At 39.2% G+C, this 63,776-nt stretch overlaps 1 protein-coding gene across 1 annotated transcript; it reads left to right on the plus strand.

The window, feature by feature from the left end:
* Positions 1–13,998: 13,998 nt before the first annotated feature.
* On the plus strand, positions 13,999–59,831 carry LOC105932858 (pituitary adenylate cyclase-activating polypeptide type I receptor). The gene is made up of 13 exons (XM_036134265.1): positions 13,999–14,314; positions 21,090–21,198; positions 36,135–36,242; positions 43,153–43,256; positions 47,199–47,296; positions 47,390–47,522; positions 52,364–52,517; positions 52,616–52,676; positions 54,731–54,800; positions 56,738–56,829; positions 56,926–57,055; positions 57,138–57,179; positions 59,449–59,831. The coding sequence occupies exons 1-13, from the start codon at positions 14,261–14,263 to the stop codon at positions 59,641–59,643; spliced, it is 1,350 nt and encodes a 449-aa protein (XP_035990158.1). The 5' UTR covers positions 13,999–14,260; the 3' UTR covers positions 59,644–59,831.
* Positions 59,832–63,776: the final 3,945 nt, after the last annotated feature.

A 63,776-nucleotide genomic window follows, 5' to 3' on the forward strand; every position in this document is an offset into this window, starting at 1 on the left:
CTGTTTTCTTTTTACTTTACCATTGTGTGCTAACATTTTCTTTGTCTGTCACATGCAATCCTAATAAAATACTTAAGTTTGTGGTTGAAATGGGGAAAAACTGAAGAAGTGCAGGGCATACGAACACTTTTTAACCTATGTGACAGCCTGGTTCAGCGTAATGATGATTAATGTGAAGCTTTTAGAGCTCAAGTAACAGAATGTTCTTAGAAAGAGAGGAAATGCAGAACGTCATGCCTGATTCATCCAATTAGACAAGCCCTTCTGTAACCCAATAGTTGCACATACTGTGGGGAAAAAAAACCTCCCTGTCTGTCTAAATGTAACACAGTATAGATTGTACGGTATGTCTTCAAATTCTCTACAAGTTTACTTGTACTTGACAGGATCACAAATCCGGTACAACTACAACATATATAAAACTGATTTTCTTTTCTGAATGCCGAGGATTTTTGTGCCTGCATCTTGGACCAAGACACTCAACTGGATCTGTTCAGGCAACAACTCTTGCAGCCAAAGGACCTAAACTCCCACTGACAGATGCAGCGGTTGATGGAAGCAGGTTGGAGCAGTAATTGCGACTGTTACCTTGGGATCAGTCAGCAGCTGGAAACATCACTTTGTAATGGCTGAGCATGGATGCGGCTGTGCAGTGGAGCTGCTATCGCTCTGACTTTAAGCCCGTTCAAACTGCTACCAGACTGATACAATGCATGTACCCTGGACAAAGGAAGACATCAAAAGTCATATGGCCACAGAGAAAATATAGGCAGGCACAGTCAGGACCTTAATACACCACTGTGCTGCACATGTCTTGCTAATGCCATGCCTAGATTATCTAAAACTGGATCCCTACATAAATTTAAAGCAACAAACACAAAGTAAAATATCCTATCAGTGAAAATATGATCCGATTTTATCATTTTTGAACTCTTGGCGCTACTGTTTAAGCAGCGTTAAATGCATTTGGATGGAGATATTATATCATATTAGAGTCCATTTCAGTTGTTTTTTATTTATTTCCCTTTTAGGCATTCCTACTAAACAGTTACACAATGCAGTAGCCCTTTTCTAAGGAAATAAAATAGCTTAAAACCATGGCTAAATGCTAATTCTTTTTAAAATACTTTAAATGTGAATTGCTGATTTAATGCACAGAGAAGCCTTATTTATTTACTTTCTACGTTGAAGCAATTTTAATAATATGCAGTGACAACAATGTGATAGAATTTACTTAATAAACCAAGCACTAATATTATTTGTTTCCTTATAGCAGAAAGTTGAAAATATAAGGTCTGCTTGTAACTTTCTAGAACCTGTTTGTCTCTGTGCTTCTATCGCAAAATCTTAGTTACTTCTTGCCGTATAATTATCTTTCATGTCACAACCAGCTCGAGGAGCTGAAAACATTTCTCAGAGTGTGACATCTGATCTTCAGACTCATTTATAATCATCAGATGAACACGCCCCCCCGTGGATCATTTCCTGCAAAAACCGGCCTTTCGACCAGTTTACCAGCAGCGCTGCCCACGCCAGCCATTAGCGTCCAGGTCAGATGAAAAAACATGAAAAGATAGCAGGACACTTCTCTCTGACACAATTAAATCTGACCTTCAGAGGACTGCCTTCGCAAATACCAAGACTCACATTTAAGCTGACTGTCGTCAACAAAGCATTGCAGAGAGCATCACATGAATGCAAATGCACAGTGAATCTAGGAAGTGTGCCCATCCCTGTTCAAATGCCAAACTCTGGGAACATGATAAAAAATGTAAGAGATTTTTCCACCTCTAAAGTGTCAAATCCTCTGTACAATTTAACTGAAAAAAAAAATATATATCTTAACTATGAAAAATAAAACACTCCCTGTAACCTTAATGCTAGGTAATCATAACTGCCTACATTTGGTCATTCAACTCGTCTCTCTACGTCTTCTGAAGTCTCCTCATGGCGATTGTCATGTCCTGAGTGCAAATTAGACGTTTCCCGATCATGAACAATTATCTTTGCTCTTGCTTCAGCCAAAGACTAAAAGAAAAACACTCACAGAACTTTTAAAAACGCAGCTACATAGTACATGTATCACATATGAGAACATATTAGCTGTGTTATATAGAACGTTGCAATTAAGGGTAATTTTCCTTTTCTTAATTTATCCAGAACTGGTTCCAGACAAACACTACGAGCCTTTGCCTCTGCAGAGAAAAGTTTTGAGAAACTTTTCTTTGACTGAAATTACATACTTGTGATCATAAAGCTCGAAATTGTGTCTTTTCACCGTAGACTCACATAGATTTTTCTGTGTGACAGGTGATATTGTCCCAAATGTCATTGCTCTGCTGCATTGTTACATTTCTTTGTTCTAAAAGTTTCAAAATAACCAGAAATTGGCAACAAATGGTCCAGCCCTCAGAGATCCAGACTATATATTTACTTAAGATGACCAGGTTTAAAGAAAAGGGTGCTACGTTATCTAGCTTTAGTGCAATTGGAGATCCATCTGCAGAAATGATGGAAATGATTCTTAGCCCGCTGAATGCATTCACATTTGTCATCTTACAACCACAGTCTTTATTGTTATTGGAATTTTGTGTAATAGACCAACCACACACACAGTGCATATGCTGTATGTGAAGTGAAACTAAAATGGTACAAGTGTTTCAACATATTTTACAGATGAAAAAACTGAAAAATGTAAGGCGTGTATTCAGCTGATAATTCTTTGTCGAGACACGTTTCACATGGTGTTCCTAAATGTGGCAAATGGAAACCACTGTCTTTAAGCACATATTTATGTATAATTTCAGCTGTCTTACCTACAGAATGTGGCACATAAGTGAATCAGTGCCTTTTAACTTACATTTTCCTTGGACGTCAAGCGATAGCATCACAACGGATTACAGACACACCAGAAGAAACATATCTTCTCTCTCAAACAAACTCTCCATAAATGTTGATTAATGTCTTCAGAGTTCATCTAACTGTTCAAACCCATCAGGCCCCAGTGGCCACTGTTCTCCTAACCCATCCACAAACCTTCGTTTAGTTCTGACTTTGGAGCTGCGGGTTTCCTTTCTTAAAATGAAGTTCTAGATTTTAGCATAAATCCATAATCACATTCTATGGAAGCGAGAAATGAAGGGCTAATCTTCCACCACCTTATTTATGTAGGCCAAGAAGTTGAATTTTGATCCTATCTGACCAGATCATCTTCTACCACATTTTTACAGTGTTCCCTATATGGCTTGTGAACACTTCTGTTTTTTTTTTCAACATTGGCCCTCACCTCTTCTTCTTTGAAGGCAAGATTTCTTGAGAGGACAACCAGAAGCTGTCCTGTCAAGAGGTTCTCCTGAACCTGATCTGATGAGGCAGCTCTGCGGCTCCTCAATAGTTAGCATGAGTCTCTTGGCTGCTTCTCAAATAATGTAATTCACTTGCTTTTAAGTGGATTTCTTTTGGTAGGTTTGAAGTTGTACAATTTTCTTCCCATTTTGCGTGATGGCTTGAACAGTCTTCTTTGAGATTTTCAAAGTTTGGGTTAATGTTCCATGTCTTAGCCCTTTGTTAAACTTTTTTAAACTGAGATTAAATTACTCATATGTGGGCTCAAAATCAATGCATGCCCCTTGTTTCATGGCAGACGGAAACATTTGATGAAATGTGGAATCTAAGCAAACTTACTACTCGCTGGAAACTAATGCAAACATGTAATGTTGCTTTCAAACTGTTGTAAGTAAAATAATTAAATATGAAGTGACAAGGTGGTTTCACCGTACCATATCTCTCACACACACACTAAAATATTTGAGATCAACCCAAATTTAACATGAATCTTGAGTCAACACGTCCTACAGTTACCAAATTATCCTTTTATATATTAAGGGAAAAATTCTGTCCAAACCAACCAGACCCAGAGTGAAAATGTAATCTTCCTTATTCTTTGTCGAACAGTGAGGGGACGAACTGCATTATTTGGTTAAATTTGACAAGACTTGTCCAGACCTAATTATCATCAGCTCTCTTGGATCATATAATTGCTGCAAAAGAGCATCCCTGAAAACATGAAGCAGGCTTAAAGAACTCAAATGCAATAAATTATGTGCCGGTCTAAAGAAATTCAAGAACAGATGAGAAACAAAGTCATTCCATAGAGGGGAGCAAACTTAAACAGTAGTGATCCTCACCAGTACTGGCAGGTCCACCAAAGTTTCATCCAAGAGCACATCGACTACTTATCCAGTAGGTCAACAACAACATCTAATGTAAACTCAGGGTTTATCAATGAGCAAGAAGAACGACAAAAATATGGGAGAGTTTCAAGATACAAAGCCAGTGCTGAACAAAAAGAATATAAAGGTCCATTTCATCTTCGCCAAACAACTTTGTGATGACCCCTCCCCCTCAAAATGATATTGACCATATTGTGATCTAACAAGAGAAAAGTGGAACGTTATTGGAGGAGTCCATGTTATTGGATCTGGCTCAAGACTAATTCAGCATTTCAGAAAAAATAACATCATACCAGCAGTAAGATATTGGGAATAATCTGTGTGATGTTCTGTTCTGGTTCTTGTTGATATTTTGGTTAAGTTAGCTTTCCTGCTTTAAGGGTTAGTTCTGTTTCTAGTTTTTTATTGTGTTGGAATCATGTTTAGCTTGTTTACTGTTATAGTTATCTGGTCTTTTCTATTAGTTTTTATTAAAGCTTGTGTTTCTCTCAGTCACTTCCCCTTCTTTGATCACTGTCACCTGTCCTAGTTAATTAGAGCCACTTGGTTTCACCTGTCCTGCTGCCTTTTTAAACCCTCCTCAGTTTTCTGTTTGTTGCCGGAACTTCACACATGTCTCATTGCTCATGCCTCCTGTTTTCCTGCGGTAAGAACCATCCAGCATTCTGTATTTTGCCTGATTACATGATCCTATTCTGTTTTTTGAGTCTGCCTGCACCCTGTTTACATTTTTGGTTTGTTGCTTGGATTACCGCTTTGAACTCGGCTCTGGACTATTTTTCTGTACACCTGCCTGATCCATCCTCATCGTCTCTTCAATAAATCATGTCAAGCATTACTTAAGTGTCTGAATACTGGGTTCATCTCCACTCTAGTTCATGACAATCTGATGATCTGGAGCTCCTTTGCTGCTGCTGCAGGACCAGCAGCAAAGGAGTGATGGAATCATAAATCCTGCTTGCAACCAGAAAAAAACTAAACTGCACCTGAACTGAAGCTCAGGTGCATTTTAGCTATGCAGTACTAAAACGATCCCAACCACAACAGAAAGTCTGCCTATGAATGGCTAAGCAGAACAAAAGGAAGGTTTTGGAGTGATAAACTACGTGGTAATTTTGCTCAACTCTCATTTTTGCTTCTAAAACCCAAAACTTTTTTTCCTCTTTGGTAAATTCTTAGTTCTAAGGTGTGTTTTGATTTCTGAGTGAGTAAAACATCTTCTCAGGTTGGCTGTATATGTCGGGTATGCTGAGGTATTCCTTTTTGTTCGACTTAGAAACTGAGTGCTTGGTGAGTTTCTGAACTAAGCAGTCATATTGATCACACGGAGACTATAAACATATCAGAATGTTTTAACCGGACCGTAAAGTGCATCTATTCATTATTTTGAATACCACAGCCTGTCCTCTCGCCGATGAAGTCCCAGAGAGTGGATGATACGTGACAAACTGGTCTCAGACATTTCCCTCTGCAGACTCGCAGCATCTCTTGGAGCCGTGTGGACGCGCAGCTGCAAACAGCAGGTGTCCAAAAACGCCAAAAAGCAAACACACAGAGTCTTCTGGAATGTTGTTGTTAGAAGCCCGGATCAGTCAGCGTAAAAAACGAGCAAATCTGGACAAACAGAGATGAGGTCAGGGGTTAAAAGACTCACAAAAATCTCTCTTTAAATCCACAGAAACTTCATCTGAAAGAGCAACGTATGACCGACACAAGAAATCTCTCCATGATTATTTTATAAAGACAATGATGCAGACAGGGAAATACTAGTGGATCAAAATGTTCAAAATGTACCTTCAAATACTGTATTATTCAGTTATATTCAATGAATTAGATAATTTAAACGCTCATTTTTAATCAGCAAGTTGTCAGAAAGTTAAACACAGTATATAGATTGATTACACACAGATTTATGTTAATTATCTTCTTCCATGTACAACCAATACAAAACATTTCTTTTTCAGATTAGAATATTGCAGCAGACCCACATAAAATATTTAATGCAGTAATGTGAGGTTAATAAAAAATAATTAATACCTGCCCACAATGATTGTTATTTTTGAATAGTACCTTATTTCTGACAAACAAACGAGCCCCTTTGGGATACATATCATAATTCATTGGACATGACTGTAGGTGCGCTTTGTCTCATGTTGACATTTTTATTCCTAGACGCAATAATGTTTAACTAGAACATATAAATCATAATAAACTAGGGCCTTCTAAACGTAGAGGCAAGCCTGGAAAATCATTAATTTTCTTTACAGCTGTGAAATTTAATAATTCTGAAAATGTAAAAAGTTTCAGCCTTTTATTTGAGCTCATCTATTCCATTTGGAAATGGATCTTGTATTACAAAATAATTGCTTTTAACAAAGTCCCTGGTGCCACATATTACACCAAATTATTCCAGTAACATAAATGTAACAGAATCACTAAGACTGCAGTTTAAATAAGTTACAAGTTCAGTTCAATTCAATTCAATTTTATTTATATAGCGCCAATTCATGAAACATGTCATTTCAAGATACTTTCCAAAGTCAAATTCAATCAGATTATACAGATTGGGTCAGATTATACAGATTGGTCAAAGAAAGGTCCTATCTAAGGAAACCCAGTAGATTGCATCAAGTCTTGACCAGCCACAGGGAGAGTTGTCTGCATTGTCCATGGCTTTGCAGCAATCCCTTATACTGACAAGCATGAAGCGACAGTGGAAAGAAAAACTCCCCTTCAATGGGAAGGAAAAACGTCCAAGTGTGTTCATCTTGTTCAATAAGACAACTGGGAACTGCCTGTACTTGTCCATATCTTAAAATGAAATAAATAAAAGAAGAAGAAGCTAAAAACAAGTGAAACTATGACCAACCAGGGTTCACGTTGCCACCGTGCACAGTCACCATTAGATGCTGTGTATAAACCAAGCAGGTTAATAGGAGGCTTGTCAGCAAATACATTTCTGTACTTCCCTCAAAAGATTAAACATGCAGAATTTGCTTAACCTTATTGGGACTCTGAATGAAACTTGCTGAACCATGCCCAGGTGAGTCTGACATAAAACGGAGGATGAAAACATGGGCAAACACCTTATGGCCACAGTTAAGTTTGGTGGAGGGTGTGATGTTCTGGGAACTTTGGAAGAGAGCGCAAGGCATCATGGCAAACCAGCACATGTAATGTACAAACCCTTTGCTTTCTGTTAGAAAATTTAAAACGTCTTTCAACAGGATAATACAGAAATGGTATGCAAATAGAGAAACTGTCTTTTAATAGAGCTAAACCTTACAGAAGTCTTGGATGAGAAAAGAGAGCATGAGAGAGGAAAAGGACTCTGGAGGAAAATGGCTGCTTTTATGGATATATATATTTACTGACCTAACTCGGGTCTGAAATACAAAAAGACAAAAATAACCGCAGGCTCCTAGACTCTTTGAATAGACATGATCTGCTGCCTTTTACGAACTTAGGAAGTCACGCAGCAGCAACGTTTTTGTAATCATACCACCCTTTTCCTTTCCTGGCTCTGATCACGCATAATGATCATAAACATGTCTTCAAACAAAAAGGGACTGCGTGATTATGAGCCTCGTAGCACTTCGGGGATGCTGCGACGCAGTATTCTTGAGGCCTGCATGAAAATGAAACCCTGAGCCCTAATGGCGGTGCGAGGTGCCTCCGAGCCCCCTCCGCTTTCTGCAGGTGCTGCTGTCTGTGGGACGTTCAGTGCCGGTGGTCGGGTGGACCTGCCAGAAGCGAAGCAAGTCATCACTCATCCGACGTGCCTCCAACAAACACAAACACACTCACACACACAGAGATACAGCGTTGCTCTGTGGGCAGCTGTCCATTGTTTAAGCCTGTTCTGTTTATCCAAGCTGTCCTGAGCAGTGGAACAATTCTCCAGAGCCGCGTGCCAACGCATCCAGACACATCCAGGCTCTATCTGCTTTATATAATCTGCTTTTGCTGAAATACAATCTTCACTCTGAGCAGCGCAAAAAAATCAAAATATTTGAACACAACTTTTTTTTCCTATAACATAAGTTATTTGCAGCCGGTCAGCTGATCTTGTAAAAAAAAAAAAAGTCTGAGAAATATAGTTCTCCAGTTATCAGCCATCCATTCTTGGAGGGGACATTTCCAGGGTAGAAAGTCAGGCCTCTCCTTCAAGCCTCTTATCCAGCTTCTTCAAGCAAGGTTCTAGTTCTGCCCTAATGTCTCCTCCCTGATGGATGTGCCTCAGAAAGCCCCAGAGAGTAGTGATCAGAGATCATCAGATACCAGAAGCATCTCAACTGAGTTCATTTGTTGTAAAACAGCAGTTTTTTTTCTAGAGCAGACCAGAACAAGGCCCTCATTCCTGGACACACAGCCTCCGTCCATCTATAGATAGTTCGATCCTGCCAGAACTCACGTACAAGGTTCCAAGTTACTAACAAAACTAAATGATCTGCATTAAGCAAATGTGAGATCCCAAAGACCCTGCTTGGAGACCATCTCCATTAAAAACATTAACCCAATGGGTGACTATGGTGGCAACCCTGGTGGAGTGTATTTTAAATCAAAATCAAGCTGGACTTTCCTTCAGGAATGTAGCTATAGAGCTTTTTCTATAGAGGACAGTATAGTATATTTCGTTCCTGAAAAGTACCCAAACATAAGTAAAGCAAATGAGCTGATGGCAAGAAAAGCATTTATACACAGAGAGGAAGAGGAACTAAAAATAAGTAAATAGTTTCTTGAAATTAGTGTATTTATCCTTGATTTGAGCAGACAAGTTTAATGATCTGTCAATAGAATGAGATTTTTGCACTTAAAATAGGAACAACTCACCTGCATCATATTTCAAGTCCAGTATATCTAACGATCTAATTTTAGAGGTACAAATACTCATTCCATTGGCAGATAATCTTTTTTACCTGCTCAATTCTAGGACAAGTACACTCATTTCAACAAAATGAGTGTTACTATTAGTTCAAGGAATAGGTAAGACTAATTAACTGAATGTGGAGAAGCTATGGGAGAGCATGAGCCAAGGAACTGATGGAGAATTACTCTAATATGCCAGGAGCATACTGGGGAAAACAGCTGTTTAAAACAGACACAGGGAAACACAGAGATAGGTGGAGCGACAACTAAAAAGCTGATAGCACAAATAAAAAGAGAAGACTACACTCAAAGGATTGTAAAATACAAAACCTTCCATCTCTGCCCTTCTGAACACAAAATCTTCAAAAGAATAGTTAATGTAACGCCAATTGCGTTTCTTAGACTTGTGGCTTCAGATTTTATAACATTTTGATCAGGAAATTGTGTGTTTTAAAACAAGTTGTACTACATAAAAACATAATGAACTCATTAGGGTAGGTGTGGCAAATGCACAAGTGGTGAATGTTTATTCCACAGTGAATGTGTTAGTCTGGATAAAGTCAATCTGTCAAGTAAAACTGATATTACCCATTTTGTGACTTTTGGTGTTACAGCTAAACATCGGCATTCAGACTGTTGAATTTTCTGCCTTTGTTTTTACAGTGTTTTAACTCAGTGGATATTTTCAAAATACCATGAAGAACCTTTATTATTACTGCTTTGTGTTTAGTGTTTCTGTTTTACGGGTTGGACATTATGTGTCCTACATGGTGTATATGGTCCCTGTGTGATAATGATAAGGGTAGGGTGGTTTCCCAGCCTTCAAATCAGGCTTCTTCACTCCTAATTGAGCTTCCATTATGAACTCTGACTGAATCACTCTGAAATGTTGATACAACTTTCTTCTGTTTACCATTTTTTGGGTTTATTTTCCATCACTCCCTTCCTCCAGCATTACCCAAAGCAACGCTTCTTTTGCAGAGTTCCTGGTATTTTCCTTAATGTACTCTTCATTTATCACAATTAAGCTTATATTTACAAAGTTTTCCAGCCTTGGGGTTGAGGGAGGCAAAGCAAACATCACATTCTCATCACACAATGAAAGCATTTTCTGTGATGAAAGTCAGATTTCTTTTGGCCCAACATAAGGCCTCGTCAGGTGAGGATCAGCAGTGATTCAGTCTTACATATAAAAGTCAAGCTTTTGTTCGGGATATGATTAAAAATAGTAGACAAGTTCTACAGGCTCAGTGGAAACCAGAACTTAAATGGTGTTCAGTCGCCTCCAAACTGACAAAATAACAAAGGTCTTCAAATGTAGGAAATGGAAAGCAGAGTGAAGCCTAAGACACAAACTACCTACAGGAGGAACAGTGTCTGAAAGTCATATGCTTAAGAAACGAGGGAATAGTCCGGTATAGACCTGAAACAGCATCATCCTCTAACTTGACGTGTGCCAGATGCACATAGAGAGCATCTCTATGGGAATCATCTGGTTTGAGCTAGAACGTTGTTATTTTTTTGTCTGTCAAACTGTTATAAGGGGAGACAGAGAAGCAGAGAGAGAGAGAGGAATGTGTGCCATATAGGTTATATCTATGAGGCTGTGTATGTGGGAGACGTTAGGAAAAATGTTGCTTATGTTTGCAGAGGATGTTTGTGATGCTACACTTTTTTATGGGATGTCTACGTTATTTATATCTGCAGCTTGGAATATGTAACGACGTGTGACAAAGATTATCCCACCGGGACAAGAAACACCATCCATCTATCTTAACTGCGGCGTCTTTCAGAAATCCTCCTTTGGAAACTGGGACAATTTAGACAGACTTCTTGTAAAGTGAATGAATAGAAATAGATTATTATTTTTCTTCAAACTTCTCATTCGTGCGTGGAGGCAACAATGGTTCATCTTTTTTTTTTTTTTTTTTTTTTTTTTAGGGGATCAGGTGTTGTAGAGAAATGATGTGTTATTTTTGGACTCTAATGTTTCTTACTTGAATGGACTCAGGAAGCCCCGAAGCGTTGCATAGCTTACTTTTACCACGGGCCAACTCGAAACCTTTAGTCAGGTGCTTTTACAGATCCAGTTAAAAAACTTTGAAAGAACCCAAGAGCAACAAGGTGACCTGTTGATGCATCTTAAAATTGTCCAAGTAGGGAGAACGGTGTTTCATACCAAATGTGTTAAGGTGGCTCTGTATTCTGGCAGTGAAGGGGTTTCATTAAGCAGAAAGACAGCAGGCAGAGCTGCGCTTGGGCCTCACATCCTGTGTGATTACACTCGTCTGTTAAGGTAACTGAGAGAGCAGTGCTAAAGAGCAGACTCTACGCAGTGTGTCTGGGGCATAGGGCCTGGTGGAAGCCACAGGACCGAAGCTCAGCCACGCAACCATCGCTGCGCTCAGGCTGGGAATGCAGGACTGATAGTGGTGGCGGCAGGAGTACCATCATCTGGTCTCCAGTGTGTGAAGAGGCTCTCCAACTGTCTGCAGAGGGCCTCACTTCCCCATACCAAAGCTCAGATCCATGGCGAGGGTCTTTAATCCTGGGAAAGGTCCATGTTGTTGTTGTTGATTGCATAAAGTTTCTAGTATTTTTTCTGTATCGCATCGTGTCTTATATTTGAGATGTTCTTGGATTGCAGCAATGTAGCAATAGTGTTGGAGTGGGAAGCTTTAATCGTGGTTATGCAGTTACAGGGGCCTTTAGGTGTGCTTTCAGTGTTGCATATACCAGTAATCTATAAGTGCTATAAGTGAGTTGCACTGCATTCTTATTGGTGGCTAGGAGAGGCTGCAAAGGTGTAGGACTGTGGTATCTAAACCTTTTTCAATAAGGGCCAAAAATATCAGGTTAAAAAAAAGGCCATTTATCAACAGAGCCCACACAGCTTTGTGAGATTCTAAATCCTTACATTGCTAATGGGACACACTCCAAGGCAGCTTGGGGTTTGGTGCCTTGCTCAGGGGCACATCACAACATGTGACAAGGGGAAGACAAAAACTCTACCAATTGAGCCAAAGTCACCCCACGCATAGGACAAATACTGTGTCGTTTGTAACATTTTCTATTTTAAGAATATTTTAGCTTAGGGTGACCATATTTTCATTTGGGAAAAGCAGGACACCTTTGAGGGGGGGGATTGGGGGGGGGGGGGATTTTTCTGTTCCCATGCATATAGATGTATGCGGCATAGGGCTGGGCAATATAGAAAAAAAGCTTATCGATCAAAAAAGAAAAGGCATATTGATCGATATTGATAATTATTGAAAATATTTAAAACCATATTTTATGTGCAGCTCTGCCTGGACATTTTATGATATTGCTAAATGATTTGATTTAAAGTACACAAACACAGAATTCCAATTAAATCTTTATTCAACCACCTTTTTTAACCATAACAGATTTTTTTTTTAAGAAAAATAACTTAACTTTATATCGCGGATCAAGAGTGGCAGGTTATTGTTTGAAGCCAGGTTTTTCAGCTGCAGAGAACAGCAGACATATCCATTACTATGAAGCAGGTTACTGCATGCGTTATGTCCTTATGCCGCTTGGACGCTTTGTCATTTTATCACAAAGAAGGGAGCCCAGTTTAGCTGCTGTACCTGCTTTGTTTTGGAAGAAGTTACAGAACGCGACGACGACGAGGCGCAGCTCGCGGGGCCGCGCAGCTGCGGGTGTGAGCGGCTGAGCGGCTTGCGTGATGAATACTGGTGGGTTGCGTTACCAGACTCTGCTTTTACCGGTTCCTTGCAAGTTTTACAAATCACTGTTGTTTATTTCTATCAGGCTGGCGAACTAGTAAAACCCCGTTTTGGGACCGTTTCCTCCGCCGCTACTTGCTGCTACATATTCACATGCTCTGTGTTGTGGTTTGAGAGGGCGGAGCTTAGTGACGGCGTGCCGACTGTAGCAAGGAAGTAAAACTGTCTATCGAACTTTTTATCGACCCTATTTTTTGCTATCACGCCCCACGTCTATCGATCTATAGATATTGTTATCCACGCTATCTATCTTCTGATTAAGAACAGGGCTGCCCGCACTGACGCGGCTCAGGGATTACGTCACACGCAGCGCTGTGCGCAGTGCCCTACTGCCTGTCAATTCAATGGTCCAATGAAGGTAATTTAAAAAACAGGACATTTCCTCACTTTCTAAAAAAAAAAACCGGGACGCCCGGGACAGGACGTGAAATACGGACATGTCCCGGGAAATACGGACGTTTGGTCACCCTATTTTAGCTTATCTGAATACTTTTAAATTGTGGACAGGAGCACAAGATAATTCAGACGGCTGCACGTGGCCCCTGGGTCGCCCTTTTGGCACTCCTTTCTTTTTGACATGAGTAACATTGCTTTAAACCAGCAACCTTTCATGTCTATTATTAGTTCTGCGTCTTCAAAACTATTTTTGATTTAGATTAGATTAGATTCAACTTTATTGTCATTACACAATAAAGTTAAATCTAATCTAATCTAAATAAAAAAAATATATTTTTGAAGATGCAGAACTAATAATAGACATGAAAGGTTGCTGGTTTAAAGCATTGTTACTCATGATTTGCATCTAAAGGGAGGTTCTGTTCAGTTTTAACCAATTAAAAGTGAAAATGTTCAGGTTAGCCTACTGGACTGGAAATGAGAGAAAATGCAGCCAAAACCCACAGAGGAAAACTCATGGCCGATCTTTTTCACTAAGAACTATAGACGAAGAGGACTCCAGCAGCAAATAATGCCTAAGTGCTTTGGGACTTTAGCCTAATCCAGCCTGAACGGCGGAGCTGCAACTCCTGCAGCTGAATCTTCCTCTTCCTCCTCCTCCTCCTCCTCCTGCTCTGTCTCCGCCTCTGAGGAGGAGAGCAGCGGAGCGCAGCTCAGTGCAGCGGCGGCTCTCCTCCTCGCGTCATGCGGACATCCTCACCCTCACCCCGCGGACACCGGAGCGCCACCCGGCCAACCCACGCACCTCCCAGTGAGCCGCTCACGTCTTGCTCACCTCGGACATTTATCTGGGAAACACATATCTGTGTGCATTCCTGAAGATTTACCTGAAGTATTAGATTATTATTATTTTTGTTGACTTTTCTTTGAGACTTTCGGGTGCGTAAAAGGATTCGGCCGGGCCAGTTTTCTGGAAGCTCAGGTTAGAGAAGGATGGAGAGCTTCCTTCACCTGGCTCTGCTCCTGCAGCTGGCGCTCTGGGAAACGGTGAGTGAAGGTTTCTGGTTTTACTAACTGATAGATTAGTTTAAAGATAAACTGATTGGTTTGCCTTTAGTATCAAAAAGGTTAAATAAAGCTCCTGTCCACTAGATCAAATAAACGCATTGACCTTCTGGAATTTTTTTTTTTTTAAAGTTTCAGGAAACATAATTTTGTTGAAAATAAAAGATATACTAAAAAATATTTAGCACAAACTGATTACACTTATTTCCACTTCAAGAAAAAATAATTAATAATTTAACCTAATGTGAAGATTTACTGAGGATGGGTGTATAAGGACATTTTATTCTAATGCTGAGTTGTTTCATTAGTTCACAAACTACAGTTTTCTGAATGCTTTCTTGGACATTTGTGTTAATTTATGACCTGCCTGTTTGCACCTGCAGCCCCCCCCCCTTCCCCACATTTGTGTTTTGAGCTGGCGGTGAATTGGTATCATAAATCCCTCGATGGGTGTCCCACTGTCTCTCCAGAGCTGTTACTTCCTCTGGGATCAGGACGTGCAATGCAAATTTGAAGTTTTTAACCTCTTTGATATTTTTTTTTTTTTTTTTTTTTTTTTTTTGCTGTTTGCATTGTTTTCCCACAAACAAGAAGCAATCATTTCAAAAACACGTGCACTTTAAAAAAACTCCTTATATAATGGATTAAAGGAAAGAATGAACAACATCTCCTGTGGCTCCATTAAACTCTGCAGACAGGAAGCTGCAAAGGGAAATCATGAATATTTTTCACACTCCTCTAAAAATGTTCATATTCTTGTTTGTTTCTTGTCTAAAATATTCAAGTTTCTTCCATTTCATCCTCATCTGAACTTCAGAGTGTTTCCTCTCCACCAGCTGGGACCACACTTGAGTGATAGTGTCTTTTTGCATCTTGGGGGCTTTCAGATATCTTTAATCCCTCTTTTCCTTCTCACAGAAACCTCGATCACCTTGTTTTGACATTTATGTATTTTTTTGGTTATTGATGATTTGCTAGGTAATCGCTTAAATGTCAGGAAGTCTGTTGACATTTTGACAATGTCAAACGGTTTTGACAGTGAAATGCACCCGTCGTAAAGAGTGGAAGAGTTAAAGAGAACTGAACACATCGAAAGTAAAAATATTCCTGGAACCAACAGAAGAACTGAAACGGAGTTCATTTGTCTCATGCTTAGCGAGGTTCCTGTTCTGATTTCCTGCCATAGCTTCTTGTGGAGCGTTTGAGCCCTGACAAGAAATGACCCCCTGCCTCCTCCCTCCAAGCCTCGGGCAAGTCTTTTCTTGCAGAACAAGCCGCAAAACCTTATAATCAATTCTAAAGGCCACAGGTAGTTGGAGCATGGAGGCCAAAACGAGGAAATATGCCGTCATCTTTCTTTCCTGTCAGTGCCCTGCTGATTGTCTGTTTCCCACCACATAGAAGGAAATCGATAGATTTTTGTGTCTAGAAGTTTCCTCTAGGAAACAGATGTGGGTAAAGAATTTAGCAAAACATATTTGTTTTATTTATTTAAAGGTGACAAGACAAGTGAGGACAGATATGGAGTGCAATTAGGTGAGAAGCATCTTTCCCTGAAGGACATTTCAGCTTGATGTTGACCCTCAGGGTCAGACTGTGCAATCATCAGAGAAATAACAACAACAACAACAAAACAAGAGCTCCATATATGACACTATAGGTCTCATTATGTCAAATATTAAAGTTCAGCACAGGGCGCACGGACAAAAAACAGAGGAAGGATGTTTTTTGGAGGAGTTCAGGAAGAAAGCACCTTTCTCTCTAAAACGAGGCTGCACAAGTTGGGTTTGCATATTTCATCTGGATGATCCACAACACTTCAGTAACAATGCCCTTTGGACAGATGGGATTGAAGTACAGATGTTTTTGCCCATGATGCAATCAACCCCTGTGCAATCAATACCTCATATCAAGAGAAACAGCTTATTCCAAGTCTTGAGCATGGTGGTGGAGGACTGGTGATTTGGGCACCTTGTCTTTGATTCAACCCTGAACTCCATAAAAACTCCGTTTTCTTTGGTCAGGGACAATGCTGCTCTCAGCCAGAGGGAGGCGCCAAACACACAGCAGGGGAAGAAAACAACAAGTCAAGATCATAGATCATAGCAGGAGGAAAAACAACAAAGTCTGTTTTAAAAAAGAGAAAAAGAATCAGGGTGTGGAATTTGACTCTCAGGAAGAACTAGAATAAGATAACTACTGATGTGCTGGCAGGAAATCACTAATTCTCACCTATTCTTTATTTTCATCTTCTCTTCTAAGATGACAGTGGCAGTGCATATATCACAGCTTATTGCTTCATAAGAGGCTTTATTGGAAACTGTATCTGAGTAGAGTGTGGCTGTTCAGCTGAGCTGAGAATAGTATGAATATTAGTAGAAATCAGCTTGCTTACATGGACATGTTTCCCCACAACATTGTGAGAGACCACTGAGAACTGGTGCCGCTTTTTTAATGCTATTTGCAGACAATAATTGAAGTACAGAATTTCCATAATCATTTAGGCTCCTGTATTTAGTATTTAGTGGTTTGAATGCTAAATGCTTGTTGCTTTATTATTAACAGAAAGAAGTTCCCACAGAGCGCTTAGTAAAGAGCTGCTATTGTTAAAAATTAATCAGGGAAAAAAAGCAGAAACATTATGCAGCATTCTCCCACTGAGTATATATATATATATATATATATATATAGGAAGAATAGCAAGAAGAGACAACTTTAAATAGTTGCTATAACTTGTCCTGATCTCTATTATGTTTGTATTCACATATGTTTTTTAGAAGCTGTTTAAAAGCCCCACTGTGAATCAATAATAACAGTAAACATTTTAGAAAACTTAACATACTGTAGTAAAAAAAAAACATGCTGTACTAAAACTAATTTGTGATTAGTCATACATCATTGTTATTGACAATCTGTTGATCTTCATTTTGTTTAGTCATCTGACAAGCTGGTTTTTCCTTACAGAGATGATGAGCAGCTTTATAGCAAAATGAAATGGGTTTTATATAGTCGGGGCTGTTTAGGTCAAGTCCCTTAGAGCAACTGTTGTGCTGAACTTACTTCAGCACTTTATACACAGGTGAGCATGAATGTAAACTAAAAACCCTAAAATGTGTTAAATCAGCATGACAGCAAGACAATAAGAATAGGAAGTAACAGGAGGAAAACAGGAACCAATAACAGGACACCTGAGGAAAGATGGGAGTAAATACACTCCTAATCAAAATCTTAAGATCATGGATGAAATAACAAGCTTTTGCATTTTATGAGGATGGATCATAACTATGTTTTAAGGACAGCTTCAAAATGCAGGAAAATGGGAAGCAAGAGAAGGAATTAACAGAGCATGTTATTCATCTGTTCATCAGGTGTCATAGGCTGAAGATCCATAGCCATATTATGTGAAAATCTGGCTTTGATGTTATTTTCCATCAGGTAGTCATACCATCAGAACCCCTTCATTGAGATGAAACAAAGGTTCTCATTGATTCAATTCAACTCAGTTCAATTACATTTTACTTATATAGTGTCAATTCACAACATGTCATCTCAGTGCACTTTACAAAGTGAACTCAATCAAAGAAATCCCAACAGGTTGCATCGAGTCATTGACTTGCAGCATTCACTCCCCATGAAAAAGTGCATAGCCACAGGGAGAGTCGTCTGCATTGTTGATAGCTTTGCAGCAATCCTTCATACCGAGCATGCATGTGGAGACAGTGGAGCGGAAAAGTCCCTTTTAACAGGGAGGAAAAAGCCTCCAGCAGAACCAGGCTCAGTGCGAACGGCCATCTGGGGGTTAGAGAAGACAGAGCACAGACACAAAAAGAACACAGAAGCACACATTGATCCAGGAGTCTTGTCTATGTTAGAGGGGGTAAAGGTAGACTAACTCCTTAGGTGGCTGTATCTAGGAAGGGAACACAGTTAAAAGCAGATCAAGAGGATGAAAGAGAGCATAAACACTTGGCTGCAGTAAAAGCTCAGCCAATAGTTATGTCTAGGAGAGAAACATCTGTAACATGACAGCAGAAGCTCAGCCGATCTGCCCCCCATGGTGTCACAGCTAAACAGAATGCCAGGCCAGATGTAACTGCTATAAGAGAACAAACAGAGAGAATATGAAGTTTAAAGTAAAAATAATAAGAAAAATGTGAAATTTGAGAATAGCAGAAGTGAGGGAAGTAGGCCTCAACATTCTCCAGCTTTCTATAGCAGCATAACTACAGGAATATTTCAAGATAGCCTAAGAAAGTCTTAAGTATAAGCTTTGTCACAAAGGAAAGTCTTAAGCCGAGTTGACTGTAATTAGTGGCAGCAGGTGGAGCTAATATAGAGCAGAGTGGTGGCTGGAAGGACACTGAGCTGATTGGATGATGGCTTAGAGGTGAAGGCTGATCCAAGAAAAGTCCAAAAGAAACAAACAAAAACCTAAATCATGACATAAAAAGGGTTCAGACTAATTTGACGTTCCTGTGCTAGAGATAAATGTAATGCTTTTGTTGCAAATGTATTTACCTGTTTGCTTTAGTATTTACTTTGACCCTTATGTTCAACATCAGTTCAATTGTTATTAAAACACTTATTTTCTTAAATGTCTTTTCCTAAAACTACCAAATATTTAAAATTTTTAGGATGTATTTTACAACATACCTAAATTGCATATTTTTTTACTTAGCCAGTAAATTTCTATTGTGTTATAGAACTTGCAAGACTGTAGCGCCTTCCACTCATTTGATTTTGTGTGTGCAGCCATTTTTTATGAAAAAAAGTCAAAAACATTAGAGATTTAGATTAATTCTTGCATCACTGTATTGATGTCAATAAACTACAGACAGCAAATGTCTCATAGACAATTCATAAAGAACACTCCACACTTCAAAAAAAATACAGAGTGTCACAGGCTTGGAGGTGCGTTGCACCTTGGTTCTAAACAAGCAAAACCATGTAAATAAAAAGTAGACTTCCCTTTTAGGCATCTTTGAAAGTGTCTTGATTTTTTTTCATTAAAAAATATATATCATTTTGACAGCTCCTGCTCACACTTCAATCCAGCCAATCCATCCCAAAAAATAACAAGTTGATTTACTTAAATCCTAGTCAAATGGTAAGATTTATCTTAATTTATCTGAATTATGTTGATAAATTTACAATCATTTAATTGCAATTTATTCTTTAAATATGTTCCTTTATGAACCTGTTCAGCCCTTCAGTCTTGTTAGGAAGAAACTATTTTATTGTGCACCGCCAAATAATGTTTTTTTTTTTTTTTTTAACAACACAGTCTGTTGTTCTTATTTAAACAAAGGCTGACATGGAGTAACGCCTCTTTTGGGTTTATTTGGCTTTGCTTTTTTTGTGTGAAAGCAAAGTGGTTCTAAACTTGCGTTCAGTGTCATGGTTTCGATGAGAAGACAGGCAGGCTTTACTGCCTCTGCAGAGATTGTTTACATTCCCCAATCAGGGGGGCCGCTAATTGCAGCCTTATACGATTAAAAAAATTACCAAAAAGTTCAACCACCCTGAAGGAATGGTTTTATCTGGATACAGTTCGGCACACATACAGGTGAACATGTGACTTAGATTGGTTGGGGAAGTACTATGGGTTGGATGAGGCGGGTGGGGTGGATCGTATAATAATAATAATAATAATAAGAAGAATTTTTTATTGTCATTGTAACGTACATTGCGATGAAATTTGTGCTCTGCATTTAACCCATCTCCCTGGGGAGCAGTGGGCTGCCACTGTGCAGCACCCGGGAAACCAGATGTTGGGCCCTCTGGTGTTCATTCTGGACATACCAGCGTCTTGCCAATAAAATAATTTACCCTTCAATCAAGGTTGTGGATTTGTACTATTTTACGTCCAAATTGGACCATTTAGCGAGAGGTGTGGAAACGGTGGCCTTAAACTAAGGCTGAGGGGAAACGGCTGCCAAAATTGAATGCGATTTAATAGGGCAGGCTGGTGTAGATGCACTTTATATGCGTGGGGAAAATTAAACTGAACATTACAGGAAATTTGCTCCCTCTTTAAATGCCAAGTAAAATTATTCATGCCACAGTCAGGATGTCAGACACCATACAATAATCTACCCTCTGCATCGCAGTGAAACTCTGAATGTAAATGATGGCAGCTCATTGAAGACCGGCCGCAGGCACCGGGGGCGCCCTGCGACAATGACCTCATTAAGACAACGATTGAATTGAAATGACGCCGCCGCCGCTGCATAAACGGATGGCGTTTAGGATGGAGGGTAACAATAATTAAAGTCCACTGTTCGACGGCACTCTCCGCTCCCTCGCAAACAATTGGAAACATCTGTCAGAGTCTGCTCCTCGTCACGCGAGCGGATTCCGGATTCTCTGCATATAAACTGTGAAATGACTCGTTGTGTGGCCTCAGGAGGAAAGATCTTCTGCTACTACCGTGCTTGTATAAAGTAGATCTGTTCCATAAACCTGCAGGGAGGACAATATGATAGGGCTGTGCTGTCACAACGAGACTCTGCTTTTGGCAATGACCTTTAAATAATCTGGGAGTTTGCTTCAGACCACCAAGGTGAATTAGACTGGGGAATTTATTTCATTTTCTTTCTCCTTACTGGGTTTTGTGTTTGAAGAAAACACAAGCAGCCAAATCTAAAAAAGTATAGTTCATTTTTGTATTGATTTTAACATGCCGTTCTGTGACATACTAATATGACGTGTATTCATTACCTCTCTAAAGCGTAACCGGATCGTTTCTGTCCTTCAGATGGAGGCCATCCACCCAGACTGCGCTCTGGTGCTGCAGCACATGAAGGCTCAAGAAGAATGCTATCGTACTCTTGAACAAGAGGAAAACAACCACTCTTCTAAGACAGGTTGGTGTGATGATATTTTGGTGCTGTTGGGAAACACAGAGCCTTTGCAATAAATAATCAATAGTAGATGGAAATGGTAAATGACCTGTACTAATGCGGGTGAAGTTGCCCAAGGACACAACGACTGAGACGGTCAGAGTGGGGGTTCGAACCGGATCAAACTCCCTAACCCCTGCGCCACTGTCGCCCAATTAATAAAGAAAACCTCAAACAGTCAATCTGTGTGTAATTTAGGTATGAATGCAGCTGTGACAGAGGATTGTTAGAGAACATTTAGGAACAAACAGCATCGTGAAGGAACATACATCAGTCATAATTTTGGGGTGCTTTAAATCTTACATTTAAATGAGAAGTATGCAAAGAAAGCTGGAATTGTATGTATATATTTTTGAAGCAAAAAATTGAGTGCACAATTTGAAAAGATTGTGGATTTTATTTAGTCTACACAGGGTTAAAATTACACATGCAGGTCAAAATAGATCTGTACTCACCAACTGAGAGAGAGAGCTCAGCAAGAGCTTCATGGCTGAAGCGGGGCGGTGATCCCAATTAGACATCCAAAACGGTTTCGGAATAGAGGAAGCAGGATATCATTAAGCTTTGAGGAAACCCATGGAGTCAACCGTGTTAAGAGTTTATGTACTGTGTTTAAAAGGCAGATGTGCACTTGGAAACCAATCAATTTAAATTAACTAAGAGTGAGTACATATCCAGTCATGATGATTGTTGTTGATGGAAAATATCTGCTTGTTAGGCCTGTGTTATCGTAAACAGTGTAGAATGGCAAAAAAAATTGTGTTTTGCTCAACAAACACTTAAAAACCTTTACTAAATTTAGAAGGCAAGACAAGTTTGTTTATAAAGCACTTTTCAGGTAGAAGACGATTCAAAGTGCTGTGATAAGAAGATGATGGTCATATATATTTGCTTAAATCATCACAGATCAACCCTCCATTAAAAACATTATTATGACTGTGAAACATAATACATCCTATTGATTTGGGAACCATGGAAAAAAATATTGTTCTTTTATTTTGTTTTTTAAGTAAATTCAAAAGGATCATTTTTGTTTAAAAAATGTGATTAGTCCATGGAACCATGGTGATTTTAGGCAAGGTTTTCCTGATGGAAGAATCTGAAATCAGCTCATTCCTGATTTATTTTCTATCAAACATCTTATACGTTTTCATTAATCACTTTTTTCCCTCCATCAAGTAAAATGAAATTGGCAAAATGGAAAAAGACAAACATTTGAACTAGGCAAAAATAAAGTTTCTGTCCATGAAAAGATTTCATTAGTTCTGTCTTTTTTTGTACAAAAGCAAATCCCCACATATAAAGCCTTTGCAGTTAAAAGCTCTAACACTTGCTGAGTCAGGAAGTCGATCCGGTGTTTTGCTGATTAAGATTTTCAGACCAGCCCAGATCTAAGGTGGCAGGTGGGATTCTTTAGGTATTATCTTTATTCAATACAAGCACATTGTACAGGTTGATATCCGCTTTGGTTTCTATAGAAAGCAGGGTTTAATTTCCCCTTGTCCCCCCCCCCAATCCTTATGACTTAAAGGAGGAACTCTATCCAGAAATGATCCAATCCTTTCTGCACCCTTTCAATTGTTCACTTTTCAGAGACAAACATGCAGATTCTCTTCACAAATTTCCATTATTTCCTCCGACTGGGCTTATTCACATTGCTGCCACAATTCAAGCTACTCCTCCACAAGCTACATTCTGTCTGCAGAAAAAAAGGAAGTCCACCACCTCTCTCTGTATTGACTGCAGGAGACCCCAAATCCAGAAAAAAAGCTATCAGTACCCTTAATGCAACACATTATAGAACAAAAACCAAACAAACATTGTTTCAAAGCAACTTTTATAACTTGTAATGCCTCATTCTGGTTTCCGATCGTTTTAAACATATCGCCGGTACTGAGAAGAGAAAGCCTGTTAATGTGTTCCACTATTCCGATAAAAATAAGAAAAGTTGTTACAGTTATAAAAAGACACCTTCTAATGTTTTGAATTTGTCTTTTTAAGTCAAAAGTTTTTGTTTGTTCAAGTAATTTTGAAGTGAGGCGAAAATCAAATTCTTTTGGCATGTGAAAAAAAAAAAAAATAAACTATTACATATCGGAAAGATATAATATTTAGAGATGCACTGATCAAGCTTCTAATGGCCAATACCTATTCCGGCCATCTTTGACCTGCTGATTCTTATTCTTTTCTTTCCTTAAAGCGTAAAAAAAGAGTCAGGCCACAGACTTATCCACAGTCTGCTGGACCTTTGAAAATAAACCATCAAAATTAATCTCTGTATCAGAGAATAAAACATTGTGTAACTTTTAGGTCTTTTTTATTCACTTTTAGAGAAAAGGGTTTATAGTACTAGGAAATGTTATTTTAAAAAATTTGTAGTTATTGTTTTTTCATAATAAAAGCTTTTGTTTCTGGGAATGTTACAACCTTAAAATTGAAGCCTGTGGGTGCCTCCTTCTCTTTTCCTAAATAGCGAACTAATTACAATTTATACATTTTCTCTCCAACTGCTTTATCTCCACTCTCTGCTGTTCTATTATTATAATAATAATTGCATTTTTTTTAAACCTGTGCAACAAAACAATATGTGTTGAATTTGGCGATGTAAAGACAGTGAAAATCAGCAGCCTCAGCAAGCCGCCCTGACTGTTCCTCATGCTTAGTGTAATGGTGCATAAAGTCATGGTTTGGGTTAACCTTTAGCCAGGCACAGAAAACAACCATGTCACACTTCTGCCAGAAGTTTTTTTTTTTTTCTGCTGGTCCTTCCAGGTATTGGAGAAGCCAGAAGAGGACAATTTTTGTAGCTCCTCATTAAATAAACTTAGCAACCTCTGTCTGTCATGTGAGGGTCCCAGTGTGCCGCCCCCTGTACCACCCCACCACCACAGCTATCATATCGGGTGTAGGATATTTCCGCAAAGTCTACAGAATGTCTCTTTAAATATGGGAGGTTTCTGCACCCCCACCATCAGTTTCAGTTCCCTGTGGGGAAAGAAACACCATCGCTATTTCCGTTAGCTTATCAGCAGGATGAGAGGATACATCGGACAGGTTTTCATTGCACTGCTTGCAAACTTGACTTCCTACAGTCATAGTTTTTAATCAGACACAGAAATATAAACACATATCACGGTGAGTGCAGGCAGAAGGAATGCATTTTTTTTTAACAGTCCCTCTAAGCCACTCACAGCAAGACTCTAAAGCCTGATGTGAGGACACTATTATTTTCAAATTATAACCTTTCAAATAACTAAAAAACATTTAAAGGTTTGGGTGTGTCTTGGGGTCTTCTTCATGAGTAGGAGAAAAATGAAAAGGGAGATTTGTCAGACAATGGAGTAGTGTCTGTAGTGAGAACTGTCGTTTATTAGCAAAAAGGATGAAAACAATGAAAACAGAAAGAGAATCAGCAAACCTTGGATTCCTCTTAGGACTGGCAGGGCTCACCGATAGGGGGCAGTTCAGCCTTTAGTGGAAGATTGAAAATAGAGACAAGTTTATAGTGACAAAAATCTGATGTTCTTTGGACTTCATCAAAAGCGATTAAGAGGTTCCCCACTGTGAGGAGGCTTCAGCTTTATAGCTCCCTGAAGAGATTGTATGTCTAGTCTGGACTTGGAGAGCCAGAAGAAAAAAATTATGCAAGTCTGCGATCACTCTTTTACGTGTTTTTAGTCCCATTTAACTTGTTAAAAATAAATGCGGAGATGGGATTGGTGGAACCTTTGGTTAACTTTCTGCACCATTAACTTTATGTTTGTCGTTAGATGATGGATATACAGATAGTTTGTTCAAAAAGCATTCCAGATGGATACCTTCTTGTAAATAAAGACTGGTTTTCTTTTGCCAAATGCATAGTATGCTAACTTGCTTCCTGCTGCCAAATGATCTCCCATCATCTGGGCTGAGAGCCAACAATCAAAGATAATAAAAAAAAATATATATGGCCGATTTAGCCAAGATCTTTTTAAGATGTGTTACCTACTTGGGTAGAAGGTGCGCCATCTGAATCTGAGGAAATTCTTTTACCTATCAAAACTAATCAAAAGAAAACCCTTAATGAGCTTTTCCATATTGAGTTTGTGGGGACTTTATTTTCCTTCTGATATGTTGTCCGAATCCATGTTTATTACACCTGAAATGCTTCGTTTCAGCTCTGTGACATGATCATTCCAGTCAGTTAGGCTTTCTTCACGCTTGATGAGAGTCGTCTGCTCACCAGTGGGACTTCCAGTCTGCACTGCAGCTGCTATTGCTCATTATTAATTGCATCATTTGTGTTCGAGCAAAGAAGAGATGTGGCAATCAGAATCTGAGGTGACAAAACAGAGGGTGTTTGTGTCTGAGGAGATGAGGTGCTGAACTAATCTGAAAAATGGTTTTATGTCTTTGTGTTTGCAAAGAAAAGTGATCTGGGTTTGGAAAGAAGAATTTCACTGGAGGTTTAACACCTTAAACTATTAAGCAGTAATTCACACAGATCCTGAGGTTTATGTTTATCTCCTGCTCATATCAATAGGTCCAGACTGATTAAACAAGCTCAGCTCAACAAGAAATGATTGGACAATTTAGAATTTATTGGCAATTTTCTGGGGAAAATATAAATATAAAGAGCAGATAAAGCCCTGATCCATCAATCTATCTATCTATCCATCCATCCATCCATCCATCCATCTGTCCGTCCGTCCGTCTGTCCATCCATTCATCCATCCAAAACAAGACACAAAGATTAAGTTTTTTTGCAAAAAGTATTTCCGAACCCATCTAAATCACTGAAATAAGTTGATACTATTACATTCATAGCCACATGTATTGAAAATTAGGCATTTATGGGGAGTGCTTTTTTTTTTTTTTTTTTAAATGGGAAAGAATGGTTCGCTCTCGGGAGTTTAAGTCCACACATGAAATTTCCTCACTACTAAACTTTCCATAGTCGACTGTTAGTGATATTAAAATAAAGTGGGAGGAATTGAGAATGATTACAACTCAGCCGCAAAGTAATAGGGCATGCAATTGTCATGGTTTCAGGAATCTTTTTGACCCGCATGCAGAAATCAGTCAGGACACAGACTAAAGTTAAGAAAAATTTATTTAAAGCACGGGTTTGCATAATAGAAAGGGCTGATTTCTGAGTTTATGCTGCTTCGGTGTAGGCTGAGACGACGACAAGGGGCGTGGGGCAAGAGGATAATCCGGTTGCGTGAGTTGTCCGAGGTGACTTTGATTCTAAGAAGATGCGTCTGTGTCAACGATGAAAGCTTGGGACTGAGGCAGGCGCTAAGCAGAGAGTGTTGGAGAGCGAGCAGGCAGGAAACCATGGAAAACGGAGGAGCTGTAGGGACTGGCTGCGGGGTGGTTTCCCAGGAAATTATTGTCATGGAGAAATCTTGTAAATGACTCAAGGAAGGCTTGGAGTCCAACAACGTGCAGTAACCTGGGAGGCACAGAGATGGATAGATAAGCTCAGCGGGAAGGCAGAGGAAACAAACTTGACAACCTTTACTCTAATCAGCTAAGCCAATCATCAGGCAAAGATGAGTTGTCTCACAGTTCCTTTTATCTTCATCAGATTGATGAGAAAATCCCCTTCTGGTGTGCAATCTGCTGCTGGTGACCCAGCCCACCAACACAGATCTTAGGCTCCACAGAGACTTTACACTCGCACAGAAACACTCTGAGATCATGACAGTAAAATCACTAATCGAGGTCAGAGGATGCTGTGGCTGTTAATATTCTCTAGTTAACAGCTACACAACCCCACATTTCATTTGACCTTCAGATTAGCTCAAGAACAGTGTGTAGAGAGCTTTATAGAATGGGTTTCAATGGGCAGCTGCATTCAAGACTTACATCTTGAATGCAGCATAAATCATGCCTTCCTGTTTGAAATTCTGGTTTTGACAGATGCCAGGACAACACTAGACTGCAACATGTCAAGTACAAAGTTTTGTGCAGAGGAGATTATGGTGTGGGGAGAGTTTTTTTTAGAATTTCTTTTATGAATTTGGCACAGCTACTTAGTTCTAGTGAAATAAACCCTTAATGCTTCAGCATATGAAGACATTTTGGATGATATCATATCGTAAACTTTCTGGAAAGTCGGAGAAGGCCCCTTTCTGTTACAAGGTGACGGCAAACGAGTGTAAATAAGCAAGATCCATGACGAGCTTGGGAAAGAAGAACTTTTGGTTAACCCAAGTGGAGATTGTGAGTCAGGAATTCATGTCCAACATCAGTGTCTGACCTTCTGGAAGAATGATAAAAAATTCCCATAAACACACTTTGAACCCTGTGGAGAGCCTTTCTACAATACTTGAAACTGTTATTGCAGCAAAGAAAACTATGGATTACAAATGAAATATCTGTTAAGTAAATTATTTTGGCAATACATTTTATTTAACCTCCTTCCCTTGAGGCAGACCTTTTCCACCAAGCCAGATAGGGGAACTCTGTTCTTTTAGATAACCAATGTTTTAAACTCAGAGGAGTTGGACTTTATCCCCAAACTTCACACTTTTTAACAAACCTTAGCAGACGTGAAGGTCATGGGTCACCTTTGTGCTTCACAATCCAGATGCCTTCCTCACTGCAACTCCGACCTGAGATTCGCTCCATGTAACTCACACAAAGGAACGGTGAAGATGGACATCCCTGTGCTGTCAAAATAACCTGAAACCAGTAAGCTTTCTCAATTGATTTTTGAGTTGAGAATGCTTTCTGGATAGGAAGCGAAATGTCTTCAAACTTCGAAAAAAAAGTCCAGTTGTTTTTTTGTTTTTTTTTGGAATGACCATGGCCTGGATGACTGAGCATCTTCACCAGCATATTGAAACCTTCTTGACTTTGGGCAGCGAATACAATCACAGCTCAGAGATCATATAGTCTGTAAAGGTGACCTCAGTGTTCCAATGTTCCCTCACCACTACCATTCTTCAGATCTACAAAATGCACATATGCTGAATACACATATGCTGACTCTGAAGACCTCCTTAGCAAACCTACTAATATTAAAGATCTGCTCCACTGCACCAAGGCCCAGGTAAGAGCCACACTGATCCATGTGTCTCTAAAAATAAAAACATGTTTTTGTCCTCTTTGTTACTTTAGGGTACAAGTCACCATCCAATGATAGAAGAGAGGACAAATGACATATTTCAGATTACTCACCTTTAAAAATACAAAATGAAAAGGAAACAGCATCACAGTGGAGAAGGTCAGGAATGGAAACATGATCAAGTGACGATGCTTTAATAAACTAAGGAATCAATGTTTGTTTTTGGGTTTTTCAGTGCTCATTATTTCACTCACCATGAGCATCAGGCAGCCATGTGCATGTCTGTGTGTCACGGCCAGGTTGCATGTGGCTGTCACTTTCTGCTGCTGGCCTTTTCACAGATCATTACACAGCTCGACCGCTCTGCCCTCTACTTCTCCTCAGGTCGCTTCCTGCTGCCATTTTCACCATTAATTACTAGGCAAGGCAAGGCAAATTTATTTATATTGCACATTTCAGTACAGAGACAATGCAAAGTGCTTTGCATGATTAACATATAGGAAAATAAAACAGAATAAAAGCAAGCAGGAATAAAATGCAGAAACAAAATAGAACATGGGAAAATAAAAATTAAAAGCTAACAAGTAAAAACAGTTGGAATACAAAGTAAACTAATTATATTTCAGTAATACAGTTCAATTAGAACAGTCGAAGGCAATCCTAAACAGATGTGTTTTTAATCTTGATTTAAAGGAACTCAGGCTTTCAGCACTTTCACAGTTTTCTGGAAGTTTGTTCCAGATAAGTGGAGCATACTAGTGGAAAGTGCCACCGTTTACCGCAACGGTAAAAGACGCCAATAAATTGACAGTAATGCAGATGTTGGCATTTAAATATTGACTCCCTCCACATGTAATTTGGTCCTCTACATGCCAGGTTTGTGTCAACAAATTCAGAAATCGAAAAGTTTGTTCCAAAATGTGTTCAGCTGCAGACAAGGTGTGCTGTTGTTTTGCAAATCCCACAACCAGAGACCATAAAGAGTAAGACATTTGATCCTGTGGAGTTTTCTTGAATTAGAGCAAATCACCAGCAATTTTCACGACAGTCAATAACAGTCATGGGTTACACTAACATGTATAATTTATCACGATGCAGCAATAACACATGTAATTGTTGTTTACTGTGTGGACCAACTTTATTTTAAGTGGTTCTTCAGCATATTGAAATCTGCAGATCTTAATGTCTGCTCAACTGTCTTGAGGTCCCATAACAGCATTTCCAGCAGGTGTGGGTAATGACTTATGGGCCGATAGTGGCGCAGGCATTAGGGAGTTCATCCTGCAATTGCCGGGTTGCCAGTTTCATCCCCCTCTCTGGCGGTCTCAGTCGTTGTGTCCCCACATCCACAAATCCTAATCATGACCTCTCCATTGTTATGCTTGACAGATGGTTTGAGGTGTTTGCGTTGAAATTAAAAGATTGACAGCTATCTTAAATATTCTCGCTTTTTATATCTGTCTCTATATAATATAAAGCTTCAACTGTGGGAATGGGTTGAGAATGGGACAGAAATAATTTATGTCTAAGACCATTTCTGTTCACCTACATGATGAAGACCCTCATAAACTAACACAACTCCTACTTTCTTCGATTACCTTGGGTAACGCTGATGAGGAGGAATAAGCCCATTGCTTTTAAATAGTAGCGCCTAGGTGCAACTTTCCCTCTTAAATCAGATGGAAGCAGTAACGGTGGAGAGCTCTGACACTCATGGAAACTTGCTTTTCTCCAGGATGGTACATTGTCAATTTACCTCTTTTGTTCAGATGGAGCTTCAAAGAGTTATTTTCCGATAAATGTACATTTATTGATTTTTCTTCTGCTTTATCTGCTCAGTGTTGTGTCCTGTGGATGATTTTACTGCTTTGGTTTGAGAGGCAGGAAAAGTTAGGCATTGGAGGAGATAACTGTTCATTCAGAACTTTAAACAAAACCTTAATGTTAGTAAAAATCAGACAGTTTGATTTAAACAAGCGACAAACTAAATTCCTGGTCAAGTCTTTTTTCTTTAATAACTCCCAACTATCTTTTGATCTACCATTCCTAGCTCTGGATCACATAACAAGGGTTATAAAGGGATTTTGTAGTTTTAAGCCCCAGCAGGGCTTTGCTACTGTATTATTTGTAGCACTATTAAAGCTGTAAGTGTACCTGTGCTTTATTGAACCTGGAACAGACTGAGAAGTGGAGCGTCGAGCCAAAGGTTTTCACAGAGAAGGGATAAACTAGCAAGACCTTGAGGAGAAAATAAAGGCCTTCCATTTAGGCTGACATTTGATCGATATAATACTCCTTCCCCCTTCATGTCTCTCCTCGAGAATGACAAATCTTTCTTCATAAGTTGTGGCAAATGTTTTTTTTTTCTTTTAATCTGATACAGAAAATGTCAGACAGGTGAATCCTTGAATGTCACGGCAAAGCAGGTGAGACAGAGAAATTACTTTAATAATGTGCGGCCAGGTTTGACCATTCACAGCCCTCAGCAAGAAAAACAAACCAGCAAGTCACTTTAGATGCCCGTTTGGCTTTAAGCAGAACGGATACATTTAGGAATAATTATGCTGAAGATGACTTGTTCAAAGCAAGCGTCCGTGAGGTAATGATTTTAAACGGATTTGAAAATGGCCTGGTTGTTTGTGCCAAACGAACTAGTCTGAGCATTTTAGAACCTGCTGATTATCTGGGATTTTCACCCACGACCATCTCTCGGGTGTTTGTATAATCATCAGTTAAAGAGATGATGTCAACAGAGCAACAGTTGTGGACCAAAATGTTATGTTGATAACAGAGGAGAATGGGAAAACTGGTTTGAGGTGATAGAAGGCAACGGTGGAAACTGAGCCTTGAAGAAGATGGGCTGCAGCAGAGACAGCCAAGAGTCAGCGAAATGAGATCACAGTAGACTGGAGAATGTTTTCTCGTCTAATGAGTTTTGAATTCATGTGTGGAATTCAGTTGATAGGTTCTGAACTTGCTGATGTAGAAAATATTTTCTTGGTACACTTTGGACTTCTTAGTAACAATCAATGAATCCCAATCCTTTTATGAACACCGTATACACATTCTGTACTTTCATTGATATTGAGCTCCAAGGATCTCAAATTGGTCTTTTGAATATTGAAGCGAGTGCACTGTGTTAGAATGGCCTCTCCAGAAGTTTTCATCTTGTTGACTAAAACTATGACAAACATATATCAGAAAAATACATAATTTACATATGAAAACTGCACTGAAATTAATTAAAAACTAATTTATGATAAATTTGATGAAAAGATGCAAAAGTTTTTGGTCAAGACAAAAAACAGAAAAAAAGGGGAAATAAAATCCAATCACATCCAGTATCTATGGTGGGGGGTTAAAAAAAACACTTTATAGGTAGAGCTGGGCATGCACAAGTCTTTCTCTATACAAAAAGTACATTTTTTGAATTGAGAAAAGCTTCCTGGAGAGGAAGCGAAACGTCTTCAACTACGGAAAACAAGTCCTGTTGTTTTGTTTTTTCCTTTTTTTGGAACAAGACATCTTCCTTCTAAAAGAGTGTTGACAGGCGTGGCAAATGAGGGAGTACATCTGCTTGCAGGTGGAGGGCAGCAAGTTTTTTTTTTACTCCATGCAGGGGGAGCCATTGTGTGTCTTTTACTTGCCAGTCAATGATAAAAAAGCTGGTTTAAAAAAATAGGTATATATATATATATATATATATATATATATATATATATATATATATATATATAAATAGAAGTACTTACATATGATAATATGTTAAAGGTTTTTCCTTCACTATTAGCTGACTCTCTCCAAGAACCTCTGCAGTAGCTCTCAGAGAAGCAGAGCGATTTGCATTGTTTCTGAAGTACAGGTGCAGCTGTTCTGATGGATCTCTGAATGTCGCCATGTAAGGAACCTCTTCAGATGCATCTTTACTAGCTAGAGCAAGCCTATGTGCAGCACAGTGGACACGTACGGGCCACGGCCATTCCTGTGATAGTTGTTTTTGCAACTCCATTACGCTTTCCTATTCAATAGAGAAGGAGAAAAGTACTTAAACTGTTTAATCATGTAACAAAAACAAGTATGACAGCCGTAATTACAGCAGCATCGTCAGTTCCAAGGCCGAACATTAGGTTTGTAGGGATGTCTTTCTGGTGAAAGATCTTTTTCAGGGCTGCCACTATCAAATATGCTTTCCAGTCATTGAGGCAAATCAAATCCAGGATTTATCAAATAAAAAATATGTATATTGTATATGCTACAGGCTTTAATGGGCAAGTAGGTGATTATGGAGCATAATTTTTCCTTGACATCGTGTCTTCTAATTCCAAATGTGTTATGGAGGTATTAGGAATAAACTCATCTATTTGGGAGTTGTTGCATCTTCACATTGAAAGCAGATAGTTGAGTTAGTTAGAGTGTGTATCTGGAGCACAGCTTGTCTGAATGTCCTGTGAAGTAGTTTGGGAATGGTCCCACAGGAAATAAAGCCTCACAGCAATCCAATGACTTACTGTGGAGTTTTTTTTTTTTTCCTATAGCAGGGTTGTTACAGGCAAGTAAAGGCAAATTTATATGTATAGCACTTTTCAGTACAAAGACAACGCAAAGTGCTTTACTTGATTAAACAGAGTAGAAGATAAATAAATTGAGGTTTTGGGTTGCGTTTTAAGATACTAAAATGAAAATGGTTCCATTTAAAGGTTTATTTAATGCTTTATTTAAGCTTTCCAAAGTCAACTATAGGCATATGTATAATAAAATATCGCCTTTGGCACTTCGGAGTATTCATTTGTTATGAAACATTAATTGTTTTCTGGTGCTATGGTTCCAAAATGGAAGACAGACCTTTGCCTTCACTGCAACGCTGCCTCTGCCTCTCCCCATGTGGGTTCACCACTGTAGCATGGTATCAAAAAAGAGCAGTTGCTGTAGCTGTGGAGATTAGGTGCTAAAAGAGCCACTTTGTCTCAACTTTGTGCAGAAATGACTGCGCTCTGCTTCACATCACTGGTGGTTGGGTGTGTAGTTTACTGGGCAGGGGTGGCGCGGTCAAGGTATGTACTTCCTGGAGGAGGCGAGTAATGACCGCTTTACATAGACCTGGTCATGGGCGCTGGTTTTCCAGGACAGCTTGGCGCTGCTTCTTAGAAAGCTGAATTCTCAAGGATTACTCTGACATGCATGAAACAAGCAATACACCACATTGGGTATGATTTTGATGAAGGAATAGCATCATAACATAGTTAAAAGCTCAAACACATTGATTTTGCACGATATAGGCCGGAAAGGTTTGTTTAGGCTCTTGCCAACTCATAACAGACAGCTTTACAAATAATCCATTTAAAATTGTATTTCAAATTAGCCCTTATTTTTCTTTTTTAGCTGTTTCATCATGGTATTTCTGCTACATTAAAATTCAGTTAAAAAGGTTTGTTTCATTGAGATTTTATGTATGTTTTATGTATGTTTCATTAGATAACAGTGTTATACATAGACCACTGATCCTTCAGCGTTGGGTCCGTGGAGCTGAAATTTACTGGTATTCTGCTCATTTTTATTCACTATAAACAAGACAAAAGGACAGCCATGAGTGTATAATGAGACGCATGAGTCCATTCACCCATTGCTAAATCCCACGACAATGCTGTTTGCTTTTCTTTGATGAGCATCTGAAGGAGCTCCTTTTCCCACCACCTCTTCAAACCATTATACTCCCATAACCACTGTGTCCATTTGAATGAAGTCACAGTTCGTTGAGGATATTTGTCAACATCACAGTGTTTGACAATGTATAGATACTCCATCTTGAGTCAGTATGGCACATAATAAATGAAGTTGTCATCTGCAGCACTGATGAAGAGGAGAAAATAAATGAAAAAAAAAAAGAGTTCAAAGGCTCGTTTATCCTGCGAGATGTCTTCCTCTTCACAGCTTTGGCAGGAGAACCTGCAGCAGCAGCCAGACGCTGTGTTTCATTATGAATGAGTGCTGCTGCATCTCTCCGTGCAGCCGTTTTAATTGACGCAGGGCCGAGGAGCTTTGATGTACGAGACGATGAGATGGGCGGATTGAGTCCGGCGCCTCATTACCACCATCTCATATCACAAACACACTCTCGACCAGAGCGCCGGGGTCCGTAGGGAGAGGTTTTCGTTGGCCATGTGATGTGAGCAGCGGCGGAGAGGAAGCGTGGGCAGAGAGGAGGGCTGAGAACGTCACAAAATCAAACGCCCTCCGCCTTTCCCAGACTAAGGGAAACCCCTTGAAAACTAACATCAGAGAACTAAGTTTCTGTTCCAGAAAAAAAAAAAGATTCATTAGCTGGGATTGCAGGATTAAAATGCATTCAAAGTCAAAAAAGTCCATGACTCATAGAATTTTAAGTGTGTTAAATAGAAAAAGTTAATGGAATAACCAAGTGCTGGCCTTTTTATTTGGACAACACAGCATGTTAACCATTGTCCCCTATGCTAAAGACAGTGTCCTACAATGTCAGCACTGCAGGCAAGGTTGTAAAGATTTAAGAAGAAGGAAATATTTAAGCTATAGGGACAATGTCTAGAAATGCAAACTAACTCAGCACAGTGTTCAAGTAAATGTATCTGACTACTTAAAATAAGCCACATACTGTTATTATAACCCTTGATGTTATAAAATGTCTCATTGTGCCATGTGTTGCAGCTGATTATTTGGTTCTTCAGTTGCTCTAGTCTGGTAAAAAAGGACAAAAGGACAGCCATGTAAAGTAAAAGTAATTAAGTGTCAGTAAATAAGTAAGTAAGCAGGTATGTAAGTTAATAAGTTTAATTGAGTGAGATTAAAATCATAAAGCCTAAAACATTTGAGCATAATTAAGTGGGTATATGTAAATAAGATAGTTAAGTGTAAATTAGGGTAGTAAGTAATACTAAGAAAATATATTAGGGTAAAATTAAATGCAAGTAAAAACATGTGTTAACCGGAAATGAAATGTTAACTTAAAGTGGACAACTGCCCTGGTCTACTTTTTTGAGTGTAGTTAAATACATTAATGTTGAAATTTTTTCAGTACTTCAATAAAATGCCTTTCTTTGACAGGCTTCATTTGGTGTACAAGTAACTCCATGACTTTTCAATCTGCTGGTCCAAAGTGATCTGCTATCAGATTCCAAAACACGGAGGGAGACTGTTTAATTTTTCGACAGTGTAGTGTTGCTAATGGCCTTCCTGGAAACTAAAGTCGGAGATTACAAGTCTAGTACCCCTAGTGGCTAAAAGTTACACAGTTCTGCTTTAAATGAGTACATTTTTATTTTAGATCAGTATTTATAGAATTTTCCCCTATCCTGTCATGTATAAATTAGCATTTCTTATTTATAATTGTTTTTGCTGCTGCTCTTGGGCTGAACATTCACATATATTGAGGCATTTTTTTTTAGAGAGTACAGATGATGTAAAACTTCTGGCTCATAAAAATTCCTTTTCCCTTGTTGGCCTTTACGGACCATACATAGCTGTGGCTTCAGAACCGAAATGCCCTGCTCTTTTGGCCCAGTTTATTTTGAGGAGAGGAACATTAACTCTTAGGTTAAACAAACAAACGTAGAAAACACAAATTCACAAGCTGCAACCGTCTAAAAAAATTAGCTTTGATTTTGTGTGTAATGTTTTATTTAAATTTGCCCTCATTAATTATGAACAATGTTCTACAGATAATTAGTGATTTAGCAGCATTTATCTCTAGATTTACAGCTTCATTCCCCCCATTTTCTCTGAAGCGGAACAATATGATTTGTCTAACGTGAAGTCACTGGACACACTGTGTTACCCTGGTGGACGTGTATTAATTTTTTACTTTTTTTCATAGGTTGTCCAACGTTGTGGGATGATATTCGCTGTTGGAACCGAGCTGAGGAGGGACAGGTGGTCAAGGTCTCCTGTGGCAACATCTCTCAGCTGTTTGTAGATAACGAAGGTGAGTCAGTCCTTAGAAATATCAGCACAAAAATAATATTCAGAGATTTGTTCCTTTTTTATCAAGATTAACTTTTTTGAATGCCTTTCAATTAGTTTTGTATTAATTTAATCAGTTATGGATAAAATTTCTGTTGGGGTTTATTTTTGCGATGGTGTATTCTGAGGGCTTTTGTGCTCAAAAGCAACCGATGTACTCAGAAATAAATGTCAGCTCTTCACTGTTCTGACTTTTATTTTGAGTGCAGCTGAGATGCTCCGGAGAGCGACCGTGAAAATTTTTCTTTCCTGCTTTTTTTCTCTCCTCGACTATTTTTTTGTCCATACTTTGTCCTAAAGCCGCAATGATTTATGTAGTGAAACAGAATTTCTTTCTTTCTTTCTTTCTTTCTTTCTTTCTTTCTTTCTTTCTTTCTTTCTTTCTTTCTTTCTTTCTTTCTTTCTTTCTTTCTTTCTTTCTTTCTTTTTTGACATGGAGGTCAGTTCTGATCATCCATCCATTAGAGCACAGCCCAGAGAAGTCGCCGTGTTATTTCGGGGCTCCCCTAGGACTGTGTTGTGTTTTCGTTTTGGTGGTTTATGAAGACTGCTCGGTTTTCTCCGAGCGCTGCTGTCTGTCTGTGTGCACAGACTGTTTAGATTACCCCTCCTGTCTGCTCCAGACCCTTGTCTGATCCAGCTGGTCTGTGTCATCAAAACAACAAATGTGCACATGCAGTGTTAAACAACAGAAATAGATGAGAGACTGTAAAAACAAATGAATGTCAGGGTGTAGAGGATTAAACAAAGAGAGAACCATCTTGGTGGATAAAAATATTTGCAAGCCATGTAGCGTAGGGGACACGCCAAACATGTTGATAAAGATGTTCTTGTCAGATGAAACCCAATTGAACATTTTGGGCGACGTGCAAAGTGGCAGGTGTGGTAAAACTAACCCTGCCCCCGTCACCTTGAACGTATCACCACAAATATGGTGATACTGTGTGGATTCTTCTTTTCAGAAGGCAAGCTGATGGGAAGTCGATGGAAAATTAGAAAAACAGCTGAATACAGCAAGAAAACCTGTTAGTGGCTGTAAATGACTTGAGGCCAGGGTGGAGGTTGACCTGCCAGCAGGACAATGACCTTAAACATACAGGCAGAACTACAGTGGGTTAGTTCAGGTCAAAGCATATTAAGGTGTTCGAATGGCCCAATAAAAATCTGTCAGAAAGCAGTTATTGAATTTAGTCATTGTGCAGTTTGTGCAAAAATATATGCCAGAACTGCCAGGTCTAAACCCAATGCAGGACCTGAGATATACATCGTCCTTTAATTGGTCATCTATTGTGTGATGCTAAAATCATATTTTCAATCTCGAAAACTGCCAAAAACAACAGTTTTTTTGCATTTATATCTTCATCAGCTACCAGATTGATTACTGCAATACCCTTTATTTCAGTCTTTCTCTGGTTTTCCTCAATCACCTTCATCACCGTCATCCAAAACGCAGCTGCCCGTCTTCTAACCGACACCTCCAAATGAGCTCACATCACCCTGTTTTATCCTCTTTACATTGGCTTTCTGTCTTTTTCAGAATAGATCTTAAACTCGTTGTATGTTTTTAACACACTTAAGGGCCTGGCTCCACCTTATTTGTCAGAATTACTGAGCTTCCGTAACAGGTCTTTGAGGTCTTCAACAAACGGATCAATGATTTTACAAGGACCAGGTCCAAACACGGGCTTTCAGTGACCGCACCCAGACTCTGGAAACAGCTCCTTCTGGATCTACGTTGCACCATGATTCTAAATATTTTTAAACCAAATCTCAACACACGTTTATTCAGGCAAGCTTTCAATGGCCAGCAGCACGGTTGCATTCTATGCCTGATATTTAATCTGGTTTTATGGTTATACACCTAGTTTTGCTTATCTCTGTATGTTTGTGTTTTTAATTTTAAAGCACTTATTGCCTTTGTTGGCTGCAAAAAGGGCTATGTAAAAATAATCGACTGATTGATTGATTGATTTAGCTAAAGAAATGGGACCAAACTGTGTCTTTGTCAAAGAGTCTGAAAATCCAAGACAATATCAGTTTTGTGCTTTGTGTCATGTGTTGGCGCAACGCTGGCACAGGTATCTTTATGCCTGAAGGGTAAATAGCTCATGTGTCAATTATCTTAACACACAACAAAAAAAAAAGTAATAGTCTTCTGAGAACATCCTGGAGCCAGAATGGAAATGGAGTGTGAAAAATGTCTAAAGTAATAACAGCAACTTTCCTAAAGCCTGAAGAACATTTGATTGGGTTTATAGCTCCGTTCTCAATTATATTAACACACAACGGAGAAAAAAATAAATAAATGAAAAAAATCTTCTGACAATATCCTGGAGCCAGAATGGAAATGGAGTGTAAAAATCTGCCGGAGTTATAACAGCAGTTAAGAAACCTTAAGAACATTTGATTGGAATATTGCAAGAATATAAGGCTGCTTGCATGGAAAATACGCAACAATGTTAGATGAATGTTGATTTAGCAAATTCTGAGTATGCACTGAAACAGTAAAATTTCTATGATATGTAGGAGTTCTCAAGAGAAAAGCGAACAGCAGAGTGGTTGCACAGAAAGTGGTTGCTGAAAATACACTGGCATGTTTCCTGTAGTGAAATTCTGACTGAGTGCAGGAAAAAAAATGGATTATGAGTGAAAGTTAAGCGAATGCTTTGTGTGGAGGCATCAGGAGGCGAAGGTGGCTGTGAATGACCTTTTAACTCAGTCTTAGTCAGTTTCTGGACCTTGCTGGATTTCCTCCTCCACAGGTTGGTCCAGCCTTTCCAATGGGACTCTGCAGAAAAAAATAATGAATTGGAAAATCAAAGAGTTCAGTGAAGAGCCAGGAGCGTGAGTAGGGAGCTGACACTGCTTGTTAAACGCGGCGGTATCAGTTTTAGCATTGTCTCCAGAGCCGCAACCTTGAAACCTAAAATCGCATCCAGCCATTTGCTGCGGCTTCAGGCTCTGCATGCTACGCAGTTCTGCTGCTGGATATCGGTAAATCCACCCACAACCCAAACCCCCACACTCTACTGTGCTGAGAAGCTGGATGGCACTTTCTCTTCATGAAACCTAGCATCTCACTGGAAACTTTGTGTCTTCTGCTAAAAACATGAATTCCTTCAGAGTACCTGAAAACCTTTTTATGTATCATGAAACTTCAGGGAGCTCAGATTCCAGCTCCACCTGATAGGATTATTAAAGATAACCCCTTTTATCCTAGAATGAAAACCACACAACACAAGTTTTAAACATTTCTATAGAAAAGGACAGAGGATACCCAAATGGAGAACTACACTCCCTTAAGGTTTAGGAACGTCTGCGCCGGGTCATCTCTGTCCTTCTGCCTTTATTATCACACATCAAAGAGGGGGTCAGGAGGGTTGGGTCAGAAGGAATGGGCCAGGAGGTTTCAGGAATTTACAGCATGGGGGTGGAAAACAAACATGGGAGCAAGCTTTGTTGCGGCCTTCTCTGGGAGAACCATTTGTTCTCCCTGTCTAAGGTTAAGTACAACAGAACCTTCCTGAAAGCAAACTCTTAAAACAAACCAAATACCTGTAACTTGATAGAAATAAAATGATTACATTCACATTTTTCCAACACCACCATTTAAACTCCAGGCTATGGTGGGAGAACTGAGCTTGAAATTCAGGGTATTTAATATCAGCACGTGGACATTCAGCTGGCCAAGCTACAGCTAGACTCTGTGCATAGTTTTTGTTTTAAATCTTGGATTTATATATAAATATAGGAACACTAGTTTCTACAAAAACACAGAAGCAAATAATGAGCACATAATTTATTTACTAAAACATTGTGCTTCCTCTTCACCGGACGAAAAAAGGTAATGAAAGGACCCATGTAAATTCATGTTATTATTATTAATACAGACTCAAATCTCAGTCATGTTGGAGTTTTTAGCCCTTACAGTTTATAGTTGTACAGCAGGTGTGGGATTACCTCCCGATGTGAATCTGGGCCTAAATATGGGCTTAAACCTTTCATTTTATATTGGGACTGTTCTGTTGATTATGAGGCGTAAAAGAAAACTTATTTTGCTGTGAACTTATTTTGCCTTCTGGTTTTATTGCCTTTGATTCGTACACTCGGGTCAGAAGTCCCAAACTTTATAAATAAGGAGGTTCTTCAACAACGCCTTAAAAGTCCCCTATGCCTGCTGCTAAAAGTTGTAGAAGTAATAATACTAGACAGTAGACTGTTAGTGAACACATATTATTTAGAGTTAGAATACAAAACAAAATGTCACGCAGTAAATGATGAGATGGTGAGGACAAAGAAAACTAAAAGGACAAATTGTCATGGTTTAATTTTGACTTGGTTTTTGTTTATTATTAGTTTTCAGTTTTTCCTCCTTGTTAGGGTTTTGTTATGATTTGACTTTATTTTCTGTTAGTTTTCAGCTCCTCCTTCCCTTCACTTAGCTTTCCCTTCACTCCCTCTGCAGTCAGTCACACCTGTTAGTCATTAATCAGCCAGACTCACTTCACCTGCCAGCCTCCCTATTTAAGCCTCACTCTGCGTCCTCTCCTCTGCCGGATGAGTGAGGGACTTCTGTCTTATCCGGAGGCCGTGCAGCATTCTGACCGCAGCTGCCGGCTGTGGATAAGTGGGGCGGAAGGAGAAGCGAGTGAACGTAGCAAAAAATCGAAGGCGGTAGGATTTGATCTGATTTTGGTGGATCGCATAAACTGTACATTGACTGTAGCAACACGGCTTCTACATCAGGAGGAAATAGTGGTAATGAGATGGAATGGATGATTTCAAGAACATCACGAATGAAAAGAGCGATAAGGAAGAGACAAGAAAGGGCAAGAAGTTGGTCAAAAGAAAGTGAGGCAGAAGTTAGCAAAAGGACAAAAACAAACAAACGGGTGAGTTCATGAGAAATGGATGACTTAAACATAGAAGTGGAATTTAAAGTAATGGTGGAATTCAAGCAAGAGGGTGGATTTATTCACCCGATAAAGTTGACTAAAGCAATAGAAGAAGAAATAGGGAAAATCAAAATGGCTAGAATCATGAACAACAGAAAAGTGCTAATTCAGTGACTCAGTGAATCACAACAGAAGATAATCAAAATGAAAACCCTGATTGGGGGGGGGGGGATTAAAACATATATTCCAGGAGCTTTAGCAAGGTTGAGGGGAGTATTTTCAGGAGTTCCAATTGAAATGATAATGGAGGATGTGAAAAAAGAAATTAGAGGAGGGAAAATTACACATGCCACCAGGGTTAAAAGTAAAAGAGATGGGGAGCTTAAAGATACAATGGCAGTGATTCTTCAATTTGAACATATCATGCCAGAAAATATCCAACTGGGATACATGAATTACAGAGTCAGAGAGTACATCCCTAAAGCTCTCAGATGTTTTACATGCCAAAGAATGGGACACATTGCAAAGGAATGTAAAGGAAAAGTTAGATGTGCATGATGTGGAGGTCCACATGAATTTGGAAAATGTGACAAGGATGGTAAGGTCAAATGTTGTAACCGCGGAGGAGAACACAGCGTAGCATATGGTGGATGTATTGTACAAAGGGAAGCCAGAGAAGCTCAAAGAATCAAAATAACAGAGTTTCATATGCTGACGCTTTAAAAAGAGTGAGGAAAGATAGCACAGGAGGAATGAGTTTGGGAGAAACGAGTCAAAGAAACTCAGCTTGGAATACAAAGCAAAGGCAGAATTATCAAAGACAAACCTTGGTGCCAACAACAAATATTCAAAATGCATGTTTGCATAAATGTAGAGTGGATAAAAATGCAATGGTGGTGAAAAAAGAAAACTGTGTAGCATTCATGTGTCATATTGTTAATGTCACAGTACAAATGAAGAAAAACAATGATCAAATCAAAGCAATTGTAACAGCAGCTGGAAGGTTTTTAGATATAAAGGAAATCCGAGCAGATCAGATTCATACCATTTTGAGTACCACTGAAACAACAGAACATGCTCAGGATTAGGATCCTAGCTGTTTTAATGGTTTTACATATTCTACAATGGAATGCCAGAAGTTTAACAGCCAATGGACAAGAATTTAAAAAGTTTTGTTTATGAATTAGAAATAATTCCAGATATAATGTGCATTCAAGAAACATGGTTAAAACCTAATCTAGATTTTAAGATTCCTGGATATATCTTAGAAAGACAAGATGGAAGTAATGGTAGTGGGGGAGGATGTGCCACTTTTATTAAAGATGGAATAGCTTATAAGAAAAATCCAATGAATAAAAGATTTGTAATAATAATATCATCTTTATTGTCACTGAAACATACATTACAACGAAATTTGTTCTCTGCTTTTAACCCATCACCCTTGGGGAGCCGTGGGCTGCCATGTGCGGCGCCCGGGAAGCGTTCTGGGGTTGAGGGTCTTGCTCCCACTGAAACAACAGAGAATGTTCAGGATTAGAATCCTAGCTCTTACAATGGTTTTACATATTCTACAATGGAATGCCAGAAGTTTAACAGCCAGTGGAGAAGAATTTAAAAAGTTTTGTTTACTCTCTGCTGCGGATCAAACCGGGTACTTGCATCCTTCTCTGAGTGCAAGCGCGCTAACCACTAGGCCAACACACCAATACACCGAGATGCACCTCGGTAGGCAATTTGGGGTTAAGTGCCCAAATTCCCCTTGTCCACCAACATGTGGCAAGGGGAAGCTGGAATCGAACCCACAACCTTCTGATTACCAGACGTCTACTGAACCCATCAAGCCACAGTCGCTTGATCAATTCAGTTGCCCTACCATATCAGATATCTGAATTAGGATTTTAAAGGCTGCTTTTCTCCACCTATAGCAATTTTCCCCTATTTTCTGTCCAAGACATTAAACTCTTTACCTCTTTCTAGCTTATGTTTATAGGAAATGCACTGAGGAGGGTTGGTCCGAGGTCCAGCCGGATTACTATGTTGCCTGTGAGTTTGAAGATGATGATGAGGAGAAAGGACAAGAGGTAAGGCTTTATTGTTACTTTGGTGGCATTGTTATATTCTGGACAAATCATTTGCATTGATTTATTTTTTTTCCCCCAAATTCATTGATTGTGTTCTGCTTCTACTCTCTGAATCACATTTTTAGTTGTTTTTTTTTTTTTAGCCGAACCTTCTTATTTTGAAATTGTCTTACACCTTTGAGACAAAACTGTTATGTTTCTGTGGAACGGTGTGGACTTTTTGTTCACACCACTTATAGAACAAGAACCTGCTGTTATAGGCGAAATTACCGGCTATAAACTCCAGCTCTAATTAGGGTCATAATTAGACAGAGTAGATGACAGATGTCAAAAATATGATGTTTTCTGCAGCAATCTGAGCCCTTAGAGAAAAAAAAAGAAGAAAATGTTGCTGTTTTCATGACAGCGAATACCCTACTGTCAACTGAACATTTGTCATAACTTTGAAGAAAAAAAATACTCAAATATGAGTCACAAAATATGGGCTGCACAAGATAAGTTTGGTGAAACAAAAATGGCAAATAAGTTGAGGTTGTACTGGTGTTTAGAAGCCATGAAAATTTATTTAAAATGTCTTCTAATCTGATTACTTCTATAGATATAAATCCTGCACAATTTAACTGAATAACAAACACATCTGTTAGGGAGAAAAATATGAGGGGCAGCAACCTGGTTGCATAAATATGGACACCCTTACACCCTTGATGACTCTTCAAGCACCTTTCCAATCAACTTCAGTCTTTACTCTTCGTTATTAGAGCTCTACCTGCATCTGTGCAAAGTTCTTAAACTCTGGCAGGTTGATGAGGACATCTCTTGTCCATAGCCTACCACATATTTTCTGTCCCAACACACCTGGAGATCATGTCTTACTGATGCTAATGTCCGTGCCAACAGAAATCTCTGAAGAATGTCTCAGGCTACGTTCACTCTGCACGTGTTGATGCTCAGTTCCGATTTTTTGCTGAAATCAGATGTTTATTGGCCGTTCATATTATTAAATTGGGGCTGTTATCATACTGCTGCCTGAACGATTCAAGACCGCAAAGCGACCTGCATGCGTGGATACCAGAAGAAGACGTCACACAGCAGCACACTGTTTGCGGAAATAGTGGTGAATGTAATTGCTTCTAGAAGTGTTCAATAAAGTTTTGTAACAAAAAAAAGAAACGTATTTCTCCTTGCTACTATTAGAAAGCTGTTAAGCAACGGGAGTCGACAATTTTAAGACCACATCATAACGAGACTAAATAAAGTAAGAAGAAAGCAGCACAGCTATTAACAATGATCTTTAGTGCAGCGCTAACTGCTGCAACTGTGAGTGGATGTGTAGTGAGAGACAGGAGTGTGACGTGAAAGACGGATAAAATGAGACATGACGCGGTTCAGACTGCGGACGCTTTGAAAAAATTCCGATACATATCCAAAAGGATCGGATTTGGGTCGCATTTCCCTGCAGTGTGAACGTAGCCTTAGATTCCATGTTGAATCTCTGCCGGCAAGAATTAAGCCAGTTCTGAAGGTCTTCCAACCTGGTACTAGCAAGTTGTACCTACCAGATTTTCCGGACCATATGGTGCACTGGATTATAAGGCGCACCGGATTGTGACGCGCATTAAATATTTTTCCCAAGTGTGTAATATCACTCCACACTGCAAAAAGGGAACTAAAATTAAGTAAAATTTTCTTGAAATTAGTGTATTTTTCCTTGATTTGAGTGGGTAAATAAAACTATTTGCCAATGGAATTTTTACCCTTAAACAATTCATCTCTGTCATCTTATTTCAAGTGCAAGATATCTAATTATCTTATTTTAGGGGTAAAATACTTATTCCATTGGCAAATTATTTCAAATTTTTTCCTTCTTTTCGAGGTTTTTCTTAAAAAAAAAAAAACTTTATAGAACACTTCTAGAAGCAATTACATTCACCCTTACTTCCTCAAACAGTGCGCTGCTGTGTGACGTCTCCTTTTGTTATCTGCTCTTGCGGGTCACTTTCAATTCAATTAAATTTTATTTATATAGCACCAAATCATGAAACATGTCATCTCAAGGCACTTTACAAAGTCAAGTTCAATCATATTATACAGATTGGGTCAGATTATACAGATTGGTCAAAAATATCCTATATAAGGAAACCAGTTGATTGCATCAAAGTCCCGACAAGCAGCATTCACTCCTGGAGAAGCGTAGAGCCACAGGGAGAGTCGTCTGCATTGTCCATGGCTTTGCTGCAATCCCTCATACTGAGCAAGCATGAAGCGACAGTGGGAAGAAAAACTCCCCATTAACGGGAATTAAAACATCCGGCAGAACCGGGCTTAGTATGAACGGTCATCTGCCTCGACCGACTGGGGGTTAGAGAAAACAGATCAGAGACACAGCAAGAGAGACAAAAAAGCACAGAAGCACACATTGATCCAGTAATCTGTTCTACATTAGATGGTAGTAGCGGGTGATCTGTCTTCCCTGGATGGTGTCACAGTTAACCAGACCAGGTGTACCTACTATGAAGATAAAAGAGAGAGAACAGAAAGTTAAAGCAGAAATTACAACACATAATGCATAATTGAAGAACAGTAGAACTCTAAAGAGTGAGAAAGTTAGATCCTGATGTCTTCCAGTAGCCTAAGCCTATAGCAGCAAAACTATAAAGGTAGCTCAGAGTAACATGAGCCACTCTAGTTATAAGTTTTGTCAAAAAGGAAAGTTTTAAGATTAGTCTTAAAAGTAGACAGGGTGTCTGCCTCACGGACCAAACTGGGAGTTGGTTCCACAGGGGAGGAGCCTTTTTTTGCAAAAAAAATTAAATTGATCATCAAGACCCGCGGTGTGACGTAGCCATGGTCTTTGACTGAATATATTGTATCTGTCATTGGAGGGTTGTTGTTGGACCAAACGCAAAGGTGACGGTGGCAAACAAATGGGAATTTAATGATTTAATAATCAAAATTAAGGAAATTTACAGATGAGGCATGATGAATGCAGGACATAGAACCAGGGTGAAATGAAATAATCCAGCAGAGAGCAAAGAAACCACAGAGCTTAAATGTTGTGGATGATTAGGGATGTAAAGCCAGGTGAGAACAATCAGCAGAATTGGTGGCAGTTGAGTTGGGAGAAAGGATGAGGAGCTCAGGAGGGATGCTGATGAACAATGAATGAACACAGGAGAAGCTAAACACAAACACAAAAGGACCCAAGCAGCCAATAGCAAAGGACTAGTACCAGCAAGAGAAATAATGAACTAGAAACTCAACACAAAGGAAATTATTAATAAGGAAAGCCCTTAATTGAAAAATAACCCAACAGTTTCGCAAATATAAGAACAAGTGACAGCTAAGGGATGCAGATGAGCAAATGTCAGGAGAATCCCGGAAGTACTACCCAACTTTCAGGTTTCAGGTTCAGCAGATCGACTGTAACTGACCGTGGTGTCAACTCAAGAAGACTAAAGGTTGTAACTGAATGGAAAAAAAAGTATTTTAAGGGCCTGACGCATGCACACTTATGCAACCAGTTCAGGTTTGGGGATAATGTTGTTTATTAATTTACTTATTTGCCCCAGACAGATCAGTGTTTTCATGTTGAATTGTACAGGAGATATATCACACTAAAGGAAAGAAAACATTAAAATTAAAATCATTAAAATTAATCCAAAACTGCTATTTGAACTGGTGTTTGCATGCTGAGATTCACTGTATCACCCAGCAGGCTCTCCTGCTTTTTGACATTTGCTATACACTGCAGCTTTGCTTTCGTCAAAGGTTCAATAATATTCATTGAATCTCATTATGTCTAAATTATCTAGAGTTTCTTTTAAAGCCTCATAAAACTGAAAAGAAAGAAAAATGGGTCAGATCAGTTATTTTGATGATTGAACAAGTTGCTGGAGAGAACTTTGGCGTGGTGTGCTAACTTTATTTCTTCATCTCTTTCAGACGACATATTTCTCCAACTTTAAGCAGTTGTACACTGCTGGCTATGCTACCTCACTCATCTCACTTATATCAGCCATTTTTGTTTTCACTGTTTTCAGGTAATGATTTCCAACCTTTTGCTCTTTTTAATTTATGCACGCACATAGAACAGGAAGGTACCCAATGTGAACTTTTTTTAATTTTCTCTGCAGGAAGTTTCACTGCACCAGGAACTACATCCACATCAACCTGTTCTTCTCCTTCATCCTGAGAGCCAGCGCTGTCTTCATCAAAGACCTGGTTCTTTTTTCTGATGAAAATATGGACCACTGCTTCATGTCAACAGTAAGTGCCGCCCCTCACTTCCATCAGCACATCGACTCCCCAGCAGTGAGAAATTGGTACAAGCAGAAATGGGTTGGAGAGCAAACATCCACCGGAAATGCTCCTGTAACTCCTGCAAGCATCTCTGACAGGATTATGCTGTATATCTTCTTTTCTTGAAAAGAGAGAGAGAGAGGGATAAAAATACAGGGAATGTCTGAGCATTAATGATGAGGTTTTCACTTCCTGGTTTTCTGCTGATAAAGCTGCTGTGAGAGGAGTGAGTGTCCCTGCTGTTTGTCTGTGAGGAATCAGCACTCTCTGTGACTCATTTAGAGGGGGAGTGAGGCCTAAATAGGACGGGTGAGAGTAGTACCGCTTACCTTTGGTGTAATATCCATCCATCCATCCGTTCTCTAACACATCTATCCCTTGTGGGGTCGTGAGTGGTTGCTGGTGCCGATCTCTAGCTGTCAATGGGTGAGAGGCGAGGTACAACCTGGACAGTCTATCGCTGGGCAACACAGAGACAAACAGGACAAACAACCATTCTCGCACACACTCACACCTAAAGAGAATTTAGAGAAGCCAATTAACCTAACAGTCATGTTTTTGGACTGTGGGAGGAAGCCGGAGTACCCAGAGAGAACCCACGCATGCACAGGGAGAACATGCAAACTCCATGCAGAAAGACCCAGGGCAAGGGGAGGACTTTAACCTAGGACCTTCTTGCTGCATGGTAACAGCGCTACCCATTGTGCCCTTTGGTGTAATATGTTATCTTTTTATTCATTTTTTATCTGTTTTTAATAAACAATAACATAAAATGAAATAGACAGGCATGCCAATTTACATTCATTTTTAATTAGCATATATTGTTTAAAAAGGGTGTAGATGCTAAAACATAATGTATGCCTTTTCCTATGACCCCAACATACAATCATTCATAATGATGATAATAAAACATGGAATTTGCTATTGACATTATCCAAGTCTGCATGAGAATGGAAATATTTAAAGGGTGTAAGTAAAATACCTGGGTGGTTAGATTTTATTCTCCAATTTCAAAAAGATGACAATTTTTATTTCTTAAAAATAAGTTTTCAAACAACCAGAATGAAACTGACATATTTAGTTTTAGTTTTCTTTAGTCATTGCCTGGAAATTCATGGATTATAAACGTATTCATCTTTACAAATGCCATGAATGGTCAAGCCTCAAGTGATCGAACAAGCGACCAACTAATGATAGGAATAAGCATTTCTCTTCAAAATGGGAAAGAGTCTAAAATGTAATCTTCAAAGTTCACGGCTAGAGAACTTTAGCAAAGAGTGGCATCTTGGTGCCAACAAGTCTGAATATAACCACTATTAGATGTTGTCTGCGTGCCAACTAATGTATGGGGGCATGCCAAGTTAAATAATTTTCTGTCTAGCCATCACAAAGATCCATGTGGTTAGTTTGGACTTTAACTGGAACTGCATGCTTTGCTTAAGTCGGTCACGCGTGATAGAGGAACTCCTGTGGGCCTGTTTCTCTTCAAAGGAACCGTATTAGAAGGTACGGGATTATAATCTCTGTGAAACAGATTACCCTGATCTCAGATAAGTAGAAGACAATGTGCCGATGGATCGATGGATGAAACAGCAGGACACTTTAAGTAGAAATGTCAAGGCCTGTGCCAGAAAACTGAAAGTGGATCATCATTGGGTCTTTTAGCTGTACAGTTATACAAAATAAAGGGCTAATTAGCCTTAGAGTCTAAAACACAGTTGACCTTCTATCATTAACTAAAACAACAAAACAAAATATTAAACAGAAGCTAATTATAAAATAAATAATGCTCATTCATCAACACCACCACATTCAAATGGCATATTCATGCCAGCATTTAATGCCACGCTCTTAGATATTGCATACAGGTCAAATTCATGAAATGAAGAATATCTTGTCCGTTAATGCTAACTTCAGTCAGTGGGATGAGCTATTTTGGTCAGAATTCATAATGATGACAGCTGTAGGGTAGAAGCTGTTCAGAAATGTTGTAGAGTCTGTTTTGATGGATCTGCAACATTTCCCTGAAGGCGGTTATTCAACCAGGCGGTGGGCAGGACAGAGCGAGTCTGTCAGAATATTGCACGCTCTCTGCGGGCGGCGTGAGTTGATGAATTGTCCACAGCGGGTAGCTGTTGGTCAATGATGTTCTTGGCAGTTTTTATTGTTCTCTGTAGAAATTTTCTGTTCTTGCTGCGGAGCCACAGCACACCAAGATGCTGTGAAAGAAGAGGCGTTCGGTGGAGCAGATGTAGAAACACGTTCCGAGCTGCTGTAACGGGTTTAATCTCCTGAGCACTGTGAGAAAATACAGCCATGACTGTGGTGTTAGCTGTCCAGTACATGTCCTCAGAAGTGAGGCTGCCCATGGACTGTCCCCCATTGATGTAAAGTCAAACATAAATGTTTTACTACTTCCTCCGATCAGTCAGATGTTTTCTTTCGTGATTGCTATCATGTCTTCTCTACAGTCAAGCTCGTTGTCTTTGGTTGATCAGCTCCACTAAAGTTATGTTATCTAACAATAAAATAAACCTCCAACAACAGTTATTCAAGACCAGACAGAGAAATGGCAATAAAAACATGGCATATCCAAACTAAAAGGGATCAATGTCACATCATTATTATCATCGTTGCTGAGAAAAAAATTAGGATTTTGTTTTTTTTAGATTAAAAAAAAAAATCAGAGCAAATAACCTTGTGAAATCATATTTTTTCACAATTCGGTGCATAGCTTTACTATTTACTGCCTCACTGCAATGTATTTGCCCTTTCGGTGTGTCCCTAAGTAAACCTTTTTCTGTCTTTTCGTTCGTCTCTCAGCATCCATCTGAGACTCATCTGCGCCGGCACCGCAATAAAAAAAAAAATCAGTCAGTGAGGCTTTAACGCGACTGAGTTGGATCACTGTCTAACAAAACAAATAAAGGAGGGGATGCACCTGCAGAATGCAGAATACATTACATTTTGTTTTATCTTTTTCTCAATATACCCTCGTTTCATAACCAAAGATGGCAATTAAAGAAAGTAAAATCAGTGGACAGTAACATGTAAGCATAAAAGTCAGTTACAGTGCAGCAGAATGGACTCTGTGGTTGATTTCATGAGCAAGAACAATATCTGCTCTGAGCCTCTCAGCCGTTCCTAGTGACATCAACTTTTCCTCCTGGCTCTACCTTTGACAGCACTAAATCAAGCTGGATTTGTTTATAATCTCTGGCCATTTTGTAATAAACAAGATCGACATCATATAACTTCTCGTATACTTTATTACAATGTTCATCAAACAATCCTACCTGTCCACCTTGAGGTGATGTTTTTATGACCGCTGCTTAGATCCGACTCTTCAGTGTGCCTAACAGCATCCTGGTCTGGTGGAACCGATCAAAAAATTTCTGAAGGTGGCGTTTCAACATGTTATTCAAAAAGTCATTATAAAGTGAGCTGCAGGAGGGTTACAAATGCTGGCACAGTGGCAGCGTTAAATGTAAAGCTGGAAAGTGAGGAGTTTGCCGATGACACAACCGGTGCAAACCATGACATAAATGAGAAATCCTGCCTTTAATATAGTGCTGTGAAAGAGTTTACTCCCCTATACAGATTTCTTCTGTTTTTTGCTTTTTAGTCACAGCCAAATGATTCAGATCAAACAACCTTTCCGCTACTGGATAAAGAGAACCTGATTACACGCAAAAAGTCGTTTTCAAATGATGGTTTCATTCACAAAGAGAAAACGGTTACCTCAAAGTATTTGTCCTTTAAGCCTAATAACCAGTTGTTGCAACAACTCACATAAAGCAGCAGCGATATCTGACAGTAGGTCTTTACCATCACCACTGAGGAGTTTCGAAGTGCTCCGCTTTACAGAAATATTTTAATTCATCCACGTTAGAGGGTTTTCTAGAATCAATGTCCCCTTTTAGGTCAAAGCCTAGACTTTGGCTAAGCCATTCCTAAATTTAATTATGTAAGTATGTTTTTTTTTTTATTGTTTTTAGTCAGAGTAGATGTTGCCTGATAGACAATAGATGGACATAGGTTTCGGTACTGTTGGGTGGACAACTTCCTCCAGAATGTTCTGGTAGACACCTAAGCAGAACCCAAAGCAGCCCCAAACCATCACACCACCCCATTATGTTGGTCTGTCAGTGTGATGGTCTGTTTCTGAAGTGCTTTGTTAGTTTTATGCCACACAAAACATGACATCATCTAAAAAGATCCACTTTTGTCTCTCCAGTCCACAGGATAGTTTCCTGACCATCATCAAGATTGTTTTGGCAAATTTGCTTAATGCTTTCTGTGCTTTAGCCTTTGAAGCCGTTTTGCAGAGTCTCATATTTTTTTCCTGATAAACTTTGTCTTGATGTTCCTGCTTTGGCAATGAAATGACCAAAAGATTGGCATTCAAAGAACTTTTGCATTCAGTAAAGGTTCAAAACTTTTGAGTATCAAAGATATCAATGTAACATTTTCGTAACATGACAGTTATATGTACGTTAATTAGGATAAACACAAAGACTGGTTTGTGATTGTTTAATGCATAACAAAAAAATGAGAGCGAAACCGCTATAACCACTTAAAAATGTAAACCATTCCAAAATGCACTCAGGTATTTAGTTACCTTTTACTACAAAATGCAGTTTCAGTGATGTTTTAGTACGTTTTAAAAACGGAATTTATTACATTATTACATAATGTGGGGTTACAGGCCAGCAGTGCTTTAGATGTTCCTCTGGGTAGTTTTGTGATGTCCTGATTCACCCCTGCTGCATACGTAACCTGACGTTTACCTTTGTCCTCTCCGGCAGACAGCCTGCAAGTCCGCTGTGGCCTTTTTCCAGTTCAGTATCCTGGCCAACTACTTCTGGCTGCTGGTGGAGGGCATGTACCTGCAGACGCTGCTCGCACTCACCTTCGTCTTTCAAAAGAAATACTTTTGGTGGTATATACTGATCGGCTGGGGTGGGTGTCCGTTGCTTTCTCAGAGTTTCTTGTTAGAGCGGTAACAAGTGCCTTTTGTCTAATGCTTCGGTGTCTGTGTTATTTTTACTCCTTCCCAGGTCTACCAACGATAATCATTACAGCCTGGATTCTCACTCGAAATTTCTACAATAATAACGGGTGAGCTTCTGCTGCGGCTGCTGGTGAAAGTCAGGGATTAAAAAAAAAAAGAAAGAGAAAAAGCAGACACACTGAAAAAGCCCCACAACATACCAAACAGTCCCCTCATCTGTGTGCTTCCCATTAAAAGGGACACAAAAGGAGTTTGAGTGTATTTATTTAATAAGGGACGATGCATATTAATGGCCATGGACATGTAAACGTGCCAGATCCTAGCTTACGGCTAATTTCCATCTGTTGTCCCTTCGGGAGGTTGAGTCACAACATAAAATAATAAAATCAACAAAACAACAATCAGAAGAGTGAAATATTATGGCTGTGAGCAGTATAAACAGGTGGAGTAATTACATAGAGAGAAAGCATTTGCTTTAAAAAGAATAGGATAAAAAATAAAAGGAAAAGCAAGAACAATGAAAAATATAGTGGATCATAAAACATACGAGGCCAAGGGGATCAGGGGACCGTACATATTTCACTAGTGTTAAGAAGCTAAAATTAAATATCAAAGGACTGATTAAAGTGCTGAAGTGCTAAAGTGTTAAATTAGCAATTATATTGCAGATTGCCCGTTTGCACAGTCAATATAAAGTGCCATTTTAAGCACACAATACTCAAAACGTATTACATTAATTAAATTCCAATGATTGTAATCATATGGTAATTCAGTAAGAATTATGGATGGTACCCCAGCAGTGTGCTGGTGTTACACAAATATACAAATTTAGGCACAGTTATGGCAACAGCGCTGTTCTTCCGATAGCCAAGCTTTAAGAGTTTGGTAAAAGAGGTCAGAGTCAGGAGTTCACGGGTTGGGTTTGGTGTTGAATTCCAGGTGTGAGAGGCACTACAGAAAAAGTGCCTTGACTAAAGGCACTCTTTGAAAGGAACCACACAGTCACCTCTAGAACCAGCTCTTATTGATCCATTGGAGTTTTTTATTATTCTTATAATGGAGGAGGTGCTTTGCCATTGAAGATTTCGTAAATCAAGATAGCATCGGTATGTTTAAGAATGTTGTTCCAGTTTAAGCGTTGTGTTTTTTGTTTTTTTTTTACATCTGAGAGTGATGGAACACTTTAATATTTTTTTTATGCAATACCTTAAGAGCTTGTTTATAAACTGTTTCAATTGTCTTTAATGTCGTCGTACAGACTAATGCCCAACTTGTTACACAGTAGGACATGTGTGACATAATCATGGTCCCAAAATACAACTTTTCTGACTCAAGAGTTAGATTGTTTCTAATAAACCTAAAGTTGGATAAGTTCTTAAAAAAGGTCATACTTGGCATGGCAAGCATATTTGTATTTCTGGATGAACTGAACAATGAGAGAAGCTCTGTAACAGTTACAGTCCAAAAATAGAATAAAATAAACTCACTATCCAGATTTTATGGAAAACCTATTTGTTAGCGTGTTGGCAATAAAAACAAGATTGGATGCATTTGCATGAAGCCTAGAATAAAATTGTATCCATCATGGAGCTCATAAAATCCTAAACTGCTTAAACATAGTTGCTAGGGAAAATGAGCGAGGTTTAGAGAATTACTAATAAGAATTTTGTGCCTGATTTCTGATTGCTTTGAGGTGTCAATGCCGATTGTAGCCAGTTCTGATGACAGTTATCATACAAGACCTAATGGCAGTATCGTAAATAGATAGGTAAATAGTAGATAATTAGGTGAATTATGTGTGTGCATTTGTGAGTGTGATTCAGTGCATAGAACTCTAGTGCAAATCTCTATATAAATTCAGTCCATTTACCGTCACTAAAACAGTAGTCTGTACATATTCTGCAGTGAATGTGGAACCTAACTATGCTTCGCTCAACATTTTACTTTGCCAGATGCATTCAGCCACTAATCAGGTATTTCTACAGAGATGGTGCCTGTACAAATGGTTAAAATCATAATACGTGAGCCACAGATTCAGAGTTACTGTTTAATGTCTCGCATTCCGGCTCCGGTAACATATTGCGTATTTCATGATGGGACATAAAAGTGTGGTGCCTGATATTGTTTTGTTTATTATATTATTGGCTGTTATGCATCCCAGGTGCTGGGATGACACAGATGTGGCCTTCATCTGGTGGATCATTAAGGGTCCAATAACTGCCTCCCTACTGGTGAGTACACTGCAGACACAGAGGGGGCTACTGAGGGATGATAAGAGTCCTCAGTCTTAGATCCTGGCTGACATTTGACTCTAACCTTGTGTTTATCAGATTGGCAACAATAACCAGACATGAGAAAGTGATGTATTTCTTAAACTGAAAACAGATCACATGATGGACAACAATAACTAAGTATATTTAAGTGCTCTGTTTGTGTGTGTGTTTTTTTAATATATATAATTGATTGTAAGTGGGGTTGCATTCAGTTTCATAAGATTTCCTCACTATTACAATTTCTGCTCCCAATTCCCATCTGTTAGTTGACTTTATTTTTGGAGGTGTTTTGTGTTTTCATTGTCAGGATGAATTTGCAGTAACCGGCTATATATATATGTTTTTTTCCAGTTATGTTTGTGAGGTAAATACCACCTCTTTCAGTTATGGGTGTTGACATATCAGGAGTTCCTAGCCATTATCTGGGCTTCAACAGGTTCTACATCCACCAGAATCCTAATTGTTGTCAATAAAAATACATGTTCTTTAGTTTTTAAGCAAGAATAGAAAAGCTGTGTGTGTGTGAAAAGCAACATGTTTCCTGTTTCAAATAATATTTGAGGTAAAAGTAGCAGCCATGTACTGCTAAACAAAGCGTTGGATTCACCGATCATTGTCAGCGAGATCACATGTATGAAAGCTCAAGCCTTGGACGTATGTTCCTCTGGACCATACAGCTCTGTGTTTGCTGAAGACCAGGGAGGAAAGCCATCAGCGACGATCCTGAGAAAAGCAAACATTTCCCCCTGATCAATCTGGGAAGAGTTGGAAGGTCATTTCCAAACTATTTGAAGCCGATTATGCTACGGTGAGAATATTTTTTTATAAGTGGAAAACATTTAAAGCAACGTCCAAAATTTCCAGGAATGGATGTCCGAGCAAATTCACCCCAGGGTCAGACTGGGCATGTCTCAGTGAAAGCCAAATCCCAAGAGCTCCATCTGAGACTCCGCGGGCCTCGGTTACCCTGCTGATGGCTCACGATGAAACTAATCTGGCTCATTTGAGTTGTTTCTCTTAGAAAATTGTTAAAAGAAGAACATGGAGACATGACTTAGGTGTGTGAAGCTGCATCTGAATGAAACTTATTCTGAAAAAGAACTTCCTGAAAGCATCATGTTTTTAGAAAACCAAACAGGACAACCTTTTGTTGTTGTGATCAAAGGTTTTGTTCCAACCACAGGACCTGCACTGCAAAAATGGATCTAAAAACAAGTAAAATGTTCTTAAAGTTAGTCTATTTGTCCTTGATTTGAGCTAGTAAATAGGATTATCTGCCAATGGAATGAGTATCTTTACCCCTAAAATAAGATAATTAGACATCCTGCACTTGATATAAGATGATGTAGATGAGTTGTTCCTATTTTAAGTGGAATAATCTTATTCCATTGGCAAATTATATTATTTACCTGCTCAAATCAAGGACAAATACACTAATTTTAAGAAAATTGTACTTTTAGTTCTGTTTTTGCAGTGTGGACACCTTGCAAGTCGTTGAGTTTACCACGAGCTCCTCTGTATACTTATCTTTTACGGAGTCAAATGTGAGGCCAAGCTTGGGCCAAACGGGTTCATTAAAAGGAAGATGATCCCAAACACAACACCAAATCTGAATGTCTAAAACACAAAGGAGTTAGGATGCCCAGTCAAAGTCCAGCCCTCAACCTGTTGGAAAAACTTGGACTAGAAATATCAAAGAGCAGCAAAGGGGAACATCTTCTTTTTTACATTTTATCTTCATCACCCATAATAATATTTGAGATATATGTGAGCCAAAACCACAATTGTGTGCATTCATCTTTTCTCTAGATTATGTGGGTTTGGATCAATAATAAGTACTTTCAGCAGGGACCCCAGATGTTAAATAAACATTATTAGGTTTTTCTTCCACGAAGGTGAACTTCATCATCTTTCTGAACGTGATCCGTATTCTGGTCCAGAAGCTGACGTCTCCTGGAGTCGGTGGCAACGATACAAGCCATTTTAAGTGAGCGAGAACAAATGCTTCTCTATGAGCATCCACGCTGACACATGGCGCTATGCCCGCGGGATCTTCATGGGTCTGCTGTGTGTGTGTCTGCAGGCGACTGGCCAAATCCACCCTGCTGCTCATCCCACTGTTTGGGATGCACTACATGGTGTTTGCCTTCCTGCCAGAACATACAGGAGCAGAAGCTCGCATTTTCATCGAGCTGGGTCTGGGATCTTTCCAGGTACGGATAGAGGCACGCCTTTTAACAATCAAGAAAAAAAAATAATTTTTAACAACTGACTTGACCTTTTCGTCTTTTAAAGGGATTTGTCGTGGCCTTGCTGTACTGTTTCCTAAATGGAGAGGTGAGTACAGATCATGCACATTCTCCGTTTTGGATCTAATGCTCCTCCAATTTTGTCCTGTTTTCCATTCACTGAACCGAATTTCACATATTCAGTATTTACAGGTAAACGTTGAAAATCAGTTTTTTAATGTTGGGACAACTTTGATCGTGTCATTGGATAGAAAGTTATCGCCATCTAGTGGACACAGTTCCAAATTGGTTTGCTTATTGTTTTTGGTGTTGGTAGTTTTTATCTTTTCTTTAGTCTCACTGCTTGAATTTTGTGTTACCAATGAGCTCAAATGTACTCAATGATGTATGAACATTAAAAAAAACTATTCTTTTTTTTTTATATTTTCCTTCACATATGTCAGACTTTCTTGCAATCTTTAAAAAACAGATTTCCTAAGGTTTTGGGATGGATCATCGTTTTTGTACCTGCAATAAAAATATTCCCAGAGGGCGAGGGAAAAAAAACCTGGGAAGATGTGTCCATCAATACAGTGCCTTGCAAAAGTATTTAACCCCCTAGAACATGCCTACGGCTTTGATGATGTGCTATTTCCTCATTATGAAGCAAACAACAAATAGGACAAAATAAAATAAAAAAGACTTCCTCCAGCTCCTTCATGTTGGATGGTTTTCTCTTGTGAACAGCGATCTTCAAGTCTAACCATAGATTCTCAGTTGGATTGAGGTGTGGACTTTGACTAGGCCAGTGGTTTTTAACTAAAATTCTTGAGGAGTCATACAACTTTTAGATGCATCCCTTGCCCTACTCACCTAGTCAAATGTCTAAATTGCATTACAAGTATGCAGTGTAAAGCTGTACAGAGTTTGTGTAATGAGCAAATATTTGAGTCAGGTGTGTTGAAGCAGAGATGCATCTAAAAGCTGCAGGACAGCAGCCCTCAAGAACTGGAGTTTGAAACCACTGGACTAGGCCAAATATGACACATTTAAATGGTCAGCCTTAAAAAACCAAAATGTTTCTCCTTAAACCATTTTAGTGTTGCTTTGGCAGTATGCTCTGGGTCATTGTCCTGCTGGAAGGTGAACCTTCATCCCAGTCTCAAATCACAGATAGATTGATGCAGGTTTTGCTCAAAATTGTATCCCTGTATTTAGCCCCACCCATCTTTCCCTCGACTCAGACCAGTTTCCCAGTCCCTGCTGCTGACAACATCCCCACAGCATGATGCTGTGGAGACGGTGTTCGGGCGGGTGACGGGATGTGTTGGGTTTGGGCCAGACATAGCGTTTTCATTGGTGGCTGAAAAATTATAAGTTTCACCTGACCAGAGCACCTTCCTCCATACAGTTGGGGAGTCGCTCATACATGCCTTTTGGCAAATTTGAAGCATGCAATCTTATTTTTAACACTTAGCAATGGCTTTTTTTTCCGGCCACTTTTCCATAAAGACCAGCTCTATGAAGTATACTGTCTATGGTGGTGATGCGTACAGATACTCCAATCTCTGGACTGTCTGACTGTCCTCCTTGCCCGGAGGTAAGTTTAGATGGACGGTCCTGTCCTGGCAGGTTTCTTGTGGTGTCATGTGCTTTCCATTTCAAGATGATGGATTTGATGCTGCTGTATCAAACATTTTGGATTCTATAACCCACCCCTGACTTGCACTTCTCAACTACTTTGTCCCTGACTTGTTTGGAGAACTCCTTGGTCTTCATGGTGTGATGCCTCTTGCTTAGTGGTGCTGAAGCCTCTGGGGCCTTTCAGAAATGGTGTGTTTATACTGACAGGCCATGTGACATTTAGATTGTACACACATGGACTTCCTCTCACTAATTATTTGATTTATAAAGGTAATTGGTTGCATCAGAACTTTCCAGAGGAGTCTTAACGTTTTCCCATCTGCAACCGGTCTTATGAACAAGGCCAAGAGCCACCTGTGACACTGGACACTGTCTCTCTCCCCCGTTCAGGCTTACAAGCTTCTGCGTTACATTAACGCACAGTTTACTGAATGTATATTGCTTCTGTATATGTATCCATTTTATTAAATTTTATTTTATTGTATTCTTATTTCTGTCTGCACCATCAACACCAAGTCAAATTCCTTGTATGTGCAAACCTATGTGGCGATTAAACTTGATTCTGATTCTGATAGCAGGGGATGGATGCGTATGCATATGCCAATTTTCAGTTTATTTATTAATATTTTTTGTCACTGAATACATTAACAAGGCACTGTATTTTACAAATATAAGGTAACATTATGACCCCTAAGTCCTGAATGTTTTCCATCAAATCTGCATTTGACTTTCAGGTGCAGGCTGAGATGAAGAAGCGGTTTTGGAAGTGGCAGACTCAGAGTTACCTGAGCTACAGCAAGCGGCGGCGTACGTTGTTCAACGAAAGCAGCACTGTCACACAAATATCCGTCCTGGACAAATCCAGTCCCAAAGAGCAGCCGGGCTCCGAAGCACACACCCTCACGCCCAACAACGTGTCTGCCGTCTAAGAGACAGCCGACGGGTCGGACAGATACGTCTGTTTCCATGCACAGCTGCCTGGTAGGTCGTGCTGTGCCGGTCCTAAACCTCAGAGGTTGTTTTTATTCAGAACAAACGTGGACCTCTGAACTTGTTGCGCGAAAAGTCAGCATCATCCCACACATGTTTACAGCACATTCAGATGTCCCCCCCAAGACATGTTGGTAGAAAAAACACGTCATTGTTTGAATATTTGCCTTGGGGCCACTCCTCCACATCTTACGTTCAAAACACTGAACCATTTCTGCCATTAAAAAAAAAAAAAAAAAAAATATTTTGGAAAACTAGCATAAAAGGGAACACGGGCTTGCAAAAATGATGCAAGATATAATATAAATGAAAAAGGGGTACGGTTTAATGCAGAACAGTTCCCAAAGCTTTTACTCACCGGACTTATATTCCAGTTAATTTACAATGTTTTTCACACCTTAATTTATCTACCTATTTAGTGGCTGGAAGGGCCTCTTCTCTTCAGATTGGTGTAGGGCCTTCCAGAGGGGAATGTACAAGGTTTCTGCACACCTACTAGCTCTCCTACACAGAAGGAAACTCCACTAATGTTTTTATTATGTTGCCTTTAGCTTGAGAAGAAGGTGAAGGTGAATTATGTGCAGGGCCTCACTTCTCATGTCGTTATGTGCAATAATTTTAACCGAGCGCGTGTCCCTCTGTGAGGAAATCTTGGGCACAGGACATCATGCTCATACACAAAGATTATCGGTTATTTTCATCAGTAATTGCTCCAACAGCTGTAGAATTATATGATTACTTATATGAGCCGTTCTTTTTCAACAGATAAAGCATATTTTACATTTCCCCTGCAGCTGAAAACCTGCAAGGTTTCCTAAAGTTTCTCTGCTGTTGTGCGAATTCTGCTGGCTCTCAGGAACAATCCAGACCCAAACACTCTCAAAAACCGCTCTTGCACCTAAAGCATTACTTATCCTGTCAAATGAATACACGTGTTTGTTTTCATCAAAGCAAACACTACACCCGAACCTGCAAAGCATGACCTCCCATCTCTGACCCTCCTTCAGCAAGGAGCTCAGCTCTACAGTAGGTGCCTGAGTTCCCTGGTTGTACCCTGGTACTTATTGCTTCGGTGATCAATGCGTATTCATTGCAGCTGTGACGTTAGATTAAGAAAGGAATGGCAAAAAGAAATTCATTTAGAAGCAACTTTGTCAAGAATGTTAAAAGCTTGTCTGCTGCCAGCTTGATTTGGCCATAGTGAAGTTGTAGCCCTGGCTTGAGGCCACCATGGTCCTGTTTAAAATGATTTTATGACCAATACACACAGATGTAGGTCTTTTCACTGTTATTGATGCTACCATGCTCCACCGATGCCCCACTTAGGACACAGACATACTGCCACACATGAAACAGTATGTTCGAGAAGCGCGTCTATCAGGAGCCCCTCAGTGCGTCTCATCGATTAACACGTCAACCTGGACCTTTAACACATATTACATTAATTTGGCTAAAGTGCGCTTAGAATCGACATGATACTGGACTTGTATAAAGCTTTGGACAGCTTTGGATAGTTTTCCCCAGCCTTGGATGAAACTATCCAAAGCTGCACCTATGCAGCCACTCCAGGCTGCCTGTCTTACCACACCCGCTCACGTTTCCCTTCACACTCTAGCATGTGGAGTATATGGACATGGGATACACTCTTAATAATGTACCAGAAGACCTCACCTAGACCCTGCAAAGACCATTCACATTCTGTCTGATCTTTGACCTCCTTTCAGGGACTGAAACTTATGTGAAGGGGCACATGGGAATAGGGAACGGCAAGTTTTAGCAATCCCTATAAAGTTTCTCAAGAAACCAGAGTTTATAGCTACATGGTATTATTGCTTATTTTTTCACCCATGTCTTTACCTTTATCCCATTATCAATGTAAATGTTTTTTTTTGTTGTTTTTTTTCTGTGAGGCTTGTGATTTTAAGAGATTCAGGGCCGTTTTTTTTTTTTTCGTTTTCTTTAACCTTGGTCATTCCTGTTCGACACTACCTGTTTATTTAGGGGATGCATATCCACAATGCCAACTGTGGCTCTGGCTGCAACATGTTGCACAGTGCATTAGCGCACATCTGGAGCACTACACTGTAAAAGCCTTTCGTTTTGTCTTCGTGAATGTACAATATTTTGTGCTCATTGCGGTTCATCCACGTGATTTATACAATGACCACATTGTATTTGTTAAATTTATTTGAGTAGGGAATCCTTAAGGGTTCCAAATTTGTGTTTACATGCAATATTCATTTTCTATAAGATGCTTGATGTTGAAGTTCCTATGTACATAATAAGAAAACATTTCAGGTAAAGATAGGTTACATTTCATGATGTGAGTGACTGGATAGGCTTGCTCGGTGTTTTTGTGTTTTGGCACTGTAGGGTTTTTTTTTGTACACAATGTAAAGCACAGACTATACATGCAAATTGTGTATATGTATGTGTATAGGCCTCAGCTTCTGACCACTAATGTGCCTTTTTTTCACGCAGTCAATCTGAGTGTTTATCATCAGTGCAGGTAAATTATACTCGTTCATCTTGTCCGACTGAATCTTATAAGTCATATGTGTATTTTTACACTGAATAAATCTGCCTTTGTGTTCTTTTGTAATTTTAGAAAGGAAAAGATGGTTGTGATTTAGTGTGATTTAATATATGCCCATTACAAGTGTGTGTACTCTTCTGTTACTGTATGTTCATAAAAGGAGCATCTGCGTTATAATTAACTGCTAAATATAGTCCCTATTCTTTCCTGTCACTCCTGACAATGACCAGCTGTGGGAAAAGTATTCTGTGAACTATTTTTTTTTTGTCATTGTACAACCACAAACTTAATATATTTGATAGGGTTTTATGTTGTAGACCAACACCAAGTAATGCATAATTATGAAGTGAGGGGAAAATGATTAAGTTTTGTTTTACAAATAAAATCCTGAAGTGGCATTCATCTGTATTCTGTACCCTTTACTCTGAAGGTGTAGCCATTCACCTTCAGAAGGCACAGGGGCTCTCCTTCGCCCAGTTTTCTCATTGAGAAAGTGTCACTTTGATGTATAGTAAGACAGTAGATAAGACAATATTTAGATAAGAGAGAAATTTGTTCTCTCTTAGCAGGCAGTGATGACAAAACATCTTTTCATTCAGGAGCTCTTACCCCCAGATTCCACATGCTTCGTGATTGCTCCGTTACATTCACTTATTTCACTACATTCTTATTCTAATTAATGATAATGGTTCCACCTTCTCCGTGAGTCCTTTGAACGTTACCGTCAGCGAACCCGCTCTTTGACGTTCACCGTCAAATTATGGAACAACTCCCATTTTCTGTTCCGTTCTGGTCCGTCGGTCTCTGACCGGGTCAAGCTCCACAATAGCAATCGTAGGAAACAGGAAAAAGAATGTCAGCAGCTTCCAGTTTGTCAAAGTTAAATGGTGTAAACTGAGATTGTTAACCACAAATTAAATACGTTTTTAAAAATATTCACAGTAGAAGTAACAGTTTTATTTAAATATCAGATGCAAACCCCTCTTTTTGCACCAAATAAGGAAGCAGATTTGTCATTTCAAACTTTTAATTTCAAGCGTGGCAATCCTCTCCAAATCTCATGGAAAGGGTCAGGAACGAACTTGCACGTACAGGAGAGGAGGATGTGGAATTATGGGGTTAGAGATTGCTTTTATGTGGGAAAGGTTAATAGGCAAGGCAAGTGTATGTGTGTGTATATATATATATATATATATATATATATATATATATATATATATATATATATATATATATATATATATATATATATATATATATATATATATATATATATATATATATATATATATATATATATTTTTTTTTTTTTTTGTTATTATTATTATTATTGGGGGTAGTGTTTTTTAAGGAAAGCCATTTGATTGGTACAAAGTGGGTGGGCTAGCTATGCCCCTGTTTTGTTTGTCTGCAGCACTGCTTTTATAAGCTGGGTGCCAATGTGGGGAGGTAAACATGGCTCAGTTTGTATGGATTTTCACGTAAAGGAGTATCGTTGAAGGACTTTTTTTTAAGCATAGATTATATTAGTATGAA

This window comes from Fundulus heteroclitus, unplaced genomic scaffold (genome assembly GCF_011125445.2).
Source record: "Fundulus heteroclitus isolate FHET01 unplaced genomic scaffold, MU-UCD_Fhet_4.1 scaffold_78, whole genome shotgun sequence".
NCBI lineage: Eukaryota > Metazoa > Chordata > Actinopteri > Cyprinodontiformes > Fundulidae > Fundulus > Fundulus heteroclitus.

Coding starts and splice junctions, on each gene's coding strand:
- LOC105932858 (XM_036134265.1), top strand. CDS start 14,261: ATGGAGAGCTTCCTTCACCTGGCTCTGCTCCTGCAGCTGGCGCTCTGG. Junction 36,243..43,152: donor GCTGTTTGTAGATAACGAAG/GTGAGTCAGTCC, acceptor ACCTCTTTCTAG/CTTATGTTTATAGGAAATGC. Junction 47,523..52,363: donor ACCACTGCTTCATGTCAACA/GTAAGTGCCGCC, acceptor CCTCTCCGGCAG/ACAGCCTGCAAGTCCGCTGT.